The 70,920-nt window shown below is 50.9% G+C and overlaps 1 protein-coding gene and 1 pseudogene across 2 annotated transcripts in view; one reads left to right on the top strand and one right to left on the bottom strand.

Annotated features, from left to right (window-relative positions):
• Nucleotides 1-34,644: 34,644 nt before the first annotated feature.
• Nucleotides 34,645-64,024, top strand: LOC102009053 (annotated as a pseudogene).
• A 1,321-nt stretch (nt 64,025-65,345) lies between these two features.
• Nucleotides 65,346-70,920, bottom strand: part of Lrrk1 (leucine-rich repeat kinase 1) — a 127,346-nt gene continuing 121,771 nt past the window's right edge. Inside the window, exons 31-33 of one of the 2 annotated variants that reach the window (XM_013512547.1) lie at nt 69,021-69,871; nt 68,500-68,601; nt 65,346-66,728 (exon numbers count right to left, since the gene is read on the bottom strand). In XM_013512547.1, coding sequence (XP_013368001.1) covers nt 66,551-66,728; nt 68,500-68,601; nt 69,021-69,871 — 1,131 coding nt within the window. In that variant the 3' untranslated portion in view covers nt 65,346-66,550. The remainder of the gene's footprint in view (nt 66,729-68,499; nt 68,602-69,020; nt 69,872-70,920) is intronic. The other variant, XM_013512546.1, reaches the window with a different exon arrangement.

The raw sequence follows: 70,920 nt of genomic DNA, 5'->3' as shown, positions 1-70,920 counted from the left end.
AAGGCTTACCCAGTTATTTCCATGAATTAGAATCCCATGTGGGAAATGGAAACTACGTTAGCATTTCCAGTGTTAAGGCATTTAATGGGTAAGACTGGGGGTGCTGAACAAAAGGCACTGTGACCTGAGCGACCTGAGCAGCAGAGGTTCAGGGTCTCACAGCCCTGGAGGCTGGAAGTCTGAGATCAAGGTGTGAGCAGGGTTGTTCCTTCTGGGGCCAGGAGAGAGGTTCAGTTCTGGGCCCCTCGCCTTGGCGTGTACATGGCTCTGCCTGCTCCCTGTGGCTCTGTGTCCATGTCTCCCTTTTTATTAGGAATCCTGCCAGACCGGATCAGGGCCTCAGACCAACTAATTACATCTGCCATGACCCTCGTTCTAAATAAGGTCACATTCTAAAGCACTAGCAGTTAGGGCTCCAACATAGGAATTTGGGAGGGAGGCAGACACAATTTAATTCTTACCAGTGTTGTTCAGGTTTTTATAAAATGTGTGTACATAATGAGAGTTAGGGGGCGGTCTGAGATTCCCCACAGATGCATCAGAGACCTTGAGGGCTGCTGTGCTGGCCTTCCACAGGCAGGGCCGCTCAGAGGCACGTCTGAGGCCACAAGTGGACACCGAGTAAATAGTCATGAAAATACTCTTGCAAGCGATCACTTTGTTGGCCGCAGGCTCCACAAACCAACATAAAAGCCTCTCCTCCCCGCACCAGCAGGGGCTCTTCTGTGGAGCAAAGGTGGGCCCCAGCATCATCCCCTCCCATTTTACCCTGCTTTTGCTGAGTCCAGCTGCCCCTTGGCAGGAGCTGGTCCCTGGGGCTGGGGCTTCCCACACCTCTTTATCATTCTAGGTAAAGCTGGTTTGAACCTTGGAAAGCATTCGGAGTGCAGAGCGGCCCAAAGAGAAACTGATCTCTTTATCTTGCCCCGTAAAGGATTGGCCTCAGAGCTGGGACACATGTCTGTCTTCCTCCCACAGACGCTGCAGTATCCCCAGATAAGAACGGGGCCTCACCGGACAGGAAATGGCTCTGGAGAGGCCAGCCTCAGGAGGACCTGGCCCTGCTTCTCCCTGCTGGGACTGTCCCCGTGAAAGATAAGCACTCATCTCTGGCCAGGGTCTAGGAGCAGAGCCATGTGGTTCCCAGGGGGTTTCTTGTTTCCCTCTAGGCAGGTGTTGGCAAGGATAATGCAGATGCCTTTGTCCCCGCTGGTCATTTCAGAGCTTGGATTCTGTCCCTGGCCTGGTCCCAGAGAGGCCGGCTGCTTTCCTCCAGCGGAAGAAGCTGCTTTCACTTGTCTGCAGATGGTCCTGTTACAGGACACCTTGGTCACTGGGAGAGCAAGCTGGAAGGAGACTTCCCCTTCCATGCAGCAGGACCTGGCTGGATGGAAATGGCCTTGGGATCACAGTGTTTCAGTTCAGCATTGGAGACTGTACCCCTGCAGTGGAGATCTTTCACCCTGTCTCTTTTATTATTTGTTCCTCTCTTCCTCCCTTTCCCCCTCAAAGCCATCTGTGGGCGAGATGATTCTAGAACCCCTTTCTTCACACTGCTGCTTAACCTTCCACTGGCATCCCACCACACTCTGCTCAGAACCTTCCCTGGCTTCCCAGTAGCTAAAAGGGTGCTTTTCAAACCACAGTGCTCAGGTTTGCCTGTAGTCAAGAGTGATTAAGACCTTCCTGGTTCCATCCCAGGGGCAGAAATCAGATCAGGATGCTGGAATGCCAGCACCTGAATCTTCCTCTACAGAGGATCTTGTTTTTGTGTGTATGTGTGTGTGTGTGTGTGCGTGTGTGTGTGTGTGTGATCTACCCCATATATGTAATTGTAGTAAAATAATAGTAGTAAAATACATAACATAAAATGTACCATCTTATCACCTTAGCCTTTTTTTCCCAGAACTAGTGGTTGAACCCAAGACCTCCCCACTGATCTACAGCCTCGGTCCCCTTTTTATTATTTTATTTTGAGACAGGGTCTTACTAAGTGGCTAAGTTGGCCAGGGTGGGTTCACATTCATGATCCTCCTGCCTCAGTCTCTCCCAGAGCGCTTGGGATTACAGGCATGTGCCACCATGCTGGGTTTAAACAGTTCTTAAGTGTACAGTTCAGGAACATTAAGGACTGCCATAGGCTGAATGTTTGTGTTCTCTTTAAATTCACATGGTGAAGCCCAAACTCCCAGGGTGATGGTGTCAGGGGAGGGGTTGGGAAGGGACTAGGGTCAGACAAGGTTATAAGCTTGGAACTCTATGGTGAGTTAGAGCCCCCACAGGAAGAGGAAGAGGGAGTCTTCTTCTTCCAAGGGCAGGCACTAAGGAAAGGACTTGTGAGCACACAAGAAGGTGGCCCTTGCAAGTCAGGAGGAGAGTCCTTTTTGGAGCCTCCATCAGATTTGGACTTCCAGCCCCCAGAACCGTGAGAAAATAAAGGTCTGTTCTGGAAACCATGTAGTCTAAGGGGTCTGGTGCTGGCAGCCTGAACTGACTCAGACAGCTATGTTCCTGTGGTCGTGCTTTTCATCCATCCACAGAACCTTTTCAGCTTGCAAAACAGACACCTCACACTCGTCAAATCACAGCTTTTCATTTGCTCTCCTCCCAGCCCCTGGCATCCACCATTCTGCTTTCTCTACAAACTCGACTGTTCTTGGTACCTTGTATAAGTGGAATTAATTGGTATTTGTCTTTTTCTTACTGGCTTGTGACACTTAGCATAATGTCCTGAAGCTCTACCCATGTGATAGCATGTGTCAGAATTCTCTACTTCATACTTAGAGTCTGAATATTATTCCACTGCCCCAGTGTGTTATTGACCATTGATCCATCAGTGGACACTTAGGTTGCTCTCACCAGATGGCTAGTGTGAAAAATGCTGCTATGAAAATGGGCGTCCCTACTTTCAATGTTTTGGTGGAATTGCTGCGTTGTAAGGTATTTCTATGGAAACACCAAACTGTCTTCCACAGTGGCTGCACCACTGTACATTCCCACCTACAGTTCAGGGAGTTCCAGTTGTTCTGCATTCTTATCAACACTTGTTACATTCTGTTTTTTCTTAAAATCTTAGCCATTGCAATGAGTGGGAGGCGGTATCTCAGGTGGTTTCAGTTTGCACTTCCTTAATGATTAGCAATTTTGAGTATTGTTTCTTGGCCATTTGTATGTTTTGTTTCTTTTTTTAAGAGAAGAAGAAAAAGCTTTTATTAATCACAACATAAAACAGACATGTAGTCTTATTGGAACTGAACCAAGATAACAAATGCTGTTATAAAATTTACATTTCTCATTTCACTTTAGAAGAAAATATAATATACTATGACTTTTCTTAGTCTTATGAGCTGATTTCAGTAATTTTTTTAAAAAATGGTAAATAGCAGTTAATACATATTCTCAAAATGTACTAAGACGTAGACAGGCAACTGACAGAATCCACAGTGCTAATAATCAGCAGATGAGGACTGTTCTGTCGAACACTAAGAACCACATTTCTTTCTATTTGCTGGGTCAGTGTGCTTTGTCATTGACAAGGCAAGTGCTTGCTGTGGACACCACACGGTTAGCAAATTTCTGCTTGAATAACAGATACTTGATGGGGGCTGGGGATTTAGCTCAGCGGCAGAAGTGCCTGCCTGGCAAGCGCAAAGTCGTGAGTTTGGTTCCCGGTACTGGAGAAAAACCAAAAAAACAAAAAACAAAAAGCAAAAAACAAATACTTGATGGATCAAGGCTCTGGATGACCTTCCCTTTCCCAATTTTGCTCTTTTGAAACAGAAATAGCTAACTTTATCTTTTATATACAAAGAGACAAATATATATTTTCTTGGAGAATTTTCTTTTCAAGTCTTTTGCCCACTTTTAAGTTGGGATGCTTGAGTTTGTTGTTGAGTTTATCTGCAGGTGATTTTGATGGAGACAATATGAAAAACTTCCACGTTGCGAAGATGAGCCCGCTGTGGGGTGTGCAGGGCCCTCTGTGGGCCGTCTCATTTCCTGCTTTCCCAGTGCGTGTTTGGGTCCTGTCTGGGTCCTTTGTACCACACCAACAGCCTGGACTGCTTCAGGAGACAGACTGTTTGTTCTTTGCACAAGACTACCCTCCCCCATCTCCAGGAATAGTTTGATGGGCCTGTGGGGTATCGTGTCCCTCCCTATACTGGCCACATTAATAGCACTTGACCCAGGATTGACCAGTGTTAGTACTGCCAGCACCCTGTCCTCAGGAGTGGGCCTGTGATCCAAGCCTATCAAGCCTTTATAGGACTATTAGAGAAATATCTCTGCTTGGCTCCACAAGCTGGGATGATACAATCCTGGGATATTAGTAGCTTCTTCTGGACAACATAACCCATGTGCAAGAAAAAATAGAAGGTTCACATGCAAATGAAAAGTCAAGATAAGGAAAGAGAAGAAAGAATGTGAGCGAGACCCTCGTCTCATTGCTTGTGTGCCTATATCCGGCTGTACCCGAAGCCAGCCCATCCCTGGATACTTCAGACACGTAAGCCAATAGATTCCATTGCCTCCCATACACTGGCTTGAATTGAGTTTATGTCATTGGTAACAACAACAAAAAAAACTCTAATACAGATTCCTCCTTCCTCATCCTTTCATCCACACGTCCATGTGTCTGTCTGTCTGTCCTTCCGCCCTGCATCCCCCCCCCAGCTCAGAGCTGCCGTCTTTCTTTTCACGTCTGGCCGGAAGAGCTGCTGTCTCTAGAGACCCCCAGAGGCCAAAGGGGTAGGGACACAGCTCTCTGGGTCTTCCCGTTCCCTGCCCCCTGCTCTCCTTGCCCCTTCACCACTTGGTGTCTTGAATGGCAGCATCCTTAGGAGAAAACTTATCCTTCAGTAGCTGACATGAACTGACCAGAGAGACATCCACCTCCTCTTCCCTGCATGGGCTCCACCAAGGCCCCTGGGGTACCTGAGGCAACACCCTCTGCCCACATCTCCAGGCTAGCCTTGGGAAGGGGCCAGCCCCGGCACCGGAGCTTGGAAGTACACAGAGGTCCTAAGGTGAGTGGTTCTGAAACAAGCAGCCTGGTGTCTTTTGGTTGGTTTTGGGTGTGTGGCTGCTTTCTTGTGCAGCTGTGTTCTCCCTAGAGAGTTTCCACCCCCGGCCCCGGAAGGGGAAGCCGCCTCCGGGTGTCACAAGGGGCTGAGCCAGTCCATGAGAGCCACTGGTGGGTGAGTCAGTGCCTGGGGCAGGGGCTGCATCGTGGCAGAGAGCAGGATGGAGCTGGTGCTCTGCGGGAGGCTGTAGGGGAGCAGCCACTCGGGGGTGGTATAAGTTTTCGAGTCCTGCTCGAGAGGTCAGTGGGCAAGTGCAGCCCCCAGGGTGGGCATAACAAGTGGGTGTACACGATGTACCTGGAGGCTGAATCCCTGGGGTGGCGACCACAATGGATAGAGACCTGGACCCTGCCTAAAGTGTTCAGAAGGCATCAGCCCCTGGCTCCTGGATGACCCTAAACCCGACCCGCCAGTGTTGACTTTGCACTGGGATCTAGGGGAGGCCCGCTCAGTCCCCACACTGGTCCAGCCTTGCTTGCTCCCTCAAAGACAATGCTTTGCAAGTTTAGAGACTTTTACTTGCAAAACAGAGACGTGCTCCTTGCCCTGAGCTATCAAGCAAGCTGTGTGCTACGTAGTGATCGTTCTGTCGCTTGTCTTCGCTGTATTGATGCGGGCACGTATGCGTCCCCTGCCCCCCAGGGAGCTGTTCGAGGCCTGCTGCTGCCACCTGCCAGCATCCTGAGCACCAGAGCTCAGTGGAAGGGAGGTGGGAAGCGGCAGAGGAGACCGGGAGAAGGGGATGGGAATGCACCGTGTTCACATTTATGGAGGTGTCGCAGGCGTGGGGCACTGGTTCGAGCGCCTAATAGGGTCACTTCATTGCGTTGCAGTGATCGCGTGAGTGAGAAGCGAGTGTTGTCGCCATTTGATAGGTGAGGCCCGGGTGAGGCTCAGAGGAGTCCCGCTGTGGTCATCAGAGCACCGTACGTGAGCAAGAGTTCTGCCCAGCAGGGTGGAATAGAGTGTGGGCTGGTCCAGGCTGTGGCTGCTTCTGGACAGGGGCTGGGACTTGTCACTTGCCCAAGGGCATGTGCTTCTCCAGCCATTAGGAGAAGCAACCTGCTCCCCACCACCTCCCGTTTGGTGGAGTCCACGTGTGATGCCATTCTGGGGTGTAAGGAAGAACGTGCTCCCCAGGAAGTCCTGGATTGGAGGCAGGGAGCCTCCAGCATGTGTGTCTTTCCCCCAAGCCTCAGTTTCCCCGCCTATGCAATGGAAGGACTTATACTTCACAGTTGAGAGGAATGACTGAGACTTTAGGGGAGAGACCCTCCCAGCTCAGGCTGGACAAATGTCATATCTTCAGTTTGGGCCAGGTCAGGGCCTTTCCTTGCCTTGGCCGGTGGGGAGTAAGAGCAGAAGGCCTGGGGGCTTTGGCCTCCGCCCTCGCTATGTGAGGAACTGGCTGTGCCTGGCACCAGCGATTCTTCATGCCTTGGGGACCTGGGGCTGTGCCCCATCTATGCTGCGGTCACCAGCACACGCAGCTGCCTCCAGTCCCACCTCTGCCCCAGCGCAGCAATGGGAAACAGCGATGGAGAAGGCTGTCCCAGCTGCTGTCCCCAGGCTCACGGAGACCCCATGATCATGCAGTCAGAGGCCAGCACAGTGTGGACGCTGGGGAGTCCTGCGGAGGAGAGGACATAAAATGCCCCTCTGTCTGCTCCTCTGAGCGAAGGGACAGCTGCAGGGAAGATGTTCATGACAGAACACCCACGGTGTCGGCATGGTCTGTAGAGCATCTCTGAGGCTTCACTCAGTGCTCAGAGCTGGTGGCCGAGGTGGTGCCTGTGGGGAAGCAGAGGGGTATTAGAAGGCTTGCTTGTCAGTGACTAGCCACTTACAAGGTTTGCTTTTTTTTTTTTAAGCCAGAGATGGTGAGGTTTAATCTTTTAAAAAGTTACTATTGAAGCTGGGGATAGTGTGCATGCCTATGGTAATCCCAGCCCTCTGGGAGGCTGAGGCAGGAGGATTGCAAGTTTAAGCCTAACTGGGACAAGTAAGCAACTTAGAGACCCTGCCCAAAAAGCAAAAAACCCTGGGGATGTGGCTCAGTGCAGAGACCCTGATTTCAATCCCCATTCCTGCAAAAAGAAAAGCAAACAGACAAATTAATATTGAGAACGATCCCGATTTTGTCACGTTGGCGGAGGCTGTAGCCAGCCCCTCTTACTTGGCTCACCCTGGACAGCATGGTGAGCTGCACCCCCACCCCCAGAAGCTGTGGGTTCACCCCCAACCTCGCCCCTGTCAGTTGCTCTTGTTATAATAATGAGGTAATGGGGGCTGGGGATTTAGCTCAGCGGCAAAGCGCCTGCCTGGCAAGCCCAAGGTCGTGAGTTCGGTTCCCGGTACCGGAGAAAAACCAAAAAAAAAAAAAAAAAAAAAGAGGCAATCTAAGTGAATGTGCTGCAAACCCATGAGAGGTGAGGGTAGTAAGAACCAGTAGCTGTTTCTGTGCTGTGCTAGCTGCTGCTTTGGAAACAGCTGATAATGGTGAGTGCTCTTACAGGAGTCGCTGTGGAACTGGACATGGTACGACAGCTGCAAGTGGCTGCGGAGACCCACAGGACCTTCCGTCTCCTGCTTCACACAGGTCTTTAGGTTCTGGCTCCACTGTAAAGGAGAACAAGTCGGAAATCCTAGCTCTGCATCATGGACGTGATTTATGCCAAAAGGGGCTGATCTGAAATCCCACTCACGGCTCTTTCTCAAATACGAGGTCTTGAGCCGACATCAAAAGTGTAGTCATGGAGCGTGTTTTCAGTTTAAAGCTTTAAATGATCACAGTGATTTTTCTGTCTTAGTCCATTATATGTGGCTAGAACAGAAAACATGCAATGGGCAGTTTATCATGAGCCGAGATTTCTCTGCCTTACAGCTCCCTAGGTAGGGGGGTCTGAGATCAAGGGCCCCATCTGGCGCAGGCCTTTGTGCTGTGTCATCCACGGCAGAAGGTGGGACAGCAGGAAGAGAGAGAGAGAGGGAGAAGGAGTGGGAGGGAGAAAGGCAAACTCACTCTTCACCAGCACTCAATTCTTTAATCCATTCATGAGCGTAGAGTCCGAAGGAGGGTGTTTAGCTTGGCTCTGGGTTGGATGACAAAGATAACGGTGGTGTTATTTTGTTGTTCACAGACCCGAGAGAAGAGCGAGGGTTTGCAGATGAAGAAGAGGGGTGGGACAGAGTTCAGTGCATCTCCCTTCTCTCCAGTGCCCTGTCTCTTAAGGGAAAAATCCCAATAGCCTCTGGCAAAGGAGAGAAGCGAGAATGAAAAGGAAGAAAGGCAGGAGGGAAGGACAGAAGGAAGGAGGGGAGGAAGGAGTGGATGGAGGGAAGAACTTAAAGCAGGAGGGAATGAGAGAGGAGGGGAAACAGGCCAGGAGGGAGGGAAGGCCATCCATACTCCCAGCTGCCCTCTCTATGGCCTCCTTCCGGTCACAGGGAAGGCGCATTTCATGTCGGTTAGGGCAAGGCCACTGTGTCCCTCTGTTACTTACATGTTTAAAATCTGTGCTGGACCCCATCGAGGGGACAGCCATGCACTGACGGGGCCATCTTCTGTTTTCAGACTTGGGGTCAGTCTTCGGGTCAGGTTAGATGTTCTAGAAGAATCTGGCTGGAGTAAATTTGACTATTACTTCTTTTTTTTTTTCTATCCATCGTTTCTTTTAGCTACACTACCAGAAATGGGGACTCTAAGTAAAGAGAAGATATTTGTATGGTGTTTTTGAAAATAGTTGGCAAATTTATTTTCAGAGCTACTGCGTGCTCATTTGCAAAACCCTCCGTCAATTTCTTGTGACTTTTAAAGTTCGAGGGGGCAGGAGAATCTCACCAGAGTCTCTTCCTTAGTGCTTCTGGAAAGTTCTAATCAGCAGCTCCGTGGGAGCGCAGGAAGGCTCTGTGGCTGTGTGACTGATAAGCTTATCAGGGCCGGTGTCTGCCGGTTGAGTCCCTGTGGCGCGGCTCAGTCTGAGGACGTGGCGCAGAGGCGTGCGTGCGGGGCTGCTGCTTTGTATCTTGCTCTTCAGTGGAGCAGATAAACTGCTGTGGTTGCTCCCCAGGGTCAGGGGACCTTAAATCCCCAGGGATCTTGTTATAACCTCTCAAGGGGTGCAGGCTGTGGCCAGGCTGGGTGTTAACGCCAGGCCAGCCGCCCAGCCAGAAGGCTCTGTGGGGAGAGGTGTGAGGGACCCTCGAGGAACCAAAGGAACAAACACCCAGTCAGTACCTCCGCCCAGGGGTGGAGGGCATGTGCAGGGTGGCCTTGTCCCAGAACTTTTCCTGCCATCCTTTGCTGGGACAGGTGGTCCTTTGGCACAGGGATGAGGGGCAGGTGTTCCCAGCATGGCAGGGCCAGAAGTTCTATGCAGAGGCAGCTGGCCCTCCCCTGGATGCCGGTCGGATCCAGGCCTATTCCTCTGACCCCTCAGAGGAGAGCCAGGGCCTGGTGACGCAGCACTTTTCCTTCCCCTTGGGGACAGCATGTGAGGCCATGTGGGGACAGGAGCCTAAGAGGCCTGTGGCTGATCACTCGGAACAAATGTCGGACCAAACCAAAACCACTTCCTGGGAGGGAGTGTCCTGGGTGTCAGAGAGCAGCGCTCTGTCTCCCCAGGCTGAGGGCGCTGGGGGCTCCTCTGCTAATCAGAGCCCAGGGTGCCTCCCCAAGACTGTCCCCCGACAGCTTCCCAGCAGCAGCATCCGACACACACAGCTAGCATAGCAGTGGCTCAGGCTCGAGTGTTAGTTAGGTGACATCACCCGGACAAAACACCCAGGAGGTCAACCTGACAGAAAGGTTCATTTTGGTTCCTGGCTTCAGAAGCAAAAGGTTGGCTGCCCATGGCATCGGGCCCGAGGTGAGGCAGAGACCTTGTGACAAAGGGGCATGTGGAAGAGGAGAGCTGCTTATGTCACTGCAGCCAGGAAGCAGAGAGGGAAAGAGCCAGCCAGGAAGGGTTGGGACCTCAAAGCCACGCCCCAGTGATCTGCCTCATCCAATCAGGCCCCACCAGTTACCAAGCCCACAGAGCTATGGAGTCATCAACGCGTTAATCCAGGGATGAAGCCGGAGCCCTCCTGATCCAATCCCTTCCCAAAGACGCTCAGCTGGCAGCCAAAGCCTCATTACCGTGAGCCCATGGGGTACATCCTTGACCCCAGACGTAACACAGGACTTTTCACAACTGTGTGGGAGGCGCTCATCACAGATGCTGCTCACTTTACACATGAAGAAACTCAAGCACGGGGAAGTTAAGAAACTTGCCCCAGGTCACGGAGCCAGTGAGTAGTGGAATTGGGAATCTAACTTGTGCAGTCTGGCTCCGGGGCGCAGGAGTCGAATTCCCACTCGGCACAGACTTTCAGTGTGGTACAGTGATAGATGCTTACAGCTGTGCCCGCCTAGAGGAACTCACAGGTGCCTGCACCAGGAGCAGGGGCTCCGAAGCCCCCAGCCTGGAACCGCATCCCTGCACTGTTGCGGACCAGCCAGGCACTTTGGTCAGTTATTCTGCTGCTATTTGCCTCCATTACTTCATCTGTGAAAAGGAAGTATAGACACTATGGGGTGAGGACCACAGCCACACTCACAAACACGTGCAGCCACTAGTCTCCTGGGCCGTGGTGGACAGACAGGGAACAGGAGCGCCTCTCCCAGCCCTCTGTCCTCTCCGGGGCTCAGCAAGTCCCATAACTGCCCTGGGTGCGGGGATGGCATGGATGACCACGCATCCTGCCTTACAGGCTCGTGGGAGTCACACGTGGATGCTGGAGTCTTAGCTGTGCTGCGGAAGGCCAGCGCTCTGTGTTGGGGCTGGGGAGCTGAGAAACCGTGGGCAGAGAAACAGCACCTTTCCAGCCGGCTCCCACCTGCCAGGGCTGTGTGCCTGAGCTGCCTGGCGCCCTGCTCTTGCTTGGGTGATTGTGTCAGTTGGCCTGGAGGCTGTCCTGTTCCGTGTCATGATTCCCACTTATCTGTGGGGAAGTACATTCCAGGACCCACAGCAGATGCCTGAAATCGCAGAGAGTGCTGAACTCCACGTGTGAGTACTGTTTTTCCTGTACTTGCAATACCTATGATACAGTCTAATTTATACACGAGGCACAGTAAGGGGCTAACAGCCACACCGACGGAGCAGTGATAACCACACACTGTAATAAAAGTTATTTGCTATGTTTCAATTGGTGAGTTCTGAACTTTCCCATTTAATATTTTTCTGACTGCAGTTGGCCGTGGGTAACTGAAACCATGAAAGTGAAAAACCTGGGCATGGGTGAGCTACTGCCATCAGCTTCCCCTCTGCACTCACCTAGGAGCTCTCCGAAGAGCTGTCTGCAAACTTTGTTCAAGTCCTCATCCTCCGGGAAAGACAGCCTGCTGTCCAAAGCAACGGCGCTGTGTTCACCGCACCACGCAAATATAATGCTTATTGAGACTTCAAGTTTAGTTTTTGGCCCCACTACATGGATTGGGAGAAGTGCCAGTGTATGGCTCTGCACCATGACTGTCAGTTTTCCTGTTTCAGTAATGAATGGCATTAGAAAATGCTGGGGGAGCTGTCTACCTCAGTGGGCTGCACTCTCCAGAAAAAGGAATTTCTTTTCCTCCTTCTCCACCATCCTTCCTCGTTCCCCTAGTGCTGCGTGCCCCTTTCTCTGCTTGTCCTGCCTTAGTTCCTTGAAGGCAGGGCCACGTCTGAGTTTCCAGTAAGCTTACTGTCTTTGCCCCACCTTTTCACACCTCTCTTTCCGCTTCTAACCTCCCACATCCTTCCAGCTCCCTCATGCTGGTTGATGACATCCTTCACCCCGCTTGGTTACAAGATGGCTGCTCTATCTCCAGCATCACATCATCTCGTTTCCAAGCAGGAAGAAGAGCAAAAAAGAGATAGGCAAAGAAACAAAGGCAGTCTTTGTTTCCAGCAAAGCTTTGTTTTTTTTATTTAGATAAGATTATTTTCTACAGAGCCCTGCACTAACATTTCATTTTCCAGGCCAGGGTCAAAAGACCACCTCTAACTCAGAAAATGAGTATTTTACAGTGGTCTATTTTACTCCCACCCGAATCAGGGCTGTTAGTAAGGGAGAGGGAAGGGTCCTGAATTGACAGCTAGCAGCCACTGCCACATGGTTCACTGCTTTGCTGTGAACCCACTCAGCCTTTCCTCTCACACACAGGAACACAAGTGTCTCCGCCGGGCCTAGTGGGATCCCACTCACTGCTCTCGGGGAGGCGGAGGCGGGGGACCGAAGTTCAGACCCAGCTGGGGCAGCTCTGAGACTCTGTCTCAAAAAGAGACACAGACAGGGAGTGTGGGGAGAGGCAGAGGCAAAGACAGAAAAAAGAGAGACAGAGACAGAAGAAAGAAAAAGGGAGGGAGGGAGGGAACAGGGGATATAGCTCAGTGCAAAAGTCCAAGTTCAAACCCCAGTACTGATAGAAAAAGAAAGAAAAAGAAAAGAGAAAACAAACACTAGGGTCTCCCAGGCAGGCAGCTGAAGTCCCATCCTGCGCCCTGTGAGATGGGTTCTGCATCAGGCCCAGGCGGGGAATCGGGAGCTGCTGTGACCTTGCTCCTAGATGGCAAGTGACCTGCTCAGCATGCTCGGTGTCAGTGCCTGCTTGGAAATGGGAAATTGCAGCAACAGCCTCCACTCAGAGAAAGAACAGGTCTGGCATGGCACCCAGCTGTGGCCAAGCTGAAGGCTGGCAATGGATTCCCCGCTGGCATCTGCTGTGCTCTGGGGAGGCTCTGCCATAGCTACTGCCCTCTGCTGACTCGGTTCTGCCCTCAGGGCATCCTCCTGGGGCACACATGAGGGGGCCCTAAGGTGCAGACCATCCTGGGGGCCCACGCCTTCCTGTTGCTATGAGTTTGGGGTCCTTGAGGTTGTTTAGAGCTGTTTGCTAGTCACCTAACATAAGTTGTTTTGGTTAATACATTTACTCAAAAACTTGGTTGGCTTCTAGTCTTTCAATTTTACATTTTATTTCTTTAAAGCAACCATAGCTAAAGGCCTCTTCCAACCTAAGCCTTACACATGACAATATATATATTTTTAATCTACTGGGCTTACTACCTTTGGCCTGTTTTTGAGTTGAATGAGTACATTAGGGCAGTGGCTCAAAACAGTGGCCTTGGTGGGAGACAACACCTTTAACTGCCCTGTTCTGGGCCCCCCTCTGTTAGATGCAATTCCTAAGAGAAAATTCTAGAGAAATGCCTACCCAGCTCTGTCTCCTATTATGGCTCTGATATGTGGACAAGAATTTGCATAAACCTGGGGTAAAGAAGCTGTGTGTGTGTGCACAGGAAGTGTAGGGCTGGCCCAGCATCACAGAGGTGCTAGTACTAGGAGATTCAGGTTCTTTTCTTTTTGCACTGTTGTTCTTCCAAGTTAGGCATGATTCTTAGTTGGTACCATGGATGCTGAGGCAGGATAATTAATCAAAGCAGGAATTTATTAAAAAGAAGTTTGGAGAAGGCTAGGGTAGTAGACTCCAAAATAAGCCCCATGGACCAACACCCTGAACTACCACCCCACAGAACCACACACAGGAAACCACTGTCACAACTCAAGATCATCATATGCCACAGTGTGTCTGCTGTGTAGAGCCTAATTATTAACACTGCTGCCAGAACCAGCATCCCTTTGGTGCTTGATGGTCAGTTTGTAACCACCGCTGCCCTCTGGAGCCTCATTCCAGATTGACATTTCATGAGACTGAATTTGATTGGTGGAGCCAGGTCACATGGTTGTCCCTAGCTGCAAAGGAGTCCAGGAAGGAAGTTTTTTCAGTTCTGCCTCAGGGACGTCTCAGGATTTTAAAGGTGAGAAATGCCCCCAAATAGAGCTAGAGTGTTTTAAAGTTACAGGATACCCAGAAAATGTGACAGGGTCACCCACATGCTGCTTCTACTTTCTTCTTCACTCTGCACCCCACTCCTGTTTGCCTTCTGTCCCACAGCCAGAATGACATAGCTCTAGTTAGTCACCACATGGCCAAGTCCTTGGCAGATCTCTGTGCCCATCCGACCCCTCAGCGAATGTGCCTGCTGGCCCCCTAGAGACACTTCTCTCTTGCCGTCACCTCTACCACTCTTGGCTTCCCTCCCCTTCATGCCGTTCCTTCTCCATGCTCTTAGCTCGATCTTCATCCTCCTTCTAAACCTGAATGAATGGCCTCACTTCTCGTTCCAGGGCAAAGCTCTCTTCTGAGTTCCTGATCCTCTCAGGTCCCTCAATATTTGGTTGTTCCACTGGCGTCTCCCACTTCACATGTCCAGTGCAGAAGTCCTGACTGCCCTTCTTACTCTGTCTACCTTCAGTGTACCCCATTTCTGCGAATGCTGCCTCCATTTTCAACCTATTCGTGTCAGAGTTACCTGTAATTCCCCTTTCCTTCCCACTATAAGCAACAATTTACATTGTATTCTGTCTCCTAAATGTATTCAGTGTCATTTTTGTAATTTGAATTACCTGCAGTCAACTGTGGTCTAAAAATATTAAGGAAAACTTCAAAGTAAATAATTCTTAAGTTTAAACTGTGTGCCAGTCCTAGTAGTGTGATGAAATCTCTTGCCACACCACTCTGTCCTGCCCAAGATGTGACTCATCCTTTTGCCGGGCTATATATGCTACCCACTCAATAACTACTAAGTTATCAGGCCAGCTACTAGCACATTACAGTGCTCATGTTTAAATAATCCTTATTTTACTCAATAATAGCCCCAAAGTGCTAAAGCAATGATGCTAGCAATTTGGATATGCCAAAGGGAAGCCAGAAGGTATTTGCTTCCTTTAATTAAAAAGGCAAAAGTTCATTGTAGGTGTATAAATCTAGGTGAAAATATAATAAATAGGATTCTATATTGCACCGCAGTTGTTCCCAAGGCCTCCTCCCAGGACTCTGCTTTTGTTTCTCGTTCCTTTTACCTGTTCTCCAAATAGCTGCAGGACAGTGCTACTATTTAAGTACAGATTGGAGCACATGGCTCCTTTGCTTCAAATCTACCCAGGGTCTCTCTTAACTAAGAATAAAATCTACACTCAGTCGTAGCTCACTTGGCCCACACCATCTGCTCCTAGTTCTTTCTCTGTGCTCCAGCTGGTTTAACCTTGCAGGGGCTGAGCATGACACTTCCCTCTTGCCTCAGGCCATTTGCACATATGACTTCTCTATGTGTAATCCCCTCCTTTTAATTACTGGTTCCTTCTCCATTTTCTCAGTCACAGTTTTAATGTCACATTGTCAAAGAGGTGTCTGATCGCTCATGTTATTACCCTCTCAGTCCTTTGTTTATTTTCCTTATAACATTCAACACTTACCTGATTCATGGTCACTTTATGAGTCTCTTTATCTGCTCCCCAACTTTAGTACCAGACCCATTAGGGCAGGGACTCCCCTGTCTCATTCATGGACTAGAAAAAGTGGACACTCCCTAAAGAAATGCTGTTTCAATGATTTGACTCTTTGCCCCTCAAACATATCCTAGCACCCAGTGCTCCAAAACATCTTTATGGCCTCGCCTGGTCTGAATACTTGAGCGACTGTTGCCTGCAGGATGGGCTTTTTGTAGAGAATCGGTTTTGCAAACCCCATGGCCTACTTACTGTCAAGCTGCATCTACAGCTAATTGATCTGGCCTTAAATCTTCTAGTAACCAGCAATGAAACAGCCAACCACCTTGCCGTTAGGTGTGCACAGCCTTGCCTACCGTGCTGTGAATCGATGCTCTATGGTCGATCACGCACTTGCAAAAGATGGCTCCCGTGAGGCCTCAGACCCCCTGGCTGTCTGGCATTTGACATATGTCATGAAAATTCTCCAAAAAGCCAGGTGAGGTGTGTGGGGAGCGGGTGTCCCAGGCAGGACAAAGGTAGTTTGATTTATGAGGTGTTGCCCTTTCCCTTTGAATGCGAGCTGGAGCCCCCGTACAAGATGATTTTGTTCAGGCTTGTCAAGTTATGAGAAGGATCCTTTGCACCTCAGGTCCCTAGTTTGTAGTGGAACAGGAGTCCTTCACACATTATAACTATGTGGAGTATTTATTAGGCCCCAGCTGTGTGCCACTGCCATCCCCCAGGTTTTATTGATACCATCTTCGGTCTTCACCCAACTCTCCAAGTGAATAGATCTGGGTTTGATGCAGTTCAGAGTGAAAACCTGGGCTTGGGGCAAAACCCTCTGCTGTGCCAGCACCTTTCCACTTCATCTGAAGAGAAGCTGGGGCCAGGAAGGCAGCCTGTGCCAGGCTCCTCTGCAGGTGAGCTCATGCCTCGAGGGTTCCTGGGTTTGTTTGTGTTGTGGAGGTGGAGAATTGGCACCCTGGAAACTGGGACCACAGGGAGGTAGATGCTGGAGTGATTGGGCCAGTGCAGGTCCTGGGGCATCTCTGGGCCTCCCACAAGTTTCCCTCAAGGGATCTGAGCCAAACCCAGAACTTGGATTGACAGTCTCAGCCCACCTGGGCTAACATAGACTCTTAGAAGAGGAGGGACCTGGAAGGACCACAGCACTTGCCAGCATTTACAATTGACTGTCTCTGAGAGGCAGTCACTCCTCATCTGTCAGAACTGTGGCTCATTTTTTTTTTTTTTTATCTGTAATGCTTCCAAGGCAGAGGTATGGAGCAGATGGAACAGATGATTAGATAGATGAATAGATGGATAGGTAAGTAGGTGGGAAGATGGATGGAAGGATGGGCTGGGTAGATGGGAGGATGGGTACAAAGAGGGGTAGATGGATAGATTGGTGAGTGGATGGATGAGTATTGATGTGTAGATAGATAGATGGGTGGATGAGTGACAGGAAGCGAGGAAGGATTCATGGATGTATGGGTACACTGATAGATGGGTAGATGGATAATGGGTAAATGGAAGCTTGGGTACATGGGTAGACAAATAGATGGATAGATGGGTGACTGGGTAGCTGGATAGAAGGATGGATAGATGGGTGACTGGGTAGCTGGATGGATATATGGGTGATGGGTGCACGGGTATATAGATAGATGGGTGGATGGATAGGTAGGTGAATTAATGTATGGGTAGATGGCTAGATGGTAGCGCAGAAGAGTGGATGGATAGAAAGATAGGCTGGGTAGGTGGTGCCTGGTTGTATGGATAGGTGAATGGATGGATCAATGTGTGGATGAATGGGTCCACGAGTGAATGGGTGGGTAGTTAGATGGATGGGTAAATGAATAGATGGGAGGATTAGTAAATGGATGGGTAGATGAGAACTTGGACCAGGGAGGAGATTTGTCTTCAGCTGTCCAGTCAGCTGTCAAAAAGGCCAACATCATCCCAAAATCAAGGGCTTTGATCTCTCACAAAGCCAGGCTTTTGCAGTTAAATCTTGGATGTCATTTCTCTTCTCAGGGTCTCAGTTTCCCCTGTCAAAGCCCAACTGTACAAGTGCATGCTCGGTTCTTCACTGTATTGTCCCCATCAGCGGGACAGCAAGTCTAAAATAACTGCCCATCTGAATGGCTTAAATGATAGGGTACCATAAAGTATAAAAAATCAAACAGAAACCAAAACACATTTTAATATGTCAAGGTAGAGTGGTCCCTTCTTATCTGCGAATGTTATGTTCCAAGGGCTCCTGTGGTGTCTGAAGCCACATCTAGCAGCAAAGCTTATATATACTGTATCTGTCTCTCTGTATGTCTATCTTTGATAAAACTGAATTTATAAATTAGAAGAAGCAAGAGATTAACAAATATAACTACTGATAAAATAGAACAATTATAATGATATACTGTAATGAAATTGCCCGCATCACTGCTTTCACACGGAAGGATGTTATTAAGTAAAATACAGGTCACTCCAACACAAACACTCAGCTGCTGCAACAGTTGAGCTGGTGGTCAAGGTGGTCATGAGGTCACGAATAGGTAGACAACATATACAGCATGGATACACTGGACAAGGTTGATTCATATTCCAGAAGGGATGGAGGAGGGCAGTGTGAGATTTCGGCATGCTAACTGAGAAATAACATGAAAATTTAAAACTTACGAATTGTTTATTTCCAGAATTTTCCATTTTCCATTTTCAGACTGAGGTGAATTACAGGTAACTAAATCCTCAGAAAGTGAAACCTTAGATGAGGAGGGTATTCAAACAGAAGTAGCTCTCTGTGGGTCGACAGGTGTGTTTCTATTAATGGGGTGGATGCTTCTTGGCCTGAAAGGCACACAGAGTCCATGGGACAGGAAGGAAAGGCAGAGCAGAGGGATGGGGCAAGCCAGTCTGAAAGCCCCTTTTGAAATCTTTGGGGTCTTTTGGGGTCCACCATCAACGTGATGCCGTCTTGAGTCAGACCCCCCAAGATACCGACGCACTCTTCCTCCTGCCACTTTTCACTGGTTTGACATTTTCCGTCCAAGCCTCTCAACTCTGTCAAAGAATAACATTTTCATTTGTGCTGTGTTGAGCCCTGGAGACCCAGGGCCTATAAAGGAAAAGGGAACGTATGTATTTCCTCACTGACCACTATGAGAGTTGGCATATTTCAGCCATAAAGGCCCTCTGTGTCCCCCATAGAAGCTGGGGCTCTGTTGTGAGCCCCAGGAGTCCCAGGGTCTGGAGACACAGGGAGTGATGTATTTTTTCCTGGAGCAGTGGGTAGGCAAAGGTTGGAGCTGCCAGGTTGTGACATGTGTTTGTGGTGTCCTCCAACACCTGTACACGTCCCTAGGCTCTTCCCAAATTCACTCTCTGCCCGAAAGGCACAGGGTCCTCCTGGGCTTATGTCCATGACATCAGTGGTGGCGGTTCTGGGGAACATTGTGAACTTGTGAAATGGGATCCTCAAGGAAGTTGTAATTTTAACCGGGACTAAATCTTCACATTTAGGAATGTATGGTGGGATTTTAGGTGTCGGCTAGTGGGTGGGCAGCTCTCTCTCTGCACACACTTCTCCCAGGACTCCTGACATTACTCATCCTCTGGGTTTAAGGCCAGGACTGGGGGGTCAGTCCAGCTGGTGCAGCCTCCCCTTAGCTAAGAGGGACCAACCTAGAAATGCTCCCCGCTCTGAGAGCCTGAGCAGCAGCAGGAGCCACATTCCGCCAGCCCCAGTCTGCCTGGACATTCGGTCCTTCTCTATCAGGCAAGCACATGGAGGACACAGCTCCCTGGAGCACTGGCTGGCTGTGGGTTTGGAGAGCAATGACAGTTCAAGGTGGACCTGAGACTGCTTATGCAAGAAGATAAGGAAGTGCTCAGAGATTTCTGGGGCAATTGTAGCACACTCGTAACCCCAGCTACTTGGTAGGCTGAGGCAGGCAGACTGCAAGTTTGAGCCTAGCTTGGACAACTTAGAGACCACCATGTCTCCAAAAGGGGTGGTGGTGATGGGGGACATAGCTTAGCCGGGAAGTGGGAAGCCTCTGGGATCAGTTCGCAGTACTGAGGGGGAAAACAAGATATATCATGTCTTTTATTGAGTATAAGGTATCGATCATATGGGTGAGCTGCTGGTCCATTTTGGTAAGAAAGAAAGAAAGCAGAGAGGGAGCCCATTTCTCACCATTGGAGGGGAGTGTGACATCTTGTCAGGAGGAGCCCTTGTCCCAGGAGCAGGAAGCTCTTTTGTATGGAAGAATGTCAGCTAACGCGGAAGGCAGGGAGCAGGAGAGCATCGCCTATAGCCTTCAGAGAGCAGCTCATTCAGGGAGGCTGGGCCACTGACAGGAGGCCTTGGGCTGGGACATCCCCAGGCCATGGAATTGTGTGGGTAATGGTGATTGCACAGTGGGAACACCCTGTGGGGGAGAGCTGCAGTTCACTGAGTGCACCCCTTCCCCTTCCCCTTCCCCTTCCCCTTCCCCTGCAGGGCCCGTCTCCCTGGCAGGCAGCTCCCCCACTTTCTTCCAATGAAGGGTCACCTGGTGAGGGCTCCCATCCCGTGTTCTGGGCATCTCTGCCAGTCCTGGGAATGGAAAGCAGACGATCAGGTTACCCAGGCACCCAGAGGAGCAGGAGCAACCCAGGCTCTGGGAACTGGATCCTGAGAACTGCCTTTCTCTGAGCAGAGAAGATTCCTTCCAGGGCGGCAGGCAGGGCCCCGGGGCAGAAGAAGTCCAGAGGCTTCAAGAGCTGATGTTCTTCTGAAAAGAAGGCTTCCCCTCCATCAGTGACCGTGGGTCACCTCTGGAACTCTGAGGCTCCTCACCTGGAAAATTGACCGTGTACGAATTGACAGCCCTGCTGACCTTGCATAAAGAGAGGTTCCTCAGCCTCCCTTTGCCTCGAATGGAGTCTGAGATGACCAGAGCACTGCTACCCAGAGAAGGCCTCCAGGCAGCTGATAGGAGCAGGACCTGAAAGTCCTACTGTTAAGTGACAAAAGCAAATTGAAACCACTCACATATACACGACATGCACATGCACACACAACATGTACATGCACAAAAACATATGTTAACAATGCACACACACCATGCAGGGTGGTCAGCATAAGTGTTCTAAGCATGGAGAACAGCAGGGAGGGCTGAACCCACTCAGCTCCTGGGAGTGGGGCGGGAACAGGGTCGGGGGTGCACACTGAAGGCTTGGTTGTCCTCACACTGCTTGTGGAACTCAAGACAGTAAACAGGAGTCTGGCAGTCAGGCATGTGTGCGAGGAGCCCCTGGAACTCAGACATGTGAAGAAGCTACCAGAATGTTAGATGCCCCGTCCTGCAGTGCCCTTATCACGTCCCGCTCAGTGAGACACGCTGTCCGCCTCGGTGCCCCGGAGCTGCCGTCCACACCCTCGCATGAAATGCACCGACCTCGTGTTCCTGGTCGAGGCAGCATGTCCTTGCCTCTGGGGACCTGGAGGCGGGCTGGCTTGTTATCGTTAGCCCACTTCACAGCAGAGGACACCCCAGAGAGCCCTGGAGACTTGTCCAAGGTCACACAGCTCAGAGCACCCTCTAGGATCCCACGTTCTTTCCAGGTCTCGGCTGCCCCTCCCTCAGCCCCTGCAGGGCTGCCCAGCTCCCTGGTCACATTGCCCCTTATCCTCAGCCTTCAGTACCTTCCTGTGGTCCTGCCCCACTCTCCCCAGTGTGTCCCATGGCATTGCCTGGTGCCAGCTCCCCAAATGCCCGACTCTGGTTCCTGGTCCCACCCTCATTGCCCACAGCCACCACTCAGGATATGCTGGGCACTGCGGTCCGAGGAATGGGAGTGACAGTGACCGTTTCCTAGAGGAAGTGGCCTTGGGGATGAGGCGTTCCGGTGGAGGGACAGGAGGCGCGAGGTAGGTTGCAGGTGGCTGCCTTGCCTGGATCTCTAACTTGGGGGCTGTTTCCAGCCCTTGACATAAAGTTTCTCATTGAAGATCATTGTTTCCAACTTCTGAATTACTAGGTTATAGCAGAGTGATAATAGCTGACATTTAATGAGTGCTTACTGTGTGCTGGGCATGGACTGCTTTGTGTATACTGTAAGCCCTAATTCATCTTACAGATACTGTGAATTTACCCTTTGCCTGTACAGGTCCTGAGCCATTACTCTACCCATGTGCATCCTCTGTGTGCTCAGCTGTCTTCTCTCCCAGGTCCCCATGGGAGTTTTCTACCAGAAGGGAGGGCAGGGCAGGGCAGGGCAGGGCAGGGCAGGGCAGGGCATGTCCTGGCTACAGCCCAAGCACTGCCCCCCTGACTGCCCTGTGTTTCTCATATCAATGCCAACTATGGACTGAGTCTGGGGGTCAAAAGGGAACAGACCTGTGGACATTGTAGCCGAGAACTGAGGGCCCTCTGCTGAATACATGATCTTCCCCGGCCAGCACTCAGAGCTGTGTTCAGACATGACTGCCGCCTCCCCCTGTGCTATGATGCCCTTTCCAGGTAATCCCAAGCCAGTCAGAAAAAGAGACAGGGCAAGAAATATGAGCAGACAGTTCACCAAAGCAATGGATGCATGAAAAAGATGCTCAGCAGCATGAGTCATTAAGGAAAGGTGAAGCAAATTGATGAAAATAAGCCCTGGATACTTATTATAATGGTGACAATTAAAAAGAACAGGACACTACATGCTGGTGAGGATGCAGGAGATACAAAAGTCCTGTTCATGATGATGAGAATGTAAAGTGGCACAACCATTTCAGGAGGGGCCGGGGATTCAGCTCAGCGGCACAGCGCCTGCCTGGCAAGCGCAAGGTTGTGAGTTCAATTCCTGGTACCGGAAAAAAACCAAAAAACCGAAAAAACCCCAACCATTTCAGGAAACACTGCGGCTGTTTCTGTAAAGTTAAACACATACCTACCATACAGCTGGTAATCCATTCCTAGGGGTTTACCCAGGCATTTTCCTAGATGTCCACAAGAGAACTTGTATACAAATGCTCATAGAACCACTACCCACCATAGCTGAGAAATGGAAACAACCCTAATGTCCATCAATTTGTGAATGGATAAGCAAACTGTGCCCAGGCTGGGGGAGACCCTGGAACACTTGGGTCCTGATGTGGGACCTTGTGACTGGGTGGGGGAGGCTCAGAGACCAGGAGGTATTAGATCGGAAATGTCCCTCCAGAGTCTAATGTATTTAGAGGTGGGGCCTGGTAGGAAGAGGTGGGTCACTGGGGGGAGACCTGGAAGGCTGTGTGCTTGGTGCTTGTCTCTATTCTCCCTCCTTCCCTTCCTCCTTCCCTTTTTCTCTCTCTCTCTCTCTTTCTGTCTCTCTCTGTCCTCTCTCTGTCCTCTCTCTGTCCTCTCTCTGTCCTCTCTCTGCTTCCTGGCTGCCACAGGGTGAGCCGCTGTCTTCTTCATGCCTTCCCCCCATGCTCTCTCTGCTGCGCAGCCAGAATACCATGGACTGGATCCACTAGAACTGTAAGCCAAAACCAAAACCTTCCATCCTTTAATCTGCAGGTGTTTGTCCCAGTGACAGGAAGGTGATTAATATGGGAGGGGAAAGGTTGGTAAGAGAGGGAATTTTAAAGAGCAAATGGAGCTAATCTTACGCATCAGTGGAGCACTGTTGCTGCCAACCAGGCCTTCCCTGGTGCTGGGCACAGAGACGGGGATTGGACCGCTCACTCGGTCCCTGGGGCTGGGGCTGTGGGGCTGGCCAGAGCCTTTCTCCAGGTGACAGTGACCAGGTTTGACCTTGCTGGGATATGAATGGTCGGCCCGTATGTTAGTGTGTGGCTCCAGATGTTAGTGTGTGGCCCCCATGTCACTTGGGCCGGTCACCTTAAGCCTCAGTTTCCTTATTCTTCAGCTCAGGGATGCTGTGAGTACAGAGAGGTAAGCTGAGGCAGGGGCTGGTGCAGGTCGAGAGGAAGGGGCCCTTGACCCCTGCTATTGGGGGTGGGGAGGTCCAGCATCAGCCAGACCGGGAAGCTGTGGCCCCACCCTCCTGGTCTTGTCTCGGGGTTGGGGGGTGTCATGGAGAGGGTGCTTGGAGGAGAGGCTAGGGTTCCTTGTCTCAGCTTCTCGGACCCTGTTTCCTGCAGAGCCACACGCTCCTCTAACCAAGCCTTTAGGCAGAACATTCAGTCATGCAATGAATGCCCTGAAGCAGCTGGTCAGCTTACAAGCCTTGCCGTGTGGGCCTGGGCCAGCTACTCCATAGGCCACAGCCCTGCTGTCCCCGTGGCCCTGCTGAGTGGACCAGGCTTGTCCTTTAGGCTATAGTTAGACAGCCCAGGATTCATACCCTGGCCCCACCACCCCCAAGAGAAAGATGGGCCTGGAGGAGTGTGGGATAGACGTGCCGGGGTTGGGGCACCCTAGACTATGCTCCTCAGAGCACGTGCAGCCTTGTTGCTTAGGAGGACAAGCCCACATCACAGCTAGGCTTCGAGAGATGCGCGCAGGTTATGTCTGTGCCCAGTGGTCATGGATGAAGACTGTAAGGCCAGGGGGGAGTGACTTGCCCAGGATTGGTACCATGAGCAGGACCAGCCCAGTGTGCCTGCTGTCTGGTGTTAATCCCTGCAATGAAGCAGGCCCCTAAACCTGCAGTCCACCCTAGGTTCCCCAGGGCCGAACACTGTGTCTCAGTGCCAGTGTAGTAGCATTCCCACAACCATCTTTTAAGAATATTTTTTGAGTTGGTGATACTTGCACACTGCTACAAAATTCAAAACGCATAGGGTAAAAGTATCCCTCCCTTCCCTTCTTCGAATTGTTTTTGGGTGTCTTACTAGATAATTTTACCTAGTCAGGCAAATACTTTCATAGATTCCTTTGACCACTTGAACCCAAATGCACTATATTATACATGATGCTTTGTACTTTCCTCTGATTTATTATAGTATGGTGATCATTCCTCACTGCTTTGTTTTAAAAGTGGCTAGTATTTCACCACAGCAGTCTGCTGCTGTTTGCATAGCTGCAGGGGCTCCTTTGTGTGGATTCCTTGAGGCTTTGGATAGATGCACCAACATTTATTTAATTCTCTATTTAAATACACACACACACACACACACACACACACACACACAATGTACCATGTTAGCCATTTGTAAGTGTACAGGTCAGTGACACTGGGCATGTTACTGTTGTGTAACCATTACCGCCATCCACCCACAGAACTGTTTTCATCTTGCAAAACGAAAACTCTGTCCCATTAAACACTGATTCCCTAGTCCTTTTCTCTTGTGTCTCTTGGTGACCCCATTCTACTTTCTGCCCCTCAGACTTTGGCTCTTCGAGGTACCTCAGATGGAGGGAATCACACAGCCTTTTTCCGTTTGTACCTGGCTTCTTTAACTCAGTATGACGTTGTTAAGCTCCCTCCACAGTGCACCGTGTGTCAGAATTCCCTTGCTGGTGAGGCTGAGTAACATTTGATCGTGTGCATATGCCACATGTTACACATCCATTCATCCACTGATGGATGCGGGTGGATTCTGGTTTAGCTGTTGTGGATAATGCTGCTATGAATGAGCGGAGACTAATACTTGCTGTCACCTCTTTGGGATGTATACCCGGATGTGAAACTGCTGAATCACATGGTGATTTTATTTTTAATTTTTCGAGGAGCTAACATGCTGTTTTCCACAGACCGCACCATTCCCACCAATACTATACATATGTTCCGGTTTCCCCATGTCTTTGCCAACACTTGTTTCCTGGTGTTTTTTATTTCTTAATAGTATCCATCCTAGTCCATGTGAGGTGGTGTTTCACTGTGGCTCCGGTTGGCATTTCCTAGTGAGGATGATGTCAAGCATCTTGTCCTGTGCTCATTGGCTATTTGTACATCTTCTTTTGGAGAAATATCTACTCAAGTCCTTTGCATATACCTTATCAATTTTTTATTTTGAGACAAGGTCTTGCTAAGTCTCTAAGTTGTCCAGGCTGGGCTCAAACTTTCAAACTTCCTGCCTCAGCCTCACAGATTACCAGGGTGTACCACCATGCTGGGCTCCTTCGCTCTTTTTTTTGTTTTGTTTTTTTTGAGACAGGGTCTCACTGTGCAGTTCAGGCTGGCCTTGAGCTCACTTTGTAGCCCAGGCTGGTCTTGAACTCACAACAATCCTTCTGCCTCAGCCTTCTGAGTGCTGGGATTACAGGGGTGGGCCACCATGACTGGCCTCCTTCACTCATTTTTGAATCAGCTTGTTAATTTTGTGTTGTTGTTGTTGAGTTTTAGAAGTTTGCTATAGATTCTGTATATGAATCTCTTATAAGATACGTGACTTACCAATACTGTCTCCCATTCTGTGGGCTGCTCCTCTACCCCAAACAGTTCCCTGCTAATGAACACTTAGTGCATGTATTAGCCAGCTCCAGCTGCCATAACAAATACCACAGGATTGGTGGCTTGAACAAAGACTTTATTTTCTCACAGCTCTGGGGGCTGGATGTTCAAGCCAAGCTGCTGGCAGGGCTGGTTCCTGCGGGGAGCTCTTTTCTTTACGATGGCTATCTTTTTTCTGTGTCCTCACAAGGCAGAGAGAAAAACCCCTGGTGTCTCTTCTTCTTCTTATAAGGACACCAGCACCATGGGGCCAGGACTCATGACCTCGTCTAACCTTAACTTACCCCCTGCAGGCCTTACCCTCAAATACAGTCACACTGCGGGGTGAGCTTCAACATATGGATTTGGGAGAATGGAGACAATTCAGCATAGGCAGCTTGCTTTCATATCGAGCTGTTGTCAGCTGAACAAGACACGGGGTTAAGTGACCTCTCAGGCTCAGTGGCTTCGACCCAGAAGCTCGGGCACAGGAGAGGCTGACCAGGCTCTGGTTTTGCAATGCGCTGCTCTGACCTTCCCTTGACTCCCTGGCTGTCTCAGAGCCACCGGGCTCTCATCCAGCTCTGCTGGGGCATGAAACTGCGTAGCTTTGTCTGTCTAATTAACAGCCACAGATGTAGCATGTCTTGGATATGTTTCTTATTATTTCTGGTGAGTGGCTGGTCTTTCCAGCAACTGTCCCCGAGATTACTGTGCCTCCAGTCCCACTTATTGCAGCTGATAGGGAAATGACGCCTTCATGGTCGCATTCGGTGTGACCGTTATCTTGACCCTATTAGCTGCCTCTTCTCTTAATTAGCTGCTTATGCAAGCTCCCCTCCTCCCACCCCTGTAGATACCAATCAATAATTTCCAACCCATTTTTTTGAGCCAAACTCCTATTTTGTCACCTTGCCAGTTCCCTGGCTTAGAAGGTTAATATGTTTTGACATATGCTCAAGAACAACTGCTGCTAAGCAGTGTTCCTTCCACACCATTACTCACAATCTGCAGCATCTTTAGGCGGCCCTCCATCACACGAGAGCAGCTCTCTGCAGGATGCCGTCCTGGAAGGGTGCACAGTGAGGCTGGCTTGACAGTGAGCATTCTTCCCAGCCCCCTTTTTGTGTTCCTCCGAAGTTCAGAAAGTGAACAACTCTGTTTCCGGCTTCCCTTGCTGCTAGAGTTCTACGTGGGAACTGAGTTCTGCCCAGTGGTGTGCTGCAAACACTTAATGACCAGCTCTTAAATAAGTAAATAGATAGATAGATGAATAGAAAAAATGAAAGTGCTCTGGCATGAGTTGCTTGTGGATTTCTTGGATGTAAATACTTCCACCACGGTCAGTTTCAATGATGTGCTGGTCATGTGGTATCTCTGGATCTGGAGTCAGAATTGCTGTGCACCCTGTCTCTTGCTGGGTTGAGCTCCCTCCAGTCCAGCCCTAGATCTGCCAGTTCATTGCTTGCCATTTCAATTCAGGGCCAGGAGCCTCCTCCTGCTGCTTTTGGCTTTGCTGCTGGTAAGTGAAGTTGTGAGTTTGTTTTTTTCTGCGGCAGTGCTCCAGTGTGCATTCGGGTCAGTCCGTGGGGTCAGGAGGCAGGTGTAGAGGCAGTTCTTGTCTCCTCTTGACACCCAGAGCTGGGCTGGCAGACAGGGGCTCAGGTACTAGTGCCAGCTGGTTGGTCCCCAGGCCTTGTTCTGGGCATCGCTCCAGCAGGCCCTGCCCATGTCTACTCTACAGCCTTCTCAATAAAATGGTAAGCCCCTCATTTCCTGTCAAAAGCCCTCTTGCTTAAAATTGTTACCGTGGTTTCTGTTTCCTGTAACTAAATCCTGACTGATATAAGGTGGAACCTGAAACCACATCTTTTTTGTTGCTGTTAAAGCAGCTCAGGCTGGACCCCTAAGTTGTCTGTGCAGAAGGATTCTAGCGAGCTGTGAGGTTCTCAAGGACAATGATGAGAATGTCATGTACTGGCATGTACTGAACTTGGTGACTCCCAGGACTCTGGAGACAGCGTCACAGGGGCTGAGAATGACAAACCCGCCGGGGCCTTAAAGCTGCTCAGGGCTTCTTCTCCCGGTCTGTCTGCATTCACACAGCACAGACTGAATGACAGGATCCTCGTAGTGGTTAGAAGCTGGATTTCCTTAGTCCCACACCACCAGGCACGAGTTGTGAGAAAGTGTCTCTTAATCGATTACTTCAAATGCATTTTGAAGCTGCATTGACTCTGGTAGGGCTCATCTTCGGGGAACAAAATGCTTCATAAGGGCCGTGTGTACAGATGATCCAGCAGCCCTGATGTTGCTCCTACAGAGGCATTCCATTTCGCTAATTAAGAAGCACCCCGTTGTTAAATGAAAATACCTCGGAGAGGAAGGGGCTGTTAGCAGCTCTCAGCATCTTAGTGTGAGTGAATCTGCCGGTTCTTTCCAAGGTGGGGCAGGTACTGGGTGGAGGGCTCAGTTTCCCGGAAGTGAGTGCAGCTGAAATGAGTCTGACAGTCAGGACCAACCAAGAGGCACTGGACAAAAGGTCGGTCTGCATGGGGCCCCTGCAAGGTGGGAGCCGAGCTCTGGGACAAAGTGGTGAGAACTGAGATTGGCTAGATTGGCTCTGGGCAGCTCTGTCCTTTCCTGCTAGCCCATGAACCAACCTCTCTCATCCCTGGGCCTCTCTGTCCTGGTTTGTAAAATGAGGCAGGTAACACTTGACCTCGTTAGGCTTTCCTGAGGATGGAATAAGATGAGGAGTGCTACCCACGAGGGAAATGGAGTAAAGGGAGTGTGGTAGGAGTTGTCCGCCGGGTTCAGGCAATAAGATTCCCTGTGTAGGAATGTAACAATAGTGAAAATGACCAAGATGGACTACTAGGGTTGTTTGTTTTGTTTTGTGTTGCCAGGCATGACAAAAACTCCTCCCAGAGGACATATATTGTTGATCTACATTTCAAACAACTGCTAGGGTTACTGTGAGTATACAGATACCACACACTGATATGATTTTTAAAAAATTTATCCCTTAGCAAACTTTGTCTTCTCCATGAAATTTAATTGGGAGAACTTCTGGATATGCAGTTAGTCCAGAAATGTGCTTTTCCAAAGTAAGCTGTGACAGATCCGCAGCCATCTGGGGTATAATTCATGTGTCCAACCCCTGCCGTACTATGAATTCCTGCATTTCAACAGCAGTTTTGACAAAACAATAATAGCACAGGGATTACCAAGGAGGAGATTCAAAACAGGGATTACTTCAATCCGGCCGTTCTGTCTGATCATTGAAAGTTTTATTTGTGTGTAAAATTTACAACAGAATAAGTGTGAACGCTACAAGGTGAGGGCAAACTTTAGTTTATATATGAAATATTTTGTTAAATTATAACAATGTCTTTAAAAAGGAAATGTGCCTTTTTAACTTGTTAATTAAAATCTAAAGAATATATTAAGAAAAGTAAATATTACAGAAATTATATAGTAGTTGCATAAGTTTTACCTTTTGCAAATGGTTTGTGTTTTTAATGAGATACAATCCATATTCCATTAAATTCACCATTTTTAAATGCAGCCATTAGATACAATTCTAGAACATTTTATCACCTGAAAAATAAATTTCACACCATTAGTAGTCATCTCTCACATCCTCTAGCTTCAGGAAACCACTAAACTTTGTGTTTGTCTCTTCCAGGAATTTAATATAAATGGAATCATGTACTACGTGATTGTTTCGTGTCTGGTTTCTTGCACACAATGTTTTCAGGGTTAAACTGTATTGTAGCATGTCACAACTTCATTTTTATGACTGGACAATGTTCCTCTATATGCAAACATTACATTTTGTTTACCCATTCATAAACTGATGGGCATTTATTTGGTTATTTCCATTTTTGTCTATTGTGAACACTGCTTCTATGAAGATTCTTGTATGAGATTTTGTAAAAAAGCCAAATATTTTCCATTTTCTCGGTTACATACCTAGAAATGGCATTTCTGGTTTTATGGACACTCTGTTTAACTTTTTAAGGTACTGCCAAACTATTTTTCCAAGTGGCTGTATCACTTAATATCCCAGCCCCCGGTGTGTAAGAATTTCAGTTTCTCTACATTCTCACCAATACTTATCAGTTGCCTTTAAACAATCATAGTCATTGAGTAGGTGCAGAGTGATAGCTTATGGTGGTTTTGCTTTACCTTTCCCTGATGGCTTGTCATGTGCTATTTGGCCGTTTGTAATTTTCTTTGAATATCTGTCTTAGTCACTTTCCTCATTTCTGAGACAAAATAAGGGGCATTCACAATTTAAAGGAGGAGAGGTTTATTTTGTCCTCATGCTTACAGTCCGTGGTTGGCTAGCTCCAAGCCAGTGACCCCATGGGTGGGGTGAGGGTAAAGGGAACACTGCTTGCTTTATGGTGACAGGGAAGTAGAGAGAGCTTAGGAAGGAGCCAGGGAGGGGGAGGTGCCCTTCTGGGTCATGCCCCCGTGGCCCACCTTTGTTGACGAGGCCCCGCCTCCCAGTGTCAAGCCACCTGTAGTGCTCCCGTAATCTGATCACCAGTCCCCACCAGTGAGTGCATGGGGCTTTGCAGGGACACCCAGATATAGATCGTAACGGTACTTATCCAAGTCCTTTGGCCATTCTTAAATTGAGGTTTGTTTTTATTAGCGAGTTTTGAGAATTCTTTATATATTCCAGAAGCAAATTTCTTATCAGATTTGGAAGTATTTTATCCCATTCTGTGAAATGTCCTCCCTTTCTTGATAATGTCCTTAAAGCACAAGAGTGTTTAATTTTGAGGATATCCATGAATGTATTGTTGTGCTTATGGTATCATATCTAGGAAGCCATTGTGTATTGGTCAGCTTTCTTGTTTCAGGGACAAAATACCTGACATTCTCAAAGTGAAGGAGTTTATTTGGTTCACAGTTTCAGAGGGTTTAGTCCATGACCAGCTGACTCCAAGGCAGGTCATATCCACAGTGATTCACCCCTGCTGAGCAGGCCCCAAAACAGGAGACTGCAGGAGATCCCAAACAAAGCCACACAGACACGGAGGAGGAAAAGAAAGGGCAGTTTTATTGCTGGTGTCCCTAGAACAACTAGTGTCCACCCAAGAACCCAGAACAAAGCTCCGATTCTACATTTATATTGTCTTTATCCTATGGGGAAATTTTTCATTGGAAATCAGCACAAAGCAAAGCTACAGAAGCAAAAGCAATGATTAAAAGGAAAAGAACAGTGAGCAAGGAGGCAGGAACTTCAGACAAACCTTTCCAAGCCTGCTATGCTTCACTGTTGTTTACCTCACAGCTAAACCCGTATATGACTGGGTCAAAACCATCAATCTCGTCAGGGAGCTCAACTATATCAATTTCCCAAAGCCGCTTAGCTGTACAGTTAACCCAGAGTTGTCCAGATTTACCCAGGACATGGTCTGCTTTCTCAGCCCCACCTTCTAATGGCACCTTCAGCTATGAATTCATCCGTGGATCCATTCACTGATGACTAGAGTGACCCCATGGTCCAATCACCTGCCAAAGCTGGACCCACTCTTCCCTTGCTCTGCCTGAGCAAGATCTGTGTCTTCTTTTCTCTCCCCTTCTCTCTCCCTCACCTTTTCTGTCTCTCCTCTGTGACTCTTTTCTCTCTCTGTCCCTCTAGCTCTCTCCCTGTTTCTTTCTCTCTTCACTTTCTGTGTCTCTTTGTCCCCCCAGATGCTCAGGACAGAGCCTTCACTGTACCCACCGTCCAGCTTCCTAAGGATGACAGGTGCCTTTGGAAATCTCCAGGCTGAGGAACAGCAGTGTGGCACCGGCCAAGTGGGAACTCTTCACTCCAGGCTGGTTCCCTCCTAGCTGCCTTGTGTGGTTCCAACCTTGGCCTTGGCCATGTTACTGGTTTCTGGTGTCCCGGTGGGGCCAGCAGTGTACTGGGTGGTTGAGGGGTCTCTTCCAGGTCCGCCAACCCTCCCGTGGCGAGGACTCTCTCTGGAAAAGCATGTTCTGTTTTGGCCCTCTGTTCTTCATACTAGCTGGTCACCATTTCCCTCAGACTCTGGAAAAGGGTGTACAGAGACGTGAAGGCTTATCCTCTTACAGCGCCAAGGTTGCCTCCTCCAGTGCTGGGGCGCTAGGCCCTTGAAGCTGTCATTGTCCCCACCAACTGAGGGAGACAGCAGACCTCTAAGGTGCGGCCCAGCCTGGCTCAGCTGCACAAATGTGGTATTTAAACGTTTATTTTTAGTGGCTGCTGGTTAAATAGCAGCCTTCACTTTGGTGGGGGCAGTCCTGAAAAGTAAAAATAAATCAGATCTTCACCTTGTCAGTTAATCCTACCAGACCCTGCTGGGTGGACTCGGGGCCCATGTCCCCATGGCGAGGGTGACTGGTGGGCCATGGTGGGAGGGGCCATGCCGGCAGCCAGGCCGCTGGTCATCACAGCTACTCACTTAGAAGCCTGCAGCCCTGCCCTCTGGCTTCTGGGCTGCCCTGCCAGCTTGACCACCTCCCACTGGGCTCCTCTGGCCGGCAGGGACTGGAGGACCCAGGCTCCTGCAGGCACTTGCTGGCCACACTGACCTCAGCGCAGGTCAGCAGGCTCTGGCCTCAGAGAGGAGCACGTGACCCTCCAGCCTGGATTAGCCTGGATGCTTCGGGCTCTGTCTGTACTTCCTTCCAGCCCCAGGTCTTGGGGTCACACCTGTTTGCCCCAGCCAGAGTCTGGCCCTGGAAATGAGGAGCGAGTGAATTGCTTTGTTTTGACATTGGAGGATGTGGTGGTCTGAGTTTACCCTTGGGGGCATCCTTGGCCTGCAGCAGAGTGGACAGCCGGCCCTGGAGGGCCTTGGCACTGACCCAAACCCCCAGGAGCACTTCTGTCCTACCATCACAGGGCCTGGCGTCCCCACCGAATGGAGAGGGCCTGCCTGGGGTGGGGGGTTCCTGGAGGCACAGACCACCTGCCTTGTGCTGCACTGACCGCCTCCAGAGGGACAGCTGGCCCCTGAGATGGAGGCCTCAACTCCCATTTCAGATGTGGAAACCACACCCCTTCCCCCAGTTCAGAGCTCATAAAGGAACATAGCTCAGACTTGGAGTTGTGCTGGGCACAATGGTACATGCCTGTAATCCCACTACTCTGAGGCTGAGGCAGGAGTATCACCAGTTCAACACCAACCTGGGCAATTTCACAAGATCCTGTTTCAAAAGAAATTATAAAATGGGTTCGGATATAGCTCAATGTGAAGGCCTTGGGTTCAAGCCTCAGTAATGGGGGAAAAAAAGACATAGAACGGAAAAGAAAGGATTGGAGGTGTGGCTCAGTGGTAGGACATTTGTCTAGCATGTGTGAGGCCCTGGATCCTATCCTCAGCACTGCAAAAACAAAACAAAACAAAACAAAACCTCAGAGTTGTCTGTCTTTTCAAACCTCTTCTTGGCCACTTCCTTGTTAAGTTGCTTATTACTGGCTAATGACACCTCCAAGGGACTGATTATTTATTATAGTGTCCCTCAAACCCAAAGGGCGTCTCCACTCCCATTTTAGAAAGAAAGATTCTCTGGTCCCCTGTTTAAATCATTTTTATTATACTGTTACTTAAATACATGAAACCATGAAATCAGGCATAACCCCCATGCTCACTGCTGTCACGGACTCAGACCACTAAGACCGATTTGGAACCTAATGCAAACAAAATGGAAAGAGGAATGAAATTCAAACTAACAGCCTTAACTGGCAGGTGACACGGTTTGCTGCAGGTCAACGTCTGCTCCAGCTCTGCTGCTTGGACTCAGCCCTCTGCACCTGCAATGTCCCCTCTGTTGTCGTTGCTTGAACTCAGGGCTGTGTGTTTGCACAGAGCGTGGATAGGGGAGCAGCCCATTCACCTCCTCGGACCCAGGCCACCGGATGGCAACCGTGGTAGAGGCCCAAGACGTGGGACACTGGCCAGGGAAGGGGAGGAAGGGGTGGGACCGGGGTGAGGGGCCTCAGGGACAGCCTGGGGTGGGGAGTCACGGCCTCAGAGCAGGGGGAAGCTCAGAGGCACAGGCGAGGAGATCATCTTTGCCCAGGGTGCGTGTGTCAAGAGAACCTTATAGTCTCTAACCTGGGGCCGCATATAAGTGGGGGGAATCAGAATGACATTCAAGCCCTCTGTCCCAAGAATGGAACATTTGCCCTCGGAAGGGCAGCCCTTACGCCCTGCCTCATGTCCTGCTGCAGCCCGCTGCCCAGCCGGGCACCTCAAAGCCAGGGCCGGTTGTGCCACTGTCTGCTCCAGGCCTTGGGATCCTGCGGCCTTCCCTGTTCCTGTCTTCCCTGCCCCTAAGAGTGAGGGTTGAGGCAGCCTGGCAGCCATGTTCTAAGCAAAGACTGCCGCGCGGGAACCACACCTGTTATGGTTGTTACCTGAAGTGGCCCTCAAAAGGCTCACTGTATTGAAGGATAAGTTGCCAGCTGATAGGTGTTCAGGAGTGGTTGGATGAGGAGGGCTCTGACTTCCTCAAGTGGATTAACCCATTGACTTCCTAGGTCCATGGGCGCTTACTAGGAGGTGGGACCTCATTGGGTGGAGCTAGTCACAAGGGCTGTGCCCATGTGACCCGAGGGGCAGAAGACACCCTCCTGGCCAGACCTGCATTTGTTTGTTCTCCCCCTTCCCCCAAAGCGGTGGGAAACCCAGGAGCTCTTCAGCTTCAGGAGGTGATGACGGTGCGCAAGGTCAGGAGGCCTTGCTCGGTGGTGGCCTTCATCAGTCGCTCAGCCCCCCGGCCTCATCCCCCCATTGTGAGCTCACTGTGGAAGCCACAGCGCTGTGAAAGCTCTCTGGGAGCATCACAGGCGGGGCCCAGTAGACTGAAGCCTTGGCTCTGTCTTGGAAGTAGATGATGTGTAGTATTAATAAAGGAGATGTAAAATATATCAGAACGTTCATGCCTGGACCCACGCCAGGGAGCACAGTGAGCTGCCGGCAGCAGTAGGCACACCTCCCCCTTTAGGTCTCTGCTTCGCGAGAGTTGCCAGGGTGTTTACTTTCTGAGATGAGATCCTGCCTCCAGCCCCGACGGACTGGGGGTGCGGGGCTGAGAATTTGCCTTGCCAAGCTGTGCAGGCAGAGAGGCTGTTCAACAGGATTGCTAAGATGGAAGGGTGTACCGCTTCAGCCTGTCTCATGTGGGGGTGGTCTGCCTGTGACAAGGCAGAGAAAGAGAGGCTGAGAGAGACCCTCGATCAAACCGTACCTGAAACCATCAACTCAAGCATCTCAGACATCTGAACCTATAAGCCCCACGATATCCTCTCATTTTTCTTATGGCAGGTGGCCTGCAGCTGGAAGTGTCTTGACTATTACATAAGACATAGAGAGCTAAGAGTGTGTGAACCTGCTCCACCCTGGCCGTCCACCCCAGGCTGCTGACGTGCCGGGTCCTGGGTCCGGTGCTGGGGGCACCAGGGTGAGTTATGTCTCCAGTCACAGGTGCTGCTGTGGGGGTAGACATGAGACCAGGCCACACTGCCCTGTGTTGGGTCCTGGAGGAGGGCAGTGGGGCAGGGCTTCCCACAGAAGGTGACATGGGCTCATCACAGCAGAGAGCACAGCACAGCTAGCAGTGAGCTGGCGTGGCCAGGCTGCAGACAGATGCAGTGCCCGGGCTCCCACAGGACCCCAGGGCTGGCCCTTTTGCAGGGAGCACTGGCAGCAGAAGGCTGGAGGGGAACTCAGGAGGACACGCGTGGTTGAGAGTAGCAGAGGAAGTGGGGGAAAAAGTAAATTGTTAAAGCTCCAAATGGTAAAGCAGTGACCTTTTTCATACACAATTTCAACTTCTCGCAGCTGGCAACAAGCCTGATTCACGCTGAGCAGGGCCCAGAGCAGCCAGATGTGCTCACAGCTGCCCAGCAGCAGGATACCACAGCCACTGTCCTGTCTCAGCCCAGCCCCGTCCCGGGCTTTGGCGTCCAGGCAGGAGAAACTTGGCTCTCCCGAGCTTTTCAAAATAAAGTGGTTTTTATTTCATATTCACGAGAGAGGTTGCAAAATAAAATTGGGGTTGGTGCTTTTCATATTATTTATGTAATTCTCCCCCATCTCTCTTCCCAAAAGCAAGTCACAAAAGGGCCTTTGTTCTCCACCAGTTCAAAGCCAGCTCCTCCCGGGGAAGACTTACGAGTGCTCACAAGGAGGAGGCTGGGATTTACAACGGCTGGCTGTCAGAGCAGAAGTAAGGTCCGCACCAGCGTTGCACAGGTTTGCACACTGCAGGAGCTGTGTGAATGGATTTCCAGTGTGACAGGGCCGCGTGGGGGGCAGGCTGGGGCAGGGGGAGCAGTTCACATCCACCTCTGCACGCATTGCCTCCATAGCCTCAGTTCTGCCCCTACAGAACCGAGTGTGTGTATGCTGGACTCCATCAGACCATTCCATGGGGTTCCTGGAGGTTGTCTTAGAAGCCGGTGGGCCCGGGGGTACCCCACACCCACACCTGCCTTTCTGACGGCTTCATGGGTTGTGTGTCCACGTCCTATTTTGTTTCAGGAAAACTTACGTTAAACAAAAGTTTGCAAAGCGCTGGCCCAGATCACCTTGAAGTCCTGGCAGATGCAGGGTCCCAGGGCATTACGAGGGCCAGAGAGTCAGAGCCTGCGCAGCCTGACAGGTCTCCAGGCTGTTTGGCCTCAGCGTGCTTCTGGAACCTGGAGTCGTGACTACCTAATAGGAGCCAAGCCCGGGGCAGGGCCTTGTGGTGCCCGGAGGTGCAGAGGGGTTCAGGCCCCGGCTGGGGGAGCCAGCCAAGTGTGGACAGATGGCTACACTGCTCTCTGTGGCCTCTAGCCCTTTGGTCCCTACGCCCCTGAGAAGATGAATGTCAGGAATTCAGCACAGGGCGCTCCAGCACCCCCAAAGCAACAGGGAGCAGGATGTGCCTACAGCCTCTGCTGAGTGTGGCTTCTTGTCCCTGTGGTGGCCCCAAGCTGGGAACCTATGGCGATCTGGGCTAACCTCATCAGGGAGGCCCAGGACATGGCAGACCCATGGGGACCCTCGGTGAGGACACCCAGCTTCCTTGGCCACACAGCTATCCTGAGCAGGACCTGGACCTGCATGGGAGTCCTCGAGGTGGCAGCCGTGGCCTTGGACACCTCCCCTTTCCATTGGTGCAACCCCTGCAGGCCTGGCCAATAAGCCCAGGGCCTATGGCCTCCCGATGTCCAGGTCAGCTCCTTCGCAAAGCAGCCTGGGAACTGGGGGGGAAGTGACCAGTCTCTGCCACTTGTCCCTGCCTTGGTGACTCTTGTTCATCCGTGGAGGGGGCTGGTGGGCAGGCTGTTGTAACGGGAGTGAGGGATGCCTGTCCTGCCATTTGGGAGGGCAGAGACGCATTTTTGCAGGTCCAGGGTGATGTGAGACAGGGCAGAGAGTGGGTGTGGGATGTGCTGCAGGAAAACCAAACCTTCCCCATCCCAGTACCTCACTCCCAGAGATGTAGCCTTCCCTGGTGAGGGGCTCTGGGAATCTGGAGAGCGGAGAACAGAGGAGGGGAGGTAGCTTCTGTGTGGATTGCCTGGAAGCCAGGAGAACGAGCATTTGTGAAGTCCTATCCAGGTTTCAGTTTCTCAGACATGGCTTCCTGTGCCTTCCAGACTGGGGTGAATCCTGGGGACCCGAGCCTGGCCTTTCTTGAGGGCCTTCCTATCACCACGGTTGCTGGCCGTTGAGCTCTCTGATAAATATCAGCTCAGGGAGTTGAGACATCAGGGCCCTGGAGCAGCTTGGTGAGGGCAAGGGATATTCTGTGAAAACCACAGCTCAGGGGTGGCCTGTCTGCTCACCCCATTTCCATGAAAGCAGTTCTTTCAACAATAACGGCTCCCACATCCCAGAAAAGCCGCCACGGGGTTGCAAGTCATCTCTGAAAGCCTGACTGTCCATACTCATTGCAGTGCTTTGTGGGAGGCCCGAGGCTCCCCAGTTCACCCTGGAGGGCGCCAAGCAGCCATGGCTGTCCAGGACCCCAGGGCAGATTGTGGTGCTCCCCATTTTACACACAGGAAGACCAAAGTTAGGCCCAGGACTGCAGATCACGCCAGGGGCTGCTGCCTGTCATCCTGGACTCTTTACTACATGGTGCCGGCGAGGAGAAGGACTCAATTTAACCCTCCTGGGTTCCCATGGACACCGTGTCCAGACAGTGAGTATCAACCCATTTTGCAGTTAAGAAATCACAGGCCAGAGAGGTTAAGTAACTTGACAGCTAGGATCACAACCCAGGGCTGCCTCACCCCAAAGAGCCCATCCTATGGGCCTGCTGCCTTCCTGCACGGCTTCCCCTACTATGTTGCCGGGCTGCCCGGAAGCAGCCCCTGGGGAATTTAAGAAAAGGCTCAGGACTGGACCCCAGCCCCAGCCTGGATTCTAATCCATTAGCTGCAGTGTGGTGGATGATGGGGCCTCAGTGCTTCTCAGAATTCTCCTAACCCCTCCACCCGAGCCAGGCAGGGTCAGCAAATGGGGAGCTTGGCAAACACCCCCTCCAGCTTCCTGACCACCCAGTCTGACAGTGGATGACTCGCTCTAGGCCCGTGTCCCGAGGGCCCAAGGAGCTGCCTACCGCCTACTGCAATCTGGCACAGCCCTGCTCATTTATTGGTGTGCTTATTTAACCGTGTTAATCGTCCCACCTGAGCAGATCTTTCTGGGGAGGGACCAGGTGTGGCATGTCAGGATGTCCCTTGGTGGGTGTAGGATGGCACCTGGCTCCTGGGAGGCTCATCGTCCAAGTGTGTAGAGCAAGTGAATGAACAGGAAGGGGCCCTCCCCCTCTCCATCAGGATACAGATGTTACTTCTCACTTGAGAAAAGCCCTCCGTCCACCCTTCCTGGGAATGGGAGGAGCTACAGACCCTAGACTAGTGCCCAGGTCAGACAGGGCTGGCTTCTGGGATCCAGAGGTCCGGGATGCTTTGAGCACCTTATACCCCAAAATTGTCCTGAGGGTGGGGCAAGCCTTTGGGGCATCCTCCTGTGGAGAAGCAGAAACCGCCCAGTGCAGACATTGCATGCTTTGCTTTGTAAGTTGTGCCCTCCCGCTGTGGCAGGTGGGTGGCCCAGTACATCTTGCTGTCCTGCCCAGCAGCTGTGCAGCTCCGTTCCCAGTGAGCAGCCAGCTTCACGGGAGCGGCCTGCCTGCGATGGGTAACCGAGCTCCCTCTCCCTCCCCAGGCTGGGGCTGCTACCAAACCCCTTTCCCTCGCACGCTCCCGGCAGGTACAGGGCTGGCTGGGCAAGGGTCAGCTTGAGCCCTCAGCTCCCTGGGCTCCCCAAACCTGCACATGAGGTCCTCTGCGAGCTGTTCACAGCCCCAGTGCCCAGCTCCCTACCAACCACCCTGCGCCCTGGGGCGGCCCAGCCATTACAGTTCCTGTGGGAAGGGGCTCTTCCCAAGTCGCTGAGATGCTGGATTGAGCTTCTGGCTGCTTTTGTTAGTGGTCAGCAAAGGGCAGCTGGATGACATATCGGGACACCAGCATGGAGTTTTTGAGGTGCTAATGGCCCCGGGAAAGTCAAGGTGTCTGGTGGTCCCCCGGTAACAGTAAAGGCTGTGAGTAGGGCAGGGGATCCCAGGAGGGTGGTACAGCTGGATGTGGGGAGCTCAGTGTTTGAGCTGCAGTAAGCAGGCTCCGGAGGGGAAGGAGGAGACAGGTGCAAGGAGGGTGTCAGAGGCAGCTGGCAAGTCCCCAGACAAACACAGGGGCGGCCAGTGTGCTGAGGGCAGCCAGTACGTTAAGGGGTTGGAATTTCAGGCTTCAGGTAAAGGACAGCAGGAGCAACTTCTGTGCACAGGTCACCTTTGTTTGCAGCCTGTGGGCCAGTGCTGCCCTCGGCCAGTACCCATGGGAGCCACAGGGCCTGAGAACAGCTGCTGCTGAGCCCTGGCGCCTCCTCCGCATCCTGAGCGTTTCCAAGCTGCTCCTGGGGCCTGGCTGTCGCCCAGTGATCTCAGCCAGGACGGAAGATAAACCGGCCACCAAATATGATTCCCTGGGGCCCCAGCACCTGGCCAGCCTGGGCCACATGGCAGTGGCCCTCGGGTCTTTGTTCTAGGACTCTGCACCTGGCCAAGGAGGAGCTCACTCCGCAAAGTCCGGGCCTGCTGGGCCAGGCTGAATGGGCTGCTTCATGAATTGTGTACGAGGTCGTTCAGACAGGGACCGTGCACTAGCTGCTCGCGGCCGGAGATAAGGCCCTCACACCTGGCCTTGTTTTTCAAGATACCTAGTGATGTGACGGGTGGTTTTCGTGAAAGGAAGTCTGAAAATTCCAGGACATAAATAAATCAGCAGATCATTTATTGGGGTCTGTTGAGGCCTGCTGTCCCCCCGCGTGTTTTGACTGAGCGCTTCAACTTGTTCTTTCATCACGTTACTAAGCTGCCATGTCCTTGTTGACATCAGTACTCTTTTTCTGGATTGTGGCAACTGGTGCCTGCACCCCTCCTTTAAATTGTGGGTGTCGGACATATCTCAGCGACAAGGAAAGTGACGAAGACACATACACACTCACATGCACTCAGTGTGACGAATTACGTCATGCACTGCAAGTGACATCAGCGGCTGATGGGCCACATGTACAGCAGGGATCCAGTAAAGTTACAGTGGAGCCAAGAGATTGCAATTGCTTCGTGACGTCATGTGCTTGTGGTGGTGAAAGTACAGCACACACAATTATGCACAGTGTATAACACTTGATAGTGACAATAAACAGCTGTTGCTGATTTGCATATTGACTGTACTACACATTTTAGGAGACAGGGTCTTGCTATGTAGTTCAGGCCAGCCTCAAATTCTCTATGTAGCCCAGGCCAACCTTGAACTCACGGTGATCCTCTTGTCTCAGCCTCCCAAGTGCTGGGAATACAGGCGTGCTCCACTACACCCGGCATATACTATATTTTTAATTATTATGTAAAAGTGTACTCTGCCAAATATTAAACAGCACGTTCTCCAGTTCATGTTCCAATTCCCATGATGGCATCCAGCGGAGTGGCTGATGTAGACCAGTGCTGGTGAAGCTGTGGTACATGCACTACAGGTGACTGTTATCACTGAAAGCTCCAGGAGATCTATGTCACTGACCTAACCATCCCAGATGGGTTGAGTCTGCTCTATAGTGGCAGCACAATGATGAAATTGTCTTAATGATGTACTTCTCACAATTTATGCCGTGGTGGAGAGGCGCTTGCCTATCCTATGTTGGAGGCCACCAATGCACTGACTTGTGGTGCTAGTTAACTTGATTTAGTGCAAATCTTAAACTTGAGCAGAGCCTTTGCCATCTCTAGCACAAAGTTCTTAACTGCTATCTATTCAAACTAATCATCTGTGTGAGTCAGAATTTCCTTAATATGCTCTAACTAGAAAAAATGCAAAAGTAAATAGGAAAGCAAGGCTGATAGGAATCCATCAACCAAACCCAGATTTTTAACTGCATCCTTGGCATGGTCCAGGCCCAAATAGATCTCAAACTGAAAGAAACACAAATTAGATAATGATTTTCACATTTACTTACATCTTCTCTAAACAAGTAAGTATTTGGCCCATTGCAGTTTTTACTGACATCTCCATGTACGTTCCCATTTTTTAACACTCTGAAATCCCAGGGAAATGCTCATGTTCCTAGGTTATTATCTGCCCCCCCACTCACCAGTTCCTCCTCCCTGTATTTGCTGCTTGTTCTCTGTCCTTGTTGTTCACTTTTCCTCTTCTGATAATCCACCCCCTTGACTTTGGCCTCTGACAGAGATAGGGAGGGTGAAGGCCGGCAACCTGCCTAGTTAATGATTTTTATGCTGTTCCACCATAGTTTTATAGTTGAACACATAAAATACACTTACACCTGTGAACTTCTGCTTCTTTCTGTTTATATGTTACTGATCTGTATGCTATTTCATTGTTAAAAGGGTGGTCATAGTTAAACACATACTTGGAAGCCCACTGGCATGGAGGGAGGAAGCTCAGGAAGGGAGTGGCTGTCTGGATTTGTCCCTCAGATCCAGGAAGATGATGTCCAATCGGAGCTCCAAACTTCTTAGGGCTCCACCTTGGTCTGGGGGTAGAACCCCCCCTCTCCCCATTTCCCGCCCTCTGAGTTCCCATCTGATGCTCACCTGGTGCCATTCCAATCAATATCCTGGCTCTCTAGAAATTCCAGCCAGACTCCTCCCAGGGAATCAATGTCTCAGCCCCCTGAGAAGAGCACCCTAAATGTAAATGAATGAATTGTAAGCTCTGGTTTAAAATGTGAGTCTGCTGTGAATTTAATTACTGGACTCAATTTCCCCTCCCACACCATCTTCTACATGTGACACATGGACAGGACCCTAGGCCAGCCAAACCCCACTGGTATTGCTGATGGCATGACACCCCGGGGCTTCCAGGTGAAAAGCCGTATCATCACCGTGCCCACTTTCTTCACAGTGGAATCAGATGAGAACAACACCTGTGCCATCGTTCATTTGTGACAAGTGGGAGTCCTGGCCCAAGGCATTCAGCTTCATCACCAGGGTGTGCCCGTGGGAGATGAGCGTCAGCCAGCTCACATCTGGGGAAGGGCTGCTCTTGTGAGGACCAGTGGAGCCACATTTGATGCTAAGGGCTCCTGTGGTGTGACACTCCTCACGAGGGACCCTACCTATGGGAAAAGTCCCTCATGACTGGGTCTGAGTGTCAGGCGCTCCTTCTGCACGCTTGGCTGCCCATTGGGATGGTCATCTGATGTGAACGGTTCTTTCCGGAGCCCCTGGACCCAGAAGAGGTTTGCCTGGCCGGGTGTCTGAGGATGGATGGGTGAGACCACCTTAGAGGAAGGGTTCTGTTGCAGTTGGACCCTGCCTACTCCCCTCTCAAGCCCGGCTCTGCTAAGGGTGGGCGTTCCAGTCCATTCTGGAGAGTGTCACGTGGGTCTGGGTGGTCGAGGGAGTGAGTCCTATGGTGACTCACAGGGCTGTTCTGCAGGCAACAATTCTGCACATGAGGCAGAGTACGGATGGTGAGTCAGGGTCCAGAACGGGACCTAAAAAATGTGCTTCAGAAAGATTGGGATATCTGCACATTCTTGCCTCTCTCTGTGAAAAGTACAGCGTTTATCACCTAAAACCTTGAAAGGGAGTCAGCCCTGTGCGTGTGGCAGCCCTGGGAGTTCTGTGGGATGTTGTGACCGCCGTGTTGCTGCTTGATAGTTTGGTTTTGAATTGGTTGTCAACTCCAAATGTGTCTGAATGTGAAGTTGCTTTTAATTTAGAATTGCTGTAGTGTGCCTGCTCAGGTCTTATTCACTCATGAGGGGTGTGCAGAGAACTAAAAACGTTCCCTAACATGGCAGGAAATCAATATTCTGGTTAATATTCAAAGTCAGTAGCCATTTCCAAGCCAAAACTTTCTGTCTTGATGTAATCAGCCTAGATTTCCTTCCCTTCCCTTCCCTTCCCTTCCCTTCCCTTCCCTTCCCTTCCCTTCCCTTCCCTTCTCTTTTCCCTTCTCTTTTCTTCCTTCCTTCCCTCCTCCCTTCCTTCCTCTCTTTCTTTTTCTTCTTTTCATTACTGAGGACTGGACCCAGTGCCTTTGCATTGAGCTATACTTCTAGCCCTCTTTACTTATTTATTTTTAATTTTAACACAGTCTCCATAAATTGCTAAATTGCCTTGACTGGGTTAGAACTCTCTATCCTTCGTCCTCAGCCTCTCAGAGTACTGTAATCGTAGGAATGGACCACCATGCCTGCCTTGACCTGGAATTTTTTATTTTAAACCTGTTTTAGTGAGTAATGCCAATGCATACTTTAAATTTATCAGATGATCTTTCAAATATGTAAAATTTGTGCAGATGAATATTTCTCTGCAGTCTGCTCTGTAACCTATGAGGGAGAGTGTTCTGCGTTTTCTTGTTCAAGATCATGGTTCTAGGTGTGGGCTTCTGTGTGCTTCCTTCCAGTACCCTGCCTGTGTCAGACATCACCAGTTGATCACAGTATCTCTACCCTGATTCACAAATCCTTCCCAATACCTGACTGCAGGCAGTGCTCCCAGTGAATCTTTTGGCCTGTTTTCTTCTTGGGGAATATAAGTATCCAACAGTTATTAAGTGGGTGTCAGGTACTGAAGTAGGTGCTGGAAATCAGTGGTGAACAAAAGAGGAAACAGCTGTGCTTTGGTGGCATTTGCTATTTAAATGGGGCTGTCATGGGAGGGGCCCACAGAAACAGATGCACCATTTCAGCAGTGGGAGACAGTGGCTGGAGCTAGGGGAGTTTGTCCTGGGGATGCTGTGAAGGAAGACATTTGAGACCTGGAGGGAGGTGGGAGGATGGAGGACCCAGGAAAGGGAGCATTGAAGACATGAAAAGGCGGTGTACCGGTGTAACGTCAACAAACTACAAGAGAAAATGACAACAAATTCAGCTTAAAGATCTTAACTGGCTTTTATTTGTGGTTCTAAAATAGAATGAGTGCTCGGGTGGATGAGGTGAGCAGAAAAGTTTATCTTTATAGACAGAAGGGCTCCGGAAAACAAAAACAGAACCCAGAGCAGATGGGTTGGTTTAAAGTTTCCTTCCTGGGAGGGTTAAAACAGAAAACCCCTTAGCACGCCGGCTCAGACCCACTGGGACTCTTGCTTGGTCACTGCCAATCTGCTGGTTTTGTTTGGAAATCGGCCTGGTTTGGAGTTCAGTTTGGCTACGTGGTACTCAGTATGAATGACTCCATTCTGGTTTGGTCTAGTCCACTGGAGTCCAGTCCAGGAGGATGGTTCAAAGCAATGGCCTCCTATGCATTTTATTTAGCAGGGCCGTGCGTCTGGACAGGCAAGAAGAAAGACCAGACAGGGCCTTCCAGGCCACGCTAAAGTTTGCTGTCGTCACTGAGAAGGAAGAAAGCAGCCCCTGGCCCTGGAGCTGGGCCTGGTACTGTTGGAGCTGCCTGGCACTGCCCTCCGCCTGGTGTCCTGCGGATACCAACAACCTCGCAGAGAACCAGTGCCAGGCTAGATCCCCCTCAACTATGATGAGTACAGGATAAGGCTTCTTAGAACTGTATCATCACTGACAAAATCCAGGGCCCGGCACCAGACAGCAGCAAACATCCCCTCTTAGGTAAAATGAGCAAGGTGGCAACCTTACCTCTCCCTGGGAGGTCCTCCCTGCAGGTAAGGTGGGGACATCTGTTCACAGCACTCTCCCTGCTTCCGGCGGGTACCCAGTGTGGAGCACGGCCCTCCGCAAAGCCACCCATGCTAGCCAAGCCCTCAGTGTCTCCTGCCCCAGGGCATGTGTGGCTGCCCGGTGTGTGTGTGTGTTCCCCCTGCGGCATCTGGGATGCCCACGCTTGCTTCCCCACGGCTGCTTTCAGTGGTGCCTGCAGGAGCCCTGGGGTGGGAAGGGGAGATGGCATCTTCTCTTTTTCCTCCTCCTCCTCCTGTCATCCAGTTCTGACCCCATCCTAACTGGGAGCAGAAGGGAAGACATCTGGGAAGCTGTTACTTAATCACTATTGTCCTTATGACCGGGCATGGGCAATCTTCTTTCTGGGCACTGAGTTGCCCTGTGGGTGCCTCATGCCATTCTCTCCAGGGCAGCTGGGCTGAGTGCCCCCGACCCAGGTGAGCTCATTTTCCTATGGGCTGGCACCTCTGGCTTCTCACTAGCTGCCCAGCATGTGTGGACCCCACCATGTGACTTTTGATCTGACCTTAGAGATACAGTCTGCCCTGGTGTCTGCCCTGCAGTCAGAGTAGGGTGCGGGCCCAGTATATGTTCTTAGATTTCCTAGGTTTTGGGGTCATTCGTCCAACAGTCCAAGAGAAACACAGCAGGATTCTGTGGGCTCCTTTTGAGCCTTGGTCATGTGATTGGAGGCCCAAAGGAATGCATTCCCTACTCTCCTCTTTGCGATGTAGAGGTGGGACTCACACCATAACTTCTCCCTGAGTTCCAGTCCTCATCCCTAAATCCCCTGGAGCTATAGAGCCTCAGTGGGGCCCTCTGGGGTCTCCGTCTGGAATGGGGCACTGCTTGTGCTGCCCTACAGAGGAAATTTCTGCAATGCTTCATGTGCTAGGCTCTGGGCCTCTCCACCACAAGACTGTGCTGCCCTGAGCAGGTCCGTTCTGGGCAGGCTGGGTAGGAGGAGACACGCAGAGCCCTTCCTGTCCTCCCTTTTGCCCTGGCCCCTTGGCAGAACCTGCAGCCCCCATGTCTCAGAGCTGGCCCAGAATGAATGAGCTCCTGTCCTGCCTTCAGCTCATGCTTGTCCCTGGCCTCATGCCTGAGGACCAGAGGGTTTACATCTGTCCTGTTTCCCCTGGCACTGAGGCCCCCAGCTGTCACTGTGGAGCAGGGATCTAGAGCCAGCCTTGTTTGTGGGACCTGGCCAAGCCAGGAGCCACAGTGCCCATGACGGATGGCTTCCGATGGTAAGGAGCAGCTGTGACAGCCACCAACATTCTAGGAGCCTGTGTCATCCTCACTGGAGGCAAGTACTCTGGCTATCCTCCTGAGAAGTGTGACCGTTTAGTCTGAGGGGACAGTGGCATCTCAACTCTCCTAGCAGTAGCTAAGTGGCTAAGCAGGCTTCCAGCTCCCCAGCTGCCAAGCTGCCCGCTCTGCCCAGCAAGAGAAGCCATGCCAGGGCCCATCTGCAGACAGCCTGAAGTGTCCCATGCCATACTTAGAAACGTTGAGTGTCCAGCCAGGGACCAGCACAACCAGAAGAAAGAGGCCAGTTTCCTTCTAGGGTCTTCCAGCCAAATTAGGCTGTTGAAGCACTTCATTGAATCCCGAGAGAGACCCTTTGCCTCCAGCTGGGAGTGTGGGTTCTTGTTCTCTTGTGGATTCTCTTCCAGTGGCATTTGGAGAGAGGTCTGCGCTCTTGGAGCCTGCCACACATTGTGTGATCCCAGGCCAGTCACCCAACCACTCTGAGCATCAGAATTTTTATTGGCAAAATAGGCAGTAGGTAAATAATGTGCACTAAGCAGCTTCTAGATTGGAAATGTGCCTGCAGCCTCTGGCATTTGAATGTCACGAGCACTGTTACTGTCACACACGTGGTGACTATGCCAGGGGTCACTGGCCAGCCCCGTGAGTGAGTTCTTAGTCTGCTGCAAACCCCCTAGGCCCTCAGCTGCAGACATGCTTCCTCTCATTCTTGGGGTTTGGTTCTGTGGAAGGTTCTTGACTAGATGGACGCAATGGGGGAGAGTTTGCTGCTGGATTTTACATCTGGAATTGAATTTGCATGAACTTGTGTGACTAACAAGAAGAAATAGCTAATACTGTATTGAAAACTTCCTTAGGCCAGGCAATTTACACACATTTTCTTACTGGATCTTCACAGCAGTCCTGTAATACAGAGTTTGAGCACCTGTAATCTGAAAATATAAAATCTGAAATGCCTCAAATCTGAAATTTTTGATCACTAACACTGCTGCAACTGGAAGTTCTACACTATCACTCTTATTTTATGCACAGAATTACTTAAAATATTATATAGAATTATCTTTAGGGTATGTGCATAAAGGATAAATGAAACATAAATGAATTTAGTCCCATCCCCTTAATATCTCAATGTAAATGCTATGCAAGTAGTCATATTGGGCTGTTTAGGGAATTTAAATATATATATATATGCATTTCCCAACCATATTTTTGATCCATGGGCACAGAGGGCCAACTGTACCTTAAAATCTTTCATCTACAACTTTGTGCAGTCTTCCAGTTTTAGTGTCAATTTCTGTTCTTCTTAGAAAATATGCTGGTTTATTTTATATATTGTTGTATGCTCTGAAATATGGTAATTATCTGTCTGTTTCCAAAGGTCAGGTAGAAAGTGCCTATAAAAATGAGCAGGTCTGGATACTTTATTAAAAATAGTTTAATCGGCGAGGCAAGATGGCAACCAAGAGGAAACGGCGTGGGAACTTGCTGGTTCGGGCAAAGAAGCCAAAAAGAAACGAAAAAGATGCCGGGCCTCCAGCTAAATCATCGGCTGTGGCAGAAGAGATGGAGGAAGCAGAGAGAGATCGTATCCCAGGCTCTGTTTGCAAGGGCAAGTGGAAAAATAAGGAACGGATTCTCATCTTTTCTTCCAGAGGAATAAATTTCAGAACAAGACATTTAATGCAGGACCTGAGAACCTTGATGCCTCATTCTAAAGCAGATACTAAAATGGATCATAAAGATAAATTATTTGTGATTAATGAGGTCTGTGAAATGAAAAACTGCAATAAATGCATCTATTTTGAAGCTAAGAAAAAACAAGATCTTTATATGTGGCTTTCAAATTCACCTCATGGGCCCTCTGCCAAATTCCTTGTTCAAAATATTCATACCCTAGCTGAACTAAAGATGACTGGAAACTGTTTAAAAGGTTCTCGGCCACTGTTGTCCTTTGATCCTGCTTTTGATGAATTGTCACATTATGCTTTGTTAAAAGAACTCTTAATTCAGATATTTAGTACCCCACGGTATCATCCCAAAAGCCAGCCATTTGTGGACCATGTATTTACTTTTACCATTTTGGATAATAGGATATGGTTTCGGAACTTCCAGATCATAGATGAAGATGCTCAACTTGTAGAAATAGGACCTCGTTTTGTCTTAAATCTGATAAAGATTTTTCAGGGAAGTTTTGGAGGACCAACTTTATATGAAAATCCTCACTACCAGTCACCAAACATGCATCGGCGGATCATAAGATCCATCACAGCTGCAAAATACAAAGAGAAACAGCAAGTAAAAGATGTGCAGAGACTGAGAAAGAAAGAGCCAAAGACTGTTCTTCCACATGATCCTACTGAAGATGTTTTTGTTATACCAGCTAAGGAAAAACCAGTAGAAATACAGTGGGTCAAACCAGAGCCAAAAGTTGATTTGAAAGCAAGGAAAAAAAGGATTTACAAAAGGCAAAGAAAACTGAAACAGAAGATGAACAGTGGAAGTGCAAAATGAATAAGTGGATAGTTGTTTTCCAATTAATGTATATTTATTTCCTATTCAGTGTATAAATACATCTACTATCCTGGACTGCCTTATGTCTAACTTGTGTACCGTTTAAAAGAAAAAGTATCTTAGAATCGGTTGTGTTTATCTTTTTCTAAATAAAGCACTGTATCACCAAAAATAGTTTAATCTTTTATTTCTACCCAGAACTTTTCTATGGATCTATCCAAGTTTTCAATATCTTCATGAGCCTTTTGGAAACAGGTTTCAATAAGTTTTTCTTCTACTGTTTCTTTTAGTGTTTTTCTAACTCTGACTCACTCTCCCTAGGGACTTCGTATTTGATGGTTTTCAACTCCTGCATCTACCCTCCATACCTCTTCACATTTCCTTCATGAATCTCATGCTGTTGTCTTTTTTATGATATTCTGAATTCCGCTTTATTAATTTTAATTTTAACTTGCTCTTCAAGGGTGTCCATCTCTATTTTGACAATCAAACGTCTAATCTTGAAGAGCTTTAATTGGTTCTTTTTTTATAGCAGGCTGATCTTCCTCTAAATAGAGTCATTATAATTCTTTAAAGCCTTTCAAAAGCTTACTTTTAAAGAGTGTTTTCTTGATTGGGGTTGTTATCTGTATGTTGTAGTGGACTTTTCTCAACTATTTAAAGTGTTTTCATGAAGTGCCCATCTTAGACTCTGGGACTTCCTGTTGGTGCATTTGTAAGTGTTTATCTATGTCCTCCAGCTATTGTGGGTGAGAAGCAGGAATGTGTGGCCAGGTGAAGAATACTGAGTGGCCCACTGAATGCAGACACCCTAACAGTCAGTTGGGGCTCTATCTGTCCGTTGTGCCTGTCCTGGATAAACTAGAAACACCCCAAAGTGTTCCCACTATTTCCAGAATTCAGGGCTTTGTTTTCCTCTTCAATCTGACCCCAAGTTTATTACACCTCTGGTCCACTTAACATCCCTGCTATGACTATTGCCGAGCAGCAGATCATTCTAAATTACAGTGGCTGTGGTAACAATCATTTTTTATTGTGATGTCTCATGGAGCTGGCACTTGACTACGTTCAGCTGGGCGACTCTTGCTCAGAGGTTTCCACAGGATTGCAGTGAGTTGGTGGACAGAGCTCAACTTATTTGGGGAGTCAGGTACAGCATCTCCTTCGTGTGTCTTGAGCTTTCTAAAGCATGAAGTCTGGGTGCATAGAACAAGCATGGTCAGAGGTCCAGGCAGAAATGGAATCAGGTTTTATGAGCCAACTTGTGAGCCACGTGGCTTCACTTCTGCAGTTGCAGACCTACTGAGGTTTCAGGAGAAGCAGAGACCCCCAGTGCTGGTTGGGAAGTGTCAGAGTCTCTTGTAAGAAGAGCACATGCAGTGGAAAATATTCTTACAGCCATCTTGGAAAATGTAGCCGGTTACAACTCCCTTTTCCCTAGCAGTGCCAGGAATTAACTTATTTTCTTAAACACTTTCTCTGTATTTTTTAGAACTTAGGGGAGAAGCAGGAGGACAAATGTGTGTTCATCAGCCACCTTGAGGCATTCTCCCCATATCATTTATTAATTCCTGGGTTCTGGGCTACCACTCTATCTCATTGTTTATGCCATCTCATCTTTTCGGTGCTACCTACACCCAGCTCCTGGGACAGTCGGTGGTACAGACTTGAGGCGGAGGTCTGTTCTCCTGACCTCATCCAGCAGGAGCTCGAAGTGGGGTCCAGTCCCGGTGACAACCCGTGGATCTCAGAGCCTTTCACCAGCTCTGCGGACCCCTAGTACCTCAGGTCTCTCCTGGACACCAGTACCTCCCAGTTGGGAATGCTCTGGGAAATTCTCACTTCTAGTCATCATACAGGAGAGCCACTGCCACCCAGGCGTTGATGGATAGAATTTCTTTTAGGAATGGCTCGACCCATTTTAAATTTTCCCGCTCTTGTGTCTTGCTCTTGGCAGGTCCAGTAAAAAGGGAGAGCACCCCGCAGTGCACCCCAGCACTTGGCTGCTCTCGTCTCTCTCCTCTGCCTCAGTCCTCCTGTAGGTGGAGGCTGGTGAGCTGCCTTGTCATCACTTGGCCATAGAGGGCCTCAGTGGAAGGGCAGCACGGTGGGCATGAGGAGGGCACGGCAGCCTCCTGAAGCTAGAATTAGGGTCTGGGAGCTAATGGCCCATGCTGGGCACCATGATGGGAACTTGGGATTGGGAGATGGTCATCCCTGCTCAGCTCAGCAGGGCTCCAGGTTTGTGCCAATGAAATGCTCAGGAGCAAAAGGATGGAAGGAGCCTGCCGTCCCGAGCCCATGCAGGGAAGGCACCTCCTAGAGACAGATTTGCTTTCTATGAAAGGAAGCCCAAATTCTGTAATAATGGTTTTTGTCCTATCATGATCTCGTCTCCCCCAGTGGGCCTGGAGTCATGTTACACTCAACTGGCTTAGTGCTGCTTTTTGATCTATGTGACAATGAATTGAACTCATGCGACAAGGTGAAATCATGACAAATAACCTGCTTAGTGTTCAATTTCCTAACTTTTCTTAGAAGAGCAAATATGACCTCTGCACCAGATCAAGGGCAAAACCTCCAATCGTTTGACTTCATTCCCACATGAAAGCTGCCACTCGAACAAGAGGGGCACGTACGAAGCTGAGCCTTCGCTCTCAGGCACACACAGAACACAGCACCTGCAAAGGAAGGCAGGAGCCATGCATGGATATTTTGAAGTCTGTGAGTGTTTCCCTTTGAATGCCGTTGACTGGACTCTGCCAGATCTGCCCCTCCAGACCATCTGCAAGAGGCACTGTGATCTGGAGCAGCATTTTAAAAAGCTGATTTGGTCCAGGTTTTTTTTAAAAAAGGATCAAAACAAAACAAACACTCACCCCCCCAGGGTGAACGACAACTTTTTCCCAGGGTAGTCAGCACTGTGGCCAGGTTGCCCTTGGCGACGACACATTTTGGGCTGGCGAATTCTGTGCACTACAGGGATGGTGGAAGGTCAAGTCTATTTCCGGCTCCACATTCTGCAAAGCCAAACTCACACTTTGGGCCCCTCGCCTGCTCTCTAGTCCCCCAGCTGGCCTTCTCAGCAGGGAGAATAAAGTCGGTGTTGTAGCTTCGTGGGACTTCTGCCTGCAGATAGCCTGGTGGCTGGTGAAGGCAGCTGGTCACTGCCCACGGCCCTGGCTGCTATTGGTCATTTGGGCCCTGGAGCTGGGAGTGTTGGTCAGGCTGCTCAGCCTCCTGCCAAAGCCATCTCCACAGCCACAGACACCCGCTTGCCACCTTTACTCCTTTCCTAGAAACTTCTGTCCATCTCTCTACTCCCAAAGGGTCACAGTGGCCAGTGACAGAAGGATCCTAGCAACAGCCTGGATCAGAAACAAATGACAAAGACAAGGTGTGTTTCATCTCCGAGTTCGCCACCCCACCACCGCAGTGGTCTGCTCTTGGCGCTCCAGACACATTGGTTGCTATAGCAGCCCATGACTCCTGAGCCCCATTTCATCCGTCAGGCCCAGAAACACGGAGCACAGCCTGGCAGACCAGCCCCGGAGCTCAGCCAGTGTGAGCGGCCAGTCCCTGGTCACCAGCCCCTTTCTCAGGCCTGAGGGGCTGCTGTTTCCCTGGGCCTGGAGCCTTGGCAGCGCGTTGTGAAGCTGTCTCCTGAGAGACAGTACTTGGGCCCCTGAGCCAAGCTCATTACCTGCTGAGGAAGGGCCAGCTGTCCTGTCACCTTGGCCTCTTGGGTCCCAGCAGCAGGCGTGGAAGTGGAAAGAGTCAGAGTGTTGATCGCCACAGCTTTCTGAACCTCTTTCTTGGCCACCTGCTCCAGTTACTGCTGTGTGGTAAAAACCACCCCAGAACTTAATAGTAGATAACACTGTCTTCCCACAGTATGGTCCTGTGGATCTGGGATTTGAAGGGCACAGTAGGGACACTTGTCTTTACCTTGTAATGTCTGAGGCCCAACGGCAAAGACTCCACGGTTGAGGGGGACCAAACATCTAGAACTATCTGAAGGTGTCTTCTCTGGTGTCCCTTCTCCTCCAGTGATGACCTTTGTGTGGCTTGGGCTTCCTCACAGCATGGCCGCCTTGTCTGGTGGCTCCTCGTCTTCTTGTCTAGGCGCTCAGGGCTTCACAAGTGGGTGCTCATATTCACCTTTTGACTCAATTTTGGAAGTCAGGCTGCTTCATCTCCACTCCATTCTATTGTTTAGAAAAAGTCACAGACCCCCATAATTGAACGGGAGGAACAGAGATGTCCCCTCTGACTGGGACAGATGTGGGACGTGAGATCTGACACAGTGCCTCTGGGTTCCCATTCCACTCGGTCCGGTCCAGCTGCACAGGCAGGCTTGGCCAGGTCCCTCGGGTGCCTGCTCCGCTTCCTAACAGCTGCTGGGCAGTTCCTCACAGGCCCAGTACTGAGCTGGGCCCCAGAGCCTGGGGGAAGCCTCGATACCTTTGTCTCTTTCACCACAGCTGGGCAAGTTCAGGGTTAACAGGAGCCCACGGGCCCCTGGCTTTAGCGGAATATCCTGGCCTGCCTGGGCCTGGCCAGCCTCCTTCACAATCTGTGGCTGCTCATGTGGCTTTGGGTCTTGTGTTTCTTGGCTCTTGATTTGTGGTGCTGGAATGAGGGTTGCCAGGCAGAGCCTCACCCTGGAGCCAAGCAGGGTGGGGCCTAGAGAGTCCCCAGTGACCCAGAGCTTCTTGTGGATGCCTCCCCTCGGTGGCTGAGGGTGAGGGGCTTTGGGACAGCAGCTTTCTCCATCCCCTGCCCTGGCCACGTAAGGGACAGGTTCTCCTCTGCAGAGTAATGTCTGTGCGGCTGACACAAAGGTGAATTGCACATGTGCTCCTGCTGCCATCGGTGGTGGAGTTCTGAGGAGGTTGCTGAGGTCAGGGCAAGGATTGGTAGGTCTCAGCTGTGAAAATCGGAGGTCTCTGTAGTTCTACAAGCTACTTTTGTCCAGAGACAGCCACAGGAAAAGTTTTGTCCCCCAGTTTGCAGACTCCCCCTCCATTGTCTCCCCTCTTCCTATGAGCCATGAACTCTCAGGTCTCCAAAGCCCCCCAGAGTGAACCCGAGGCCCTACCTGGGCATGCGCCTGGCCATTGGGCCACATGTGGGAGGGATTAAATGGTGTGTATGCACAGTGCATGCCATGCACACTGGAAATCACACACACACGTGCTTGCACGCAGAGCAGATTTCACAAGCCTGTGATGCAGGGAAGCCAAGTTACGTTTGTCAAACTTTCTTGCACAAGGAAGGCAAGATGTCAGTTTGAAAGTTTCAAGACGGCCCCATCCCCCCCTCACGTCCCCGCCCCCGCCCAGGCATGCGGGGCTCCTGTGGGGCTCTGGCTGCACTGCCACCCGGTGTTTGTATTTACATGTGTCCACACGCAGCCACAAAGGTTCCTTCTTTCCCAGGTGGGCTGATACTTGGGAATACTTGGTAAAGTAAACTCATCACGCCCACAGACTCTTCTCAGAAGGCCCAGGAGCCAGGCGCATCCGTTTCTCAGCTGGCCCTGTGCTGGCCGGGTAGAGAGGCTGGTGGGAGCGCAGGGGGTGTGCGGCTCTGCACGGGGCGCCCCCTGGCTGCGGGCGTGAGAAGTGCTCCTGAGAATGGACATGTTGGGGTGGGGATCAGAGGCCTCCCTCCCGCACCTGGCCTATGAGCTGGGAGCCAGGGAGACAGATGTGGTATCTTCCATAACCCCTGGTCATCCAAGAGACACTGCCCCGAGAGACATGGCCCCCATAGTATCCTCCTTGCACACACCCTTACTCCTGGGCTCCCATTGTGTGCCCCCCTGTGTGTTGTTGCTAAGTCAACCCTGTGACCTTCCTACTTTGTCAAGCGGGAAACAGAGGTGTCAGAGGCCGAGATACTTGTCCTGGGTTTTGGTGGGCAATGGCAGAGGCAACACTGAAACCTGGGCCTTTGTCTCCAAACCTTGCCCATGACACCGTGTTGAGGAATAGCGTCCAGGGCTGGGTTCCAGCAAAGCCTCTGGTCCATAGTGCAACCCCAACAGGGAGGTTTAGGATAACACCGGGACATTAGGCTTTTGGTGTGAGAGGGCCAAGTAGACCCCCCCGTCCCCAGCTGTACCTCCCTGTGCTCAAGGGTCCTGGGCTCTTCTCTTGCGTGGAGTGTGGCAGTTTGACGAATGCATGCTATTGGTTCTTTGTCACAGCCTTCCATGGGGGACATTCCCCACATCTCCCCACCACTGTGAAGGATGCTCTGGTCCTTTGTGCGCTCCGCAGATACATTTCACTGGGGGCAACAAATACCTCAGTGTTCTTTAGATTAAATTGTAATGATTTTTATAAATAAAATCCACAGAATGAGTTCATGAGCTTTCACTTCTCTGGCCACCTCTGAGATGACGCTTTTGTGCCTGACGCAGCTCTTACAGAAGTGGAAGCGGTTTCTAGTTCCTTCTACCCCACCCCAGCTCTCTTCCTCTTGTCTCACCCTGCAGCCCTGGGCAGAGGCTGCACTGTGCAGAGGGTTGTCACAGCAGCTTTGGGGGGACTTGAAGAGGGAGGAGCCATTCCAGTCAGCGGGATGGATAGCATCTCACTCTGCACAGCGCTCACCATATCTCAGAGGAGCGGGTGCAGAGGCTGGCTCTGGCCCTGTGCCGTGCACACCAGGGCCATGTGCAGAGCTGTGGTTCCTCCTCTGGGACTGGTGCAGGCTTGGAAGGCAGAGGTCAAAGTGCCTCCTGGAAAGGTAGTCATGCCCTGCCTGCTAGGACTGGGGGTAGGATTCTGAAGTTCCAGAAGACACCAGAGAGGAGGGATTGGAGTGGAGAATATGGCAATTCCCCAAGAGGAGAGTAGCCCTGAGCCCCCAGGACGTGGCTGCCGTGGGCTCGTATTGACCTAGCAGGAGAAAGACCTATCTATCACGGGGGCAGAGAGGGGCAGTGTCGGGACACTGGTGGTGTGGGGATGGGGTTCCATGGGGATGGGAGCACCCTGGTCCCAGTGAGCTCTCCAAGCACCATGGCTCTCAGGAGCAGCCCACGGCAGGCTGGTGTATCCCAGAACCAATGGAGCCTTGAGCCCAGGATCTGAACTAGCCTAGACTCAGAAGGAGGGATCTGAGGAGCTCATGGGGACGGGTCCAGGGAGAGCTGGATGACAGCCATAAATCGGGGCAGTGGAAACAGCAGCACGCACAGCAGCGCACACCAGGCCACCAGAATTCACCTTACCGAGCACTCCCTGAGAGGGCTGCATGGGAAGGACAGAGTCCGCACCAGAGGGCAAGGTGGTCATGCATGTCTGGGCCCCTTGGTCCGCTGTAAACGGCTGCTGGGGAAGTGGGCTCTGGGTGCGGGTGATTCGAAAGGTACTTCTCCGATATGCAGCATGCCACTAGAAGCCCAGCCCCAGAGGCTGACAGAAGCTGCTGCCAGCTCTTTGAGTGGTCTGTGCTGGGTGGGCTGTGCCCATTGGATGCCACCGAGGCTCGTTAGAGGTGTGGTGTTTTGGCATGTGCCCTCTCTCTCATTTGGACACTTGGCTCCGGGGGGGTGGTGGTGGAGGGTGTGCAAATGCCCTTCTAGGCATCCCAGTGCCCCTGGATCCGACCCAGTTCTCCTGAGACCTGGTGTCTGTGCTATTGGCATTCAAGGGTCAACATTCATGTGGCCTGGGATGAGACGGGACAGCCGCGGCCCTCAAGAAAGGCAGAAGTGTTGGCTCCAGGAAATTGCTTCTGTTCCCGCATGAGGGTTTCCCCCTCTACACCACAGGATGTGCTTCCTACAGCCTCCCCCGGGAAAAGTAAGACGCCTGCCAGCCTTACAGGAATAAGATGACTGGCTATCACGTGCGTAGAGGATTATTTCTGGATTCTGGACATTGAATCACCAACAAAAGTACTCTTTTGTCTGCTAGAATGCTCAGAGTCCCAAAATGGACTAATCACAATAAGAATGTACATGCTTTGGTCCAGCAGTAATTTTATAGTTATGAAAAGTGAGTATTTTTATAGGTGATTTTTTTCTTATTGCAAAGGAAATAATTGAGACAAGTCAGAAGAAAAACAATAAAAGTGAGTGGGAATCTCACTTGCCAGAAATTACCTTTAGTAACACTTCGGTCTATGTCTTTCCTGCCTTTCATCTATACATTGATAAATAAAAAATACTCTGTACGATTTCTTATTAACGTGAATCCCACTTCCTATATTACAAATGCATTTTCTCATCTTTAAGTGGCTAGTTTTAGATTGCATGGATGCCACCACAGAGCCTTTGGAACAAAGAGGGTATTTTGGACTGAGCTGTGATCCTTCAAAATGCATATGCTGAAGTCCTAACCCTTAGTACTTCGGAATGTGACTCCGGGTCAGGCTTCCTGTGGGTGAGAGAGGGGTGAGCGGCGTCTGAATAATGATGTCAGAAATAGCTTTCTTGCACCCTGGCTTTACCCCAGGAAGGGTCAAGATCTCGGGGGCCATGGTGCATGGCTGAGGGCTCCTGATCTGGGTCTGCATTCATCAGTCACAGGGGTAGGGAGAGGGACCCTAGGTGTCCAGACTTATGGGATGGCGTTGGGCTGTCCTGGCCAATCAGAGGTGGCTGATATGTCCCACATCCTGCAGCCTCACTCTGCAGAGTCACAAGGCATGTGCTGGGGTGGCATCCGCCTCTGTCTTTCTTCCATCACTCGCATCTCTTTTGGGACCTCTGGGCTCCTAGGACATGGGCGATGGTGGCTGTCTAGCCTGGAAGTGGGGTGAGTGTGCTTTTTGGGGAAGGCGGGAACAGAATGCCATCTTCCTCTGGCTCTTTCTGGCCTCTAGATCAGAGAGGAGGGCATTCCACCAAACCTGAAGCATCTCCATCGCTGTCTACTTCTGACTGGTGGATGTGAGTATGCCTGGATGCCTGGCAAGGTGCTGCTGGATCATGTGACCATCTCTACACTCTAAGCCTCCTGAATCTATTAAACATGAAATAACCTGTCTAAGTGCTAAGACACAGCTTCTACATGGAATAGATCACTTTAGTTTTTGGCAGTGCTGGGGATTGACTACAGAGCTATGCAAGGGCTTTATCACTGAGTGACAACTTCAGCCCTTTTTAGTCATTAATTTTCATTTTGAGTCAACACCTTGCTCTATTGCCTTGGCAACTGAGCCTTGGATTTGGCTGCCTTTGAACTCGTGATCTTCCTGTCTCAGCCTCCTGAGTAAGTGGGGTTACCGGCGTGAGCCACTGTGCACGACTTGAATACATAACTCTTGAGCTCTGACAGTTTCTCCAGTTAAACACCAATTTTAAATTCTTACTCAATCCCACTTGTAAACATTTAATTAAAATCAAAGTCTAAAATATTAGACCATCTTCAGCACTTTGAGTACCTTAAGAAATAGACAAAACACATCTAAAATATATTGGTTAAATAAGCAAGTACAATTGTTCCTTGGTATCCATAGGGAATTGTTTCCAGGACCACTCATGGGCACCAAAATCCACAGATGCTTAAGTCCCTAATATAAAATGGTGTAGTGGGCCAGGGATATAGCTCAGCGGCACAAGCGCCTGCCTGGCAAGCACAAGGTCCTGAGTTCAATTCCTGATACCAAAAAAAAAAAAAAAAAAAAAAAGGTGTAGTATTTGCATAGAACACACAGTCCTTCCAAATACTTTAAATCACCTCTACATTGCTTATAATACCCAATACAATGTAAATGCTATGTATATAGCTGTCTATGCTATGTATATAGCTCTTGGTTACTTTTCTGTGGTTGCTGAGACAAAATACCTCAAGCCCCAAATTAAGGAGGGAAAAGTTTATTTAGCTCAGTTTAAAGAGGTTTCAGTCCATAATCAGCTGGCCCCAAGGCTCGGTGGTGTGGCACAGGAGAAACACTTCAAGGCGGCAGAAGACAGCAAAAGCAACAAGAGCATGAGGGAGGAGGAGAACAAGCCTCTTTTTCTCCCTTACATAGGGTGCAGGCTACCTGCCCTGGGGAGGGTGTAGCACTCACACCTACTCCCCGCCCTCCTCTTGCACAGGCTCAGGATGTTGACAAAGTGAGGATCCTGGCCCCCTGCTGAGTCACTTAGTTAAACTTCAAAACTTCTCAAGCTGATACCATGAGCAGCATCCTGGAGCAAGAAGGGCATGTCCTCTACCCCCCAGGATGTAGAACTGCTGAGTTACTTAGTTAAGCTTCTAGACTCTTCAAGTTGCCACAATGTATCAACCATTACACTAGCTCTAATATTGCGTTGTTTAGTGAGGACTGACAAGAAAAAAGCCTGTGTACCTTTGGTACAGACAGCTGCTCTGTACCTTTGGTATGGAGCAGCCATGTTTTAGGAGCTAATCTTACGCATGGGCTGTTTCTCTAATGTTTTTATTTCAAGAGGAAACCTTTATTTCCATAGACTTTTAGATCCCATGGATGTGGAGAGCTCACTTTACTCTAAAACTGGCCCCATGCTGAAGCCTTAGATTTCATCTTTCCTCCTTACTCCACTCTAACTTCTTACTGTTATTCATAGCTCTTCTCAGGGTGTCCAAGCCTTCTTAGGGCTGCAGTAACCACCACCAAGCCCAGGAGAAAAGGCCAGGCCTCAGTATGGCTGAATAAAGACAGAGGACACAGGGGCTGGGGGTGCACAATTCTCTCCAGGCAGGGCCCCTGGCTGCTGTTCCCTGGAACCCCAGCTCAGGCATCAAGCTAAGTGTCTTTTCTGCACAAAGAAGCGCAGATGTGGGCCCCTGGAAACTAACTTTTTGCAAACCCTGGTGATGTCTCCCAGTTGAAGCATCTTGATCTATTGATCTGCTTTGCTAGCATCGCGGAAAACACATCTTGCTAGCATCTGTTGAGCAGGCCAAGTCCGGGTTCTTTTCTCAGGCCTGTGGTATGGGCAGCTCACCATCTCAGGACTGTCTGGGGATGGCCAGCTTCTCTGAATCTGCCAGGCTCTTGCTGCTGGTCGCCCTCTTTTTAGGTGGTGATCAGGGTGGCCATTGAGCAGCAGGACCTACTTCTTCCAGGACTGTGTTCCTCAGGTTCGTGTTTTCCTTCTTACCCATAGAGCAGCCATGTTTTATGAGCTAATCTTGTGCATGAGCTGGAGGAAACAGGCTCCCATTTGTTTATGGGAATAGGCCTCTAACCATTGAGCAGTCACAGAGTACACATGCGCCGTGAGATCTAACTTCATTTTCAGTTACAACTACTGTCTGTATGTTTTGTAATAACGTTTGCTTTTGTGCACCACTGACTTTCACTGCATATCACTGCACTGCATTACTTCAATAACCATCGCAGCTTGTCAGAGTGAGCTCCTTTAAGAGAGTTCTTTGGTCTTTCACTACTGCCCTCAAAGCCCTTGAATATCCAGCCTGTCCTGAGCCTATTGTAAATTTTTTTTCATGGGAGCCCCTATGTGTCTACATGCACATATAGTAGGGGTGTGTGCGTATGTGTATATATGTATCTGTGTGTGTATGTGTGTATTTTCATGTGCTGTATGTATTTGCATGCACAAATGTGTATATGTATGCATGCTTATGTGTGTGCATGTATCTATGCCTATGGGTGTGTGTGTGTGTGCGTGTGTTGTGATGTATATGGGTGTGTGTGTGTGCATATGGTCTTGCTGCACAGGCGTAGGTTCCAGACCTAGAAGAGTGTGCAAGTTTTGGTGACACGTGGAAGTGCTACTCTTTAGGTCACTTTTAATGATGGAACTAGAAAATATCTTTGATGACCATGTGAATTGACTTCCTTTTTAAACACGCCATGCTCATGACAAGAAAAGCCCATCACGGAGGTCTGAGCCCGTCCCTGGAGCACCGGCCCCTGTGTGCTCTTCTTGGAGCTCCTGTGACCTTTCCACCCTCACATGGTAGGTGGCCAGCCCTGCCCACTCCTCCTTTCTTTTACAGTGAGACTTTTCTGCCAGTGCCAACCTCTCCTCTTTGCCCCTTCCCCTGAGGTGCTCCCAGTGTGGGGGAGATGGAGCAGATGGAGCCACAAACCCATCGGGATGAGCTGAGTGATCTGTGGTCACAAAACCCCCAGGTCCCTATATTCCCAACTGCCAGTTTTATGCTTTATATCCATGGTTGGTTGTCTGGGCACTGTGGCTCATTTTCTTAGGGTGAAGGCTGACTGAGGTTCCCCCAGCTCATGCTCTGGGGTATAGGGCAGTGTGATGGAGCATGTGGGAAGCTGACATGAACAGTGCAGGTGACAGATGTTTCCTGTCCTAGTCACAGGGCCTCTCCCTGCCTACTGACTGACCACTGTGGACCAAGAACTGCAGCTTGACCATGTTCCCATAAGAGCAGTGAACCTTGGTGACAGTGCTGGGGATGACAGAGACCACCAGTGGCCAAGTGGACACTTATCTTGTTTTATTCCTATTTCATGTTTCTAAACACATACCCCAGCATGAGTGTTACGGCTCATGTCTACATGCCCTCCAAAGCCTCATGCACTCATAGCTGGGCTTCTTCAGAGGTGGTTGGATCTAGATGTGTGATGCTGGGTATGATTCATGGTGCAATTAGCATTGCACCAAGGGCACTAAGATTAAGGGTGTGAGATCTACCCACCCTAAGTAGTCTGGATAAGACAAAAGGGGCAGTAAGACGCTGTTAAGGTCCCTTGTTGCTTTTGCTGCCACTGCCTGCAATGAACTGTTTCTCCTTTGGGATGCCCCTCTGCCATGTGCCTCTCTGCCTTGGAGCCAGCTGACTACAGACTGAAACCGCTACATACTGTAAGCCAAGCAACTCTTTCCTCCCTTAACTTGTGGGTGTTGGGTATTTCGTCTCAGCAATGAGAAAAGGAACTAAGACAATGATACTCCTAAATCTTGGTAATCTCTTACATACTAATCAATCTATTTTTGTGTGTGCACCTTAACTCAACTATCAAACAAAGGTGTTAGTAAAAGTCTGGCTGATATTTCAGAAAATGGCAGACCACTTCACAATAATAGGGCAATGCGTACTCCTTGGGGAAGGTTTCTTGGAGAGTGAGCGTCTTGGGCCGGGTGGGGAGCTGGGCCAGGGCAGTGGACAGGGTCCTTTCTGGTCTCTGAGCCCATTCTGGTAGAGTAAGAATAATCACTGTTGTTTCACTGAGGAGAAACCAGGGCACAGAGGTAGGCAGCTTGCTCAGGGTAGGGGGCTTCAGTTGGATATCAAAGCCACTAAACCCAAAATTTGGGCCTTTGGGTGATGAGGCTGGATCCCAGCCTCATCCCCTTTGCCACTGTGTTTTGGTACAAAACGACTGCTTATTGCAGGGGAGAAGACCATAGACCATACCCATTCTCACTGCTGCAGAAGGCAGTGCTGGGGCCTGTCCAGCCTCACTCCGTGCTCCTCCATGCGTGCTCAGGTCCTCTGCTTGAACATGCACAGGCGTTTGTGAGCGCCAGCTTAGCTGAGAACTTACAGTGCACCGGTGGGGGTCATGGAAAATGTATCTGAACACTCAGGAGTTCCGTTTGGCTATAGCCGTTGGGAGCTGAAAGGTGCAGGCAAAACAAGGAAGTGTGTTTTTTACCTTCGGATGTCATGAGAAGCTGTTGGCTCGCAGCCAGGGCTGGCGCAGAGAGCTGCCTCCCGTGACCATCCCAGGGGCCTCCCAGCACCCCGAGGAGGAGCCCTGTCTTGTTGTTCTGACAAAGAACAGGGAGGCACGGGGTGGGGCCGAAGGGCTCTTGTTGACTCAGCTCTTCCCCTTCTTGTCCACGCTGCTCCTGGAGGAAGCTCAGCCCCAGGGCCGGTCCTGTCTGCAAAGGTTCCTGGGAAACCACGTGCAAGTAAAACCAAGGTTCGCTATTGAGCAGAAGGGGGCTAGCTAGCAATTTTGGCCGCGGTGCTTGTCAAAGTGCTGTTGTAGCTAATGCACTTCCCCCGTGCCTCCTAGATTTGGCTTTGGATGGGAACTATCATTAGGGATTTAGAGGTACAGAGAGTTGGTGGAAGATGTACTCTTTCCAGGGTCACAACAGGCTCAGATCTGGGGATTCGTGCTTGCTGGTTTTCCTGCGCCTTGGGGGAGTTTGTGTTATGACATCTCCTCTGAGGCTGCCCGAATGTTTCCTCGCTGAGGAACAACCTACAGAGCAGCATGTACTACAGCCCTGGAGTACAGAGAAGTGGGGTCTGCTCCGCCTCCCAGGCAGGATCATTGCGGAAATCCTGCAGGTTTCAGCAATCAGTAGCCAGGGAAGGTGGTGGCAGCCCAGCCAGTGCGCACTGCATCCAACAGGCCTTTGCTTTCTAGGGTACAGCGTGGCGGATGGGAGGGAGCTGAGTGTTGTCTTCTAGGCAGGGAAGGCTCCAACCCTGTTCCTGGGCTGCATGCTCTCCTGATGCCAGGACAAGGGGTCATCAGCATCGGGACCCACTGACCTTCATTAACTGAGCCCTACATCTGTCCTGTCCTGTGCACATTTACCTTGCCTGGGGCTGCGCCTGCATCCCAAAGACACCAGGGCGGTTACAGCTCAGCCCTGACCATGGAGGTCAGATGAACAAGACAGCGTTGATGGGGAGCTGGCCTTGCCCGGGACCTGATACCCTCCACAGGTTCACATGGACTCCGAGGGAGGCACTTTGTTCCTGGGGTCCAGGGGAGAAGTCCCTTTCAGCTTGGATCACCACTGTGCAAAGGTGTGCATGCAATTCAGAGTGTAGCGAAGAAGGTATAAAGTGAAAACAAAGGGCCTTTCCCTGTGTGCCAGCAATTAATCCTCTTCCCCAGAGGTACTGTAAGTCTACCAGGTTCTCAGCACCCTTTGGGATAGTCTCCATGTGCGCACATGTGTAGCTCTGCAACCATTTTTATGCAAATGGTAACCGAACACACACTGCACAGCAAGCTGCTCTTTAAAAACAAAATACATACACTGTACCTCAGAGAGTGCTGCAGCCCAGCGCGTTCAGCACTGCCTCTCCCCCGAGTCAGGCTGCAGGGCATCAGACTGTTGCAGGTACAGAGATGTATGATTTCCCTCCTGACAGGTCTGGGAGGTTTCCTGTCCGAGAAACGCTGTGATGAACAGCCTTGTTCTGTATTTTTGAGGACTTCCGCAGATATTCAGGATTAAACAGGTGAGTGGGACTTCCAGCTAACAATGTATGTGTGCATCTGAAATGACAGATTCTGCCAAAATGCCCTGTAATAAGCAACCTGGTACAGACTACTTCCTCTTCGGTCTCTTCTCCTCCACTCAAGCAGTCAAAGTTTTTTTTTTTTTTTTTTCTCAAAGATTGTCTAAGCCCTGCTTAAAACTGCCAGAAGCTGCAACAGACTCACAACTATAATTCTGTGTTTGGTGAGTCCCTGAGCTCTGTTGCCTTCACCACAGTTCTGCCACTCCAGCTTTCATGGGTCTCTCTAATGTATCAGCTCTCCCCTACCACAGGGCCTTTGCACGCATAAGTCTTTTCACCTGCTGCCCTGAGATCCCCACTTAAATGCAGCTTCTCAGATGGTACCTCCCCATGCAGGCCTTCCCCCGCCTCAGTGATACGCATGCCCTCGCGTCATTAGCTGCCATTGTGTTCACTGTCACCCTGCACAGCAGAAGCGAGCGCTTAGAAGCTGAGGTTTTTGTCTGTATGATAAGCCCTGTGTCTTAGTGATGGTGTCTGACACTTAGCAGGTATGCAGGAAATAACCGCTGGCCCTGAGCCTCTGCCATGTGACGGCAGAAGATGCCATTTGATTGCTGTCTTCATGACTGCTGGGTGGAGCCTGGCACTGAGGCAGTTTTACAGGTCTGCATTTCTATGTGATTTACAGGTCTGCATTTCTATGCGATTCAGTTGCCTGTTCGCCCTTTCCCATTTTCCTATAGGGCTTTCTTTTTTTAACTGAGAGGTAGAAATTCTTTGCATGCAATATATGTGAGCACTTCAGTTTTGTTGCCAATGTCTTTACCTTTGCACTGCGTAGTAATCCATTTTTCCATTTAAGTGCCTAGTTTTTGTGCAGTCAAGTTCGTTGGCTGATTCCTAGATGGTCTCTAACCATGGTGTGAAGAAGTCCTCTCTGGCTCTGAGGGGGGCCTCTCCTCACAGTGGCCCGGGCCCAGGGTGGGGCTGCACCCATGGGCAGGAGAAAAGAGAGGTCTGGCTTGTTGGGGAGCCTGGGTGTCTGCAAAGCTCTCTGGCTGCAGGTGGGTGACAGGGCGCAGGCTTTGGGTGGGGGTCAGACAGGACCTGGATTGCATCTGGGGGGTCAAGTGGGCAGCAGGGAGCACAGGGCGGAGGTGGAGGTGAGAGGAAGGGGAGAGTGGGGATCCCCAAGGCCCTGCCAGGAGGCAGCGTGGGGGAAGGCAGGGAGGCGGGTGAGAGGCACATGCTCTCCCCAGGCCTGTGACCAGGGGGCAGGTGGAGGATGTCCGCGGTGGGCTGAGCAGGGGCATCCATTCCTGCCCAGGAAGCTGGTGGGCCTGGGAAGGACCGAGCCTGTGCTGCTGTCACAGCACTTGAAAGACAGACGCCACGGCTGCATTCTTGAGAGTCTGTTTATTTTCAGATAAAAGGAGTCACATCTGCCTGCACACCCCAGCCAATCTCAAGTTTGATTTCTATAATTTAACTTTCGAAAAGCTTTAAGAGCTTGAGGCAGGGTTTGAGCTCACGTTCAAACCCCGCGTCCTAGATTAAGCAGCCATAAACGATCACTCTTGGCAGAGATGTGGCTATGTGTACACGTGTGTGCGTGCACGGTTTACACAAATGCTCGCTGTTGTGCCCATTTGTGCCCCTGTGAACAACTTCGCCTTGTGCAGTGTGCCGTCCACGTGTGCAGTAGGTGTTTAGCAAATACATAATTTGGTATAAGCCCCATACGATGTGATTTCACAACCGGCGGCCTAACCGCTGAGATATTACTTAATTTGTTAAAGTGATAAACAAGATTATGATGTGCAAACAAACAGGGCTTGTGCTCCAGCTGCGTCGAGGTTTATTTTACCAAGCTATAAACACAAGACCCTTTCTCCGGTGCCGAGGATGGGGTTTCCCCTTCCTTTTGTTGGCGAGAGAAGAATGTAAGGGCGAGCGGGCACTCTCGCACTGGGCTTTCCGGCTGCGGCACTCAAAGAAACTCATTCATTGCCCGGTGTCCTTACGGGGGTTTCCCACACAGAGACTTCGCTGAGCGGGAGATATCTGATCTCGGCTGGCCCATGCCGGGCCCCACGCTCTGGGGACTCTGGAGCCTGTGAAATGGGCTGAGAGACTGGAGTGCTGAGGGGAAGGGGCAGGGGCCATAGCCCTCCTCCGGCCCCGCCTGAACTGCTCCTTAACTGAGAGTCTCTAGTGTAATTCCATCTGAAACTTGGGGCTGCAAACCGGGCGGGTCCATTATGCCACGGAGGACCTGCCTCCTTTTGTGGGACCCAGCCCAGAATGGGACTCCCCTCCCTTGCTCCTAGACTGATGGAGGGGTAGGAGGAGGTGCCTCCAGAAGACCCCACCGTGTTCCCTTGGGCTGTAAAACCAGCACAGGGAGGCGGGGGATCCAAGTAACTGCCCTGCAGAACCTGAGAACTCCCAACCCGCCACCAGACAGGTAATTTCCCAGCACTTCTTAGCAGCATAGGGTTAGGTGAAAACTCCGTCAGTCTTCTGGGTCCTCAGGGACTGCAGCGGGCAGGGAGGCTACGGCCTGGGCTGGCCAGGTCACAGTACGCTTCTTCCGCAGGAATTACCTTCTCTTGCGTGTGCAAGCTTCCAGCCGGCCCAGCTCTTCGTAGGACTGGTAGAAAATGTCAAACTCCCTGGTGCCCCAGCCCCTCCAGACAGCCAGGCACCACTCTGTGTTTTCGTTTTCAAAGCCACATACCACTGTGTCCTTTGCCACCACAGCTGCGTCCACCAGCACCCTGCAGAGAGAGGGGGTCTGAGGAAACTCACAGGGGTCCCCACTCGCTTGGGCCCGGACCCTGTCCTTGTACATCTTCAGGGGGACAGAGCCAGCCAAGGGGACTGCGTGTGTCCCAGCCTGGCTCTGGGACGTGTTCCAGTGCCCTCCAGTCTGGTCTCATCTGGGGGCGGAGGCTTTATAAATCTCACGAAAGCCGAGGGCATCAGTGCATGCCCGTGGGCTCTGTCTGTAAGGCACTGACTCTGGAGAGCAACCGATGCTTCCACACTTGCCTTCCGCCCTCAGAGGGCCCAGAAAATGCCATCAGCCTGAATTCCCACCGTTGCACAGCCCGTGACCGAGCTGAAGCTGGCCAGTTTCCTTGCCACAAGCTCTGCGGCACTGTCTATTTTGCTCCCGCGTGCTTAGGAAAGACAAGGCTGTGGACTGTTTTGCAGGAACCGTGAGCACAGTACAAGGGTCTTTTAGGGCCACCCTGGGCGGCTCCCGCAGCCTCCCTGCCTTTGGGGCCCTGCAGAGCGGGCAGCCTGCCTCTGGGCACCCACCGTCTGCATCTCCTGTGCCCACTGCATGTGCCCTGCTGGGCGCCAGGACTATCCTGCAACCAGGGTATGTGGGGCGTCTGAATCCTGCATGGCTTTGCCAGGTCCTGCCTTTCAGAGGGCTGCGTGGGTCTTGGTAAGACTCAGCTTTGGGGAATGAACAGGAAAAAGGACAGTAGGTAAAAATTAGGAGACACTCATGGCAAGCATACCAAGGTCAACCAACCCGGGTTCTGCAGACCCACTTGATCCTAGAAGCCTGACCTGCTGGCTGGGGACTACCCTGGCTCAAGTGTACCACACAGCACTCATCCAGGGCTTAGGAGCAGACCGCACTCTAGTTTCCAGAACCACCCACAGAGCAAGCCTGGGAGCAAAACTGCCATGATGTCTCCTTGGTCACTGTCCTGCTCTGGGGGAAGCAGGCTGAAGGGCATTTCTCCATCTCTGCGTGCTCCATCCAAAATAAAAACCCTCACCGACAGGTGAGTGGTAGCTCAAGCTGCAGAGAAACAGGCTTAGTGTGAAGGGAAAGGCTCCAAAGTACACATGTGTGCACACGTACATACACATGCACACACACACGCAACTTGAATTCATAGCACTAAGGAGCTTTTCATGAGGGCGATTTACTTTCTGGGGCTCCAGAGGCAGCGTGTACGTGGGGAATGTTGTCAGGAGCTGCGGTCTAGCACCAGGCTTACATCTGACCCATGTACCTGGTGTCCTGGACAACCTGTCCTTACAGATGTGCTCAGGGTGGGCACGGCCATGCCTCCTGGTGGCATCCACCCCCGCTTGGCCATGGTGAGGAGTAACTGCCATGTCACCTGGCTCTACTGGGTACTGATGGGCAGGTGGGCCACCCCTGGCAGGGCTCTCTGCCTAGCAGGAAGGACAGTGAGTCAATGGGAGGGATCCCTATTTCTCCTGCACTCGGCACCAGAGATGCACTTGGTCTACAGGGGCAGCAATACCCCAAGGCAGGAAGCCTTGGCCAGAGGCTGAAGCTTGACTTAGCTGGTGTTTGCTGAGCTCCCCAGGAGGACCCTGAAGGACCCCATCTTGTTCCTGCTTTGCCCGATGGCCATACTAGTGGAAGCTGATGCTTATTCATCGGCACAGAGGTCCACAGGGCTGCTGGGCTATCACCACGGACCTGGCGACCAGGCCTTGGATTTCCCGTGCTGTTCCTCTGGGGCCCAAAGAAGCCCCTCTGGGTCTTACCCATGTGGAGTCAGTTCTCGGGCTTTCAAGACAGCGATGACTCGGCCCCGCTGGGCACCCGAATCCTTCTCCAGACCGATGACTATAACATCTCCACCGTGCCTAAGAAACCAAAGTCAAGGAAGGGAAGTGTTTTGGGCACGGCTGGCCATACTCTCCGGAGGGAGCGGCCCTGGGTGCAGAAAGGCATGGTCGGGAGGTAACCAATGTGCAGTTTCTGCTACAGCATTAAGTTACACAGAGGGCACAGCTTTTGAGGTAGACGAGAACTTTCCCAGTCAGAAACCTAATGGCCCGGGACTGTGTGGTTCTCCTTCTGCGGCACGTGAGCTCTGCAATGGGCAGACGAGCTTTCCAGGAGCCCTTCTGAGATTTGCTGAAGAGGCCCCTGCTAACTGCACAGAGAAGGAGAAGATCCTTCCAGAAGAGCAGCCCCAGTGGACCTGGGTGTTTTCTGCTCACCCTGCTCCCAAGGCAAGAGCAGCGGGCAGCCCAGGATGTCCCCCCCTCAGGACACTCACCTTGGAATCCAAATGAGGTCTCTGACAGCAAGCACCTTCACGGCCTGCAGGCGCTGGCTGAAGGGCTCCCCGTCCATGGGGCTCAGGTCGTGCTCGGACCTGTCGGAGGCCGCGATAGGCTCCTGCCGCCGGTCGGAGTCCTCGCAGTCTGTGGAGAAGGGCACGCTGGAACAGCTGGCCGGGGAGCTGAGCAGGCTGGAGGGGCACCTGGTGGCCCGGTGGGGTGGGGAGGAGGAGTAGGAGGACATGGAGCAGTAGTCGGTGAGCGAGTCTTGGTGGGTCAGGATCTGTGTGCCCAGCTCCTCGCTGTACATGATGCTCACGTCTGCGATGCAGTCTCCCTCGGGCTTCTTTGGGCAGGCCGGATGACTGTCCAGGGGTTCGGGACCCGAGGGCTGCACGGGGAACATGTCCCTGAGGGGGCTGGGGTCTCCACAGAAGTAGCGGGCACACAGCTGGTAGGTGGCTGAATGGTACATCACCAAGGAGTTGGTCTTCTCGTCCAGACACCAGACGACTTCCTCCCCTCTGCAGTCTGAGCTACACACGACTGATGTGATCACTGAGGGGGCGGCATAGGGCTCCAGCCGCCCAATGATGTCCAGGGTTGCGCAGTCGACGATGAGGAGGCCTGGCCCATTGCTGTACCAGATCTCTGACCCGCTGTTGACCACTTCCATGGCCTTCACCGGGTAGGGGTTCTGCCGCGCATCTTCGTCTGGGATGCCAAACTTGGACCTGTTGGCTGTGTGTGAGCACAGGTAGGAGCAGCTGTCCCTCGGAATGCCCCGCACCACGGGAAACACGGCCACAAGCCCATCAGCCAGGCCCGCCAGCACCAGAAAGGAGTTCTGTGGGAAGGAGATAGGGACGCATGAAAGAAACTTTAGTGTAGGAGAAACAGAGGGGCATCGGGTTCATCTCTGTCCATGCTCCAGATAGACAGGCAGTGCCCATCAATGTCCCTAACAGCAAAGCTCTCAGAAAGACTGGGTCTGCCAGCAGCAGCCATGGCCCAGCACCAAGAGGTGGCAGAGGACATGTGCCATGTGCCATGGAGGAGTGGTGCCCACAGCACCAACCAGGTCACCAGGACTGCAATGGCACCTCTGCAGGGCTGACTTTGGGCAGCGGGGAGCAGGGGGTACTGCTTTTCCTCCAGGCCACCACGGCCTCCTTCAGAGGCATGACATGGTGCCGTCTCTCACGTGGACACTGCTGCTAATGTGACAGCACTTGTGGGCACCTGAGGGTCTGCTCACTGCCACCCTAGGAGGCATGCATACCCACCACTGTCCCCCGGTACTGGCTGGGCACAGGGAACGGCTAAGTCTCATTCATCTCCTTGACCTCTGGGACTCCACTTGTTTTTCCGCTTCCAGAGGCCAATGCATTGTTGGCTGAACTAATTTTGAAAGAAATCACTTCCAACTCATCTCTCTCCTGGAGGCATATCTCCTCTGATGTACGCTCATCCTCAGCTCCTGAACCTCCTGTGAGATACCCACGGTACAGCTGACACTGATGGGGTCCTCAGGGCGCCCCCTAGGTCTGCAATAAAGCATAACTTCCTTGGCAGTCACTGGCTAGAGGCCATTGGGCAGAGGACAGAGTTGCAGGGACTAAATGCTGGGCCCCCAGGGGTCCCCAGGGCATCTCCCAGGGCAGAGTGGGAACAGGCCACAGCGGGAGCCAGAGCAGCTCTGCAGAGCCGGAGTTAGGACAGTGCAGGGGCCAGGCCTGGTGCCAGCGAGGGTGAGCTGCAGAAAGCTGGCTTGTTGGCAGTCAGCGAAGTCAGGAGGTTGGGCCGCCCCAGGTAACAGAGTGACAGCCTGTGGCTCAACGTCAGGGCAATAAGCTCTAAGAAAGTTTATCAAAATCCATGTTTGAGATTTTAGAG

The sequence above is a fragment of the Chinchilla lanigera genome, unplaced genomic scaffold (genome assembly GCF_000276665.1).
Source record: "Chinchilla lanigera isolate Chin_1 unplaced genomic scaffold, ChiLan1.0 scaffold00015, whole genome shotgun sequence".
Classification (NCBI taxonomy): Eukaryota; Metazoa; Chordata; class Mammalia; order Rodentia; family Chinchillidae; genus Chinchilla; species Chinchilla lanigera.
The sequence above is the reverse complement of the archived record's forward strand: the minus strand, read 5'-3'. Positions and strand labels throughout refer to the sequence as shown.